This window comes from Argopecten irradians, unplaced genomic scaffold, assembly GCF_041381155.1.
Source record: "Argopecten irradians isolate NY unplaced genomic scaffold, Ai_NY scaffold_0136, whole genome shotgun sequence".
NCBI classification, from domain to species: domain Eukaryota; kingdom Metazoa; phylum Mollusca; class Bivalvia; order Pectinida; family Pectinidae; genus Argopecten; species Argopecten irradians.
The window spans coordinates 1-72,089 of record NW_027187603.1 but is presented as its reverse complement, the minus strand read 5'-3'; the positions used below and the strand labels follow the sequence as shown (position 1 = coordinate 72,089).

Genomic DNA, 72,089 nt, shown 5'->3' with positions numbered 1-72,089 from the left:
AAACTTCTTTTGATCTATATTGAAACGAGACTTCAACGGGACCCTGATACCTCAGAAGAATACATACTTAAGTCAAACTGACCCTTTAGTGCAAAGTAGACATAACAAAAATTTTGAAACATAATTACAAAAAAGTATTTAACTTACATAGCTTACCGATAACTTACAATATATATCATTGGCTTCTTAGGTAAAATATGTGTTTCGTTTTAATATCACATACAGTGTATATATTACAATAATCGACAATAAAAAAAGCTAACCGAATTTATGGCATATATGTTTAATTCATTTTTTGCACAAAAATGATACGGGCAGTCACTTGATACGTCATGATATACACGTGCTTATATCAAAAGGTTTCCAATACTTTTAAATGACATACGTATCAAAATACTAGTAAACGTTTCTGTAATAATTTGCGTGCCCCTGTGTTTTGGCTGAGGTGACCAAGATTGCATTTTACGGGTCTCGGAATAGCAGTTGATACTGCTTGTTTTACACATCAAGTTAATAGAAATTTAACTGTCGAAAAAACAGATTATCTAGATTTAATATCCAATGAAAAGTTACAATAATATAAGACCACGACCGAGAGTATCGTGGGTAGCGATAGGCCAAGGACGTTCTCCTTGCTGCACGCGTGTATGGAATTTGCAAATTATTAGTCTAGATGAAATAAATGATTATTCTAATTACTGATTTATGTAAATAATGAATGTACTTGCATATATTCCCAACGTTGGACACTAAACCGAATGAGTGGGGTACTCCATTTTACTACCGTGGGAATTAGTAAGCGAGACGTCATTCATGTGATTGAACGTCACAAATCAGCGTCGGGACTGTCTGCCGTTTTCATTCACTACTGGCGAAAAGTGAGCGTCAACTGGGAATTTTGTGCGTATCAAGTCATCAAATATAGAAACTTGAAATCAAACGACAGAAATCAAACATTTATTTTAACGACATCGTAATAAAATTTCCTAATGCAACTATTACAAGGAAAATCTAATTATCCCGGACTCGAGTGCCCTGACTCATTGTTTCATGACCTTGTACCTGCTTCTTTTAATTGACTTTAAATTCCGTTTAAATGAACTTAATCCGCTAAGGTCTTCAGAACGCACCTTCAAAAGAATGGCCAGCATTTAATTTGCATCAGAGAAATCAGGAACACAAAAATTCGATTTTCTTTAAAATGGAAGCAAGTTAACACTAACAGGGCAGGGCTCGCGCTTGATCAGGTCGCCCATAGGCCGCCAATGGCGAATTTGAAATGCATTAGGCGATTATATTAAAACAGCATTGGAGCGAAAAGAAGAAGATTATATTGGCTCAAGATGGCGCTCTGGTATGAAGTAGATCAATGTCATTACAAGTGCTTCCGTAGAACTTTTGGTGTTTCATCATGTTTCAGTGTATTTTATTATAATTCAAACCTACGACAGTTCCTTGACGACTCAGATTGTCTCTACGTTTTTCGGCGTTTGATTGCATTCTGTAAGATCTAGTACAAATGATCACAATTAATATCGATATTTGAAAACTGACATGAGCCCATCTCTTTGTTTACATAATGAAACTTTGAACTTTTAATATGCATGATTTGACATAATTTTCAATGTGAAGGACAGTGCATGCTCCAAACGTTTTCGTCACGGTCTCTACAGCGTCAGCAGCTCGCTTTACCCTGTACTGCTTACCTGTACTAATGGTAAACACGGTGATAGAACCTGGACAGCCGGTATTTAGTGTCGCACAGTTCTAACATATATACACGAGAAGACCTTTTCCCTTGTTATTTTGTCATGATCAGTAAACTTTCATACGATTGTGTTGATTTGAAGTTTATCCAGAAGTACGAACACATACCAATTTTGCGACAAGTACATATCACCTTCATAAATCCATAATGTCTTAAATGCTCATATAGGGATCCGGAAATGGCACACGGAGAAGAAACAGTACTGCTGTAAGAGAGATATCATCAATACTACCTACTCTTTTTGTGAATATTTCCATGATTGGGTATGAAATTCTAGAAAAGGAAGAAGGAGGCGGCCAATGATAGCACACACGATCAGCACTCAATCTACAGGTTTATTTAAAATGAGTTCCATCATAAGCGCAGCGAACGGAGTCTTATACAGTAGTCCCACCCAAAACGTCCATCGTGGAAACCCCATGCAACTTCAACACCAAAGACTAAAAAGAGCCCCAAGTGGAGATGATGACGTTTTGTTTAAATCAACAGGAAATTAGACTTCATACTCCGAAAAGTTGGAGAAATTAGAAAAAAAATTGACGATAAATTGAACAATTTAACATCCAATAGTATCAGGATATAGAAGCCAGAGTTGCCGCTGTAGAAAAGAAAAACAGGACCGATTTCGAACGGTCCGGTTAGCTCGTACAATAAGCCACGACGATGTGGGGGGAAAGAGGGGCACTACGGTAAGCAGACAGCCCAGTCTATAGAAAAGCATGAACAAATTGTTAGTGAAACTGCAACAGAAAGTAAAAAAAGCGGAAGAAGGATTAGGTCTAGCCTTACACGATTACTGTGGTGGATTTACAGTGTAGATCCATGAAAAACAATTTAGTCTTCATCAGGTCTTGGAGGGAAAACTGCGGAATGAAGATACGGAATCCCCTACTCCGTGATTTCATTATCCAAGAGCTAGGTAAAGACCAAAGGCTAGAGTTTGGAAATGTTCATAGATTCGGTCGACGTATTGTTCGTGGTAAAAACTCGCCCAATTGTTTGCAAGATTTCTTTACCAACAAGACCTGCAACTAGTTTAAGCGAAACTCCTTCAAGCTCATTAGGATCTAGTTTTTTTGGAATTCATGAGCAATTTCCCGCCAGTTGTCGAGGACAGAAGAAGAAGACTTTATATCCGGTTCTAAAACATCACAAGCAGTTAGGCGATGAAGTCCCAGGCTGATAAGAGACAAGTTGTACATCAACAACCAGCTATATGTAGAACGAGATGAACATACAAGGCAAGAACGGCCAACGCAGCAGTACAACCAGGCCGTCAATCCAGGCGATAGTCAACAGCGACACCACCAAGACGCGAATCGCGAGCACAGGGACACGAAGCGAGAACTCACGAACGCGATCCGCGGGCATTAGAACGCGAACGTCAAGCTACACATATGAACCCCCCATCCACAGAGAGGAGCCATACGTTCCAGCACATCAATGGTGGTTATACCGCGAACCACAACACTAGATAGGACAAAGGGGAGAGTGAAACTATCAGTACTTACATGGAATGTGTGTCGAGGACTAGTTGACAAACTTGCGTGTGAAGAGTTTTGTGAAATTATTTTCAAAGTACGATATAGTATGCCTCTCTGAGTGTTGGGTTAAAACAAATGATGATTTGAAACTGGATAATTATGGTTATTTTTCTTTTCCAAGATCAGTCTGTAGAGGAGGTGGAATAGTGATATATTACAAAACAGCATTATTTAACCATGTTAAGGTTGTCGAAAAAACATACCTGATAGCATCACCCATATGGATCAAACTTGATATATCTAGTACTCTAGAAAGCAAATGTATATTGTTAGCATATGGTTATATACCCCCCGAAAACGGCATTTTTTATGAACATTGCGAGTTTGATTTATTCCAGTGTTTAGAAGATTCTATAGGGCAATATAAAGATACCGGAAATGTATATTTTGTCGGTGATATGAATGCTCGAACTGGGGGGAGAGAAATGATTTTATAGAGAATGATACATTACATGATAGTATAAATTTAATTGACTACAGGGCAGAAACACAGATAGTGTGAGCCGCAATAATATGGATAAAGTGGACCCACACCCCCCCCCCTCAATACATTTGGTCGTAGAATGCTAGATATGTGTAAGTCATCGGGATTACGTATAGTCAATGGACGACACCCAGATGAACGCTATAAGTAACTTTACTTTCTATAAACGATAATGTGGAAAGAGTCTTATTGATTATTTGATTACTGATAATACGCAAAAAGGAAACATTACCAAATTATTTCCGGTAATTTCAATACTTTCTCTGATCACTGTCCCATTACTTTTTAGTATAAAAATTAATCAGACTATTTCTACAAAAGCTATAGACAATGTAAATTCAAATGTCGAATACAGTAGAGGACAATGCATGTCGGTTAGATGGAAAGAAGAAAATATACATTTAGTCATGGATAAATTAAATGAATGCAGTGAGATGATAGATGAAGAACTTAATGTTGACTTTAACAGCCAAAATGTGGTGAACGAATGTGTAAACAACATATGTCACATAATTAATGATTGTACTTTACCGTTCTGTGAGTGTAGAGAAAACCCTGTTCGTAATACGGTAGATAGAAAGTTTTCTATTTCAACAGAGGACAAACCATGGGTTACTCCTCAATGCAAATACCTTTATAAAGAATACCGGAAAGCTTTGTCAAACTTTAATAAAGACAAATCTGATGAATACGCACCTCAGACTATTATAACTGCTAAGCGTAATTATAAAAAATTAGAATATAAACTAAAACGGGAGTACAAACGGTATGAAGGAAATATGTTGGAGCATTTGAAAAAGAGCAATCCGAGACAGTTTTTTCAAATTATTTAAGAAAAATAAAACGAACAGAGTTAACTCTACACTCGACATAGACGACTTTTATCTACATTTTAAAAATCTAATGGATGCAAACAATGGCGAATGCTCAGCACCTTCCTGAAGATGATATGGAACCTGTGTACGAAAGTCTTGACTGCAATATCTCAGCCCAAGAAATAATCAGTGCTATTAATAATTTGAAGTTACATAAAAGTTGTAGCGAAGACTTAATAATGAATGAAATATTCATGCATGGAAAGATATATTATTACCATATTTGGAAAGATTGTTCAATTCTATTTTTAGATCTGGGTTTTTCCCCGAGTCCTGGTCACAATCTTGCATAGTTTCCGATTTTCAAGAAAGGATGTGTTAACGAGACAAAACAATTATCGAGGTATATCTATTGTAAGTTGTTTCGGTAAATTATTTACTACTATTTTGAATAATAGAATTATGAACATGGGAGAAAAGAAAATAGTATTTTAACAGATGCACAATTTGGATTCAGAAGGGGGTCTTCAGCTTTAGACCGCCATATTCGTATTACAAACTTTACTTAATAAGAAACTAAGAAATAAGGAAAGACTTTATTGTTGTTTTATAGATTTTCGAAAAAGCATTCGATTTTATTGATAGAGGAAAGTTATGGAGTAAACTGATTAATTATGGAATTAGGGAAAAGTTTTTAAAAAGCATATTTTCATTATACGAAAATGTTTAAAGCCTGTGTAAAACTCGATGGCCATTTGAGTCAATGCTTTCCGAACAGAACCGGACTCTTACAAGGGAAATATTGTCACCTGTACTTTACTCAATGTATGTTAATGATTTTGAAATGAGTTTTATTAATGATAATTGTCCTAATATTGAACTACAAATGCTTAATTTGTTCCTATTAATGTTTGCCAATAGTCCAGAAGGTTTGCAATGCATGTTAAATTCATTATTAGATTATTTTAGACGCTGGAACCTGGAGGTTTAATGTCGAAAAAACGAAAATTATTGTTTTTAGAGAAACGGTGGTCACTTACGAAGTAATGAATCATGGAAATATGACAACATGAATGTAGAATGTAATGAATCATGGAAATATGACAACATGAATGTAGAAACACGTTCAAATACTTAGGTATGCTTTTTAATTACAACGGCAAATTTACAAAAAAACAGAAACATCTTGCAGAACAAGGTAAAAAGGCATTATTTTGCATTAGCATCTTCTTTAAAAATCATTGTTTGAATGTTGAAACAGTTTTTTGATTCACATGTAAGTAGTATTCTATGTTATATGCAGCCGAAATTTGGGGACTACACAAAGCACCAGATATAGAAAGGGTACACTTGAATTTTTGTAAGAGAATTCTAAAAGTTAGAAAATCTACAAGTAATGATTTAGTATATTGTGAACTAGGTCGCTTACCTATGTATGTAGTTAGAAAACTAAGAGTGTTTAAATATTGGTTAAAGCTCAGGAATACGGATAACTTGATTGTGAAAACTTGTTTCGATGATCGCGTGAACGAAAATGACGAGTGGATAAGTAATATTAAGAATGAATTAGCATTATTAGGTCTCGGTTAATATGGTTGACACTTACATTCCTGACAACGTTGCTTTTCAAATAATAAACCAGAGACTAGTTGATAGCACTAAGCAAAACATCGTGGCAAAAATATCTGCCTCACCAAAAGGTTCATTATACCAACACTTGATAAACAATCATTGTGTCCAATTTTTATCTACGTAAAATCTATTGAGGTCAAATACAAACATGTAATAACCAAATTTAGATTATCATGTCACAACTTAAATATTGAGGTTGGTAGACACATAACATTTTACGTAGAAATAGAATATGTATTAAGTGTAACCTAAGAGATGTAGAAGATGAATTTCATTTTATTCTGATGTGTCCTTTTTATAATGATTTAAGGTTGAAATACATAAAAAAAAAACTATTACAAAAGACCATCTGTTTTCAAATTAATACAGCTCCTAAGTATTAATAATGTAAGAGAATTATCCAATCTAGTTAAATATCTATATTTAGCATGCAAAAGGAGGAATTGAAAGCCTTATTAATATATATTTAGTATATAACAAATGTAATATATATATATAAGTGTCCTTGTTAATTATCTTTCATTTATTAGATTTGAGTTTGAAATCTGTCAACTGTCTCGCATTGAATTCATAATATATTATTTTACTATATGAATATTATTATTACTATTATGAACCTATGTAATATTCCAATATTTTGTTGATCACTCTCCTTATATGGATTGGTACGTTGCAATTAATAAATACATGTTGTTATTTTCACCTATACATGTAGGTCGAAAGGCCTACGGAATAAAACGAATGAACTATCATGAACCCAAAGTTTTCCTCCCATTACAGACGTTTTCCATACGGTGAAATTCGCCAATTCTAGCCTTACACCAGACAATAGGGCACCGGCTTGATAATTAGGTAAACAAAAAGAGGGTGTGAACACTCCCTGACCACCACCCAGATCCTAATTAGCTGCCTGGGGCTGTTTCCACCTGGGCTTGGTAGTGTCACACGTGTGTATTACAGCTGAAGCTGATCGGCCGATTGGCCACCATTAGAAAACAATTACCTGGCCTTTCAATACATTTTGTGATTACAGCTAGTGAGCATTACATCAAAAACAAACACAGCTTACAACTGTAATTGATTTACTCACGTTTTTAATTTTAAATAGGCCTAACTGTCCCCCAAGTCACAAAGTTTGCAATCGTAATGGCCGCCATTTTTGGATAATTGTTATAGTCGGCCCAGATCGGTACAACTTCAGGAATTCATTAAAAATCATGTTTAAAAAAATAGGAAGGGATTGTAGTACATTAATTTTACTGGAAATATTTGAAAAATCGTTCTGATTTCAGAACATTTGGAATTATAAAGATACCTCTTTCAGTATTTTTATTATAATTATTATTTATAATGTAAGTTAATTATTATAGAAAAAGTTTAAGATATGATACCATTCGTTAAAAAAAACGACAGACGGACACTGGAGCGTACATGTATGAAATTATGACATAACCACAGGGGGCCAACTCAATGAAAATGGATGTTGTATAACAACATCAAATGGATGTTGTATTGACAACATCCTTTTTCATTGAGTTGGCCCCCTGTGCACATAACACCTTTATGCAAGTCAGTTTTAGCTTAATTTAAAATCACCATCGAAACCAAACCAAGTACATGTATATACAATTTTAAACTAAGTGCTTCTTTGACAAATTTTCCTAGCAAACTCAATTCTTATTATAATTCTATTACTTTGAAGACAGACGGTCTTAAACATGCTTGGATTTCTATTCATAGTTTTGTCTAATATTATTTGACACAAGTATAAAGTGAAATTCATCTTCGACTTCCAAAGCATTGCAGTTTATTCAATCTATGGCACTTGAAAAATTCATAGTGTCAGACATACATGTGTAGCGAAAAACTGCGAGCGTTACGTGTATACGTATTCCAAGCCCGCAGCCCTCGGTAGATGCCTTCTAGGGTAGCGTCAGGCACCCGCCACAATACCCGAGTTTTGATTTTAAGTAGAGTGGGTCGTCGAGTAAAACACAATTCAAAGCCAGTTCAATAGCATTTACAGGATACAGTTTCAGTTCACAGGATAACCACTCCGCTCTCCTAGCATAGAAACATGCACTTGAACAATAATCCAAACTAGCTAACACTTGAACTCCGTCATTCAAACCAGCCAGCAAACACATGAACTCCGTTATTCAAACCAGCTAACACCTGAACACCATCAAAGTACTGAAAGTACTAAATGGCTCGGTCTCGATGATTGGAGGAATATATTTCTAAGGTTAACACTATTTTTGGACAATAAGAAATTAATTTTACCAGTGTTCCCTTGGACACCAAGGTGTTAAATAAGAAATACATACTAAACTCTTGGAAGCCCATTCTAATATTTCATATGATGTTCTATGCCAAATGATTTTTATAGCATCTTTAACCTTTTCTTTGTTAATTTGATATCAATTAAAATATCCATTCTGAATTGCTATTCTCATCAAGTTCCTGGGACCACAGTATCGGTTAACAAGTATTGTTTTGCACCAGAGATAGACAAGAGGCATATTTTTTTATGTCAAAATGACTTAAATAAAGAATATGTGAGTCCTCTAGAAGACTTATCAATATAGTCATACCATTTCTGAATAAATTGGTCAGTTGGTCTACTTTTAAAAAGTTTTTTGTAATTATTCTTTTGTAAAACAGCATAATTTAAACTAGCTCTGGATAAAATATCTTAAACATCTTACAGCTATTTAAAAAATGCCTGGTCCATTTTCATGTTAAGTACACATTAATTTATAAATATTACTTGATAATTTATTTGATGTTATGAAGTTATGCGAAAAAGTAATCATTTATACATTTTATTTAATTATCAATTGGGTATCTTGTTAGCTCGCCATAGACCATGAATTGTTTTGCACACTTTCTTTGACTTAAGGAAATTACAAATGAATTTTTCTACAATATTTTTTATTTTCAAATCCCAATACTTCTGATGAGTATAATAAAACTGGCATTTCAAGTGACTAAAATATTTTCAGTTTAGAATCAACAGGAAGAAATACATTCCTCGGTTTCTTAAAACTAGCAAACACGTATTTATTTGTTTGTTCAAAAGTTTTTTTCCTTTTCTTTAAAAACGCTACCATTAATGTTAAAAATATACCTAGATATGTATACCCTTTTTATCAAAATAATTCTATATCCCATAACGTAAACTGGTGTTGCTGGACCAATGTACGTTTTGAGAATATTAAAAACTTTTATCTTTCTGATATTCGGTTATAATTTACATGTAATGCAATTTTGTTCAAATCCGTTTAACATTTGTTGTAGAACAGTGTCATCGGTATATAAAATGATAAAAAGTTTGGGATACATTTCAATATTATCTATAAATAATTTGTCAAAAATTGTCAGATAAGATTCCAAGTCATCAAGGTAGATTGAAAATAGAAAGGAGATATAAATAAGGTACCATACTGTGCATGTATATGTTCAAGGTAAATAAACAATGTAAGCTGATCTTGTAGAATTGCCTTACAGTGTTATAATAAATGCAGTATGTCGTATTGCATTGGATGTAATTGATTTAAGGGCAGTTCATGTGGTGACCGAAAAAAAGGTAAAATCACCACTTTCAGAGTGATCAGAGAAGATTGATAGTCAAGGAGGGAAAACATAAAGTGTTATGCAAATTAATATTTTATTTATTTTTTAATAAATTGTTCCGAAGATGATGATTAGTGTATTATTAACGATAATCTAAATATGTTTTCTAAAAATATTAACAACTAATGTCATATTGTGTTATAAATTGAATGTTTTATTTATTCTTTTTATTTCAAGCATGTACATGTCATAGAAAATAAACAAATACTAAGTATATGCTTAAATCATATTAAAGTAAAATTCACAAATCACAACACTAATGTGTATTGTATAATTATATGGAATGAAGATGATGATTGTAATTATTTGGATCAAAAATGTTTACAACATTAAATGTATTGTATATATGGAATTTGAATATGATGATTGTCATTATTTTCAGAAAAAACTATTAAAGTATTAAGCTACCACAGTTGAGAAATATTTCTTTCATCTTGTTCACACAAATTTTCTCCTGGACTGGTTCCAATTGAAATGATACTTGCATGTAGACATTCTGTAAAACATAAGGAAACAATAAATGTATTAACATGGTAATTACTGATAAAGGCTAATATCATATGATTAAACATTTCTTTTATAAATAGCAATACCAGTTTAGAGTAAATATTATTGAAATTTATTTCCTGTTGTTCTTCAATCCTCCTGTTCTTAAGAGTTTTGTCCTTCATAAATTGATTTAACGTAGCAGTTGTTATATAATGTATCTGATAATGTGCACAAAGAAGTTTAAGTATACGCATGTGTGCATGGGCACAGTGATAATTATACAAGTTATTCAAAAACTGGCGGATGCTGAATATGACAGGCGTAAAGTCTATTTTGCCGAGTAAAAAGTTCAAAGAACTAATATATATTGTTCATACCCAAAGATGTAATCGCACTAAATACAGTGATCGTGTAGGCTTTTGTGTGATTGCATTTGTAAGACTGTGCCAGGTGGTAGAGATTAGTTCCGCTCGAGTGATCACACAATGCAAGTGAGAGTCGGGAGTATGTTTATGTAAGTTTTTAATTGCTATCCCTGATGATTGTTGATGAAATATAACTCAGGATAATTGTTAAACATTTAACAGTTTTCTCCACGTTTTGTTGTAGATTGAAACAGCTTTTTAAGTGCCGTTCTACGGTAAATTATGAAAAAGAAATCGGCATTTTCATCGATCTACAAATGTAGTAGTCCAAAGAATCTCACTTCGAATTATACGAACATTCTATGTATGTTTTTTTGTCATTCGGACCAAAAATTTACTTCGTTAATTACGTAGTCACATGTGATGAAAGAGGCTATGTTTTTAAAGTATGGTTTAGCTTTACCAGTGGCGTAGCGCCCGTGCATGCTTGCATACTAGAGCATGCAAAAATAATCTGACTAACATTTTTGTACAGTCAGAAAATCAAAGTACTGAAAGTACTGAAACACAATGGCTATCTGATCAAGTTGGTTCTAATAGCAATACCATTACCATTGTTATGAAAGGAGTAAATATGGCCGATTACAATTTTTTTTCATGAATGTATGTACTTTTCCGAGACTGGCACGAAATTATTGCATTCTAGATAAAGACAATTTTTATACATATATGCTAATAGTTATTGAGAAAGAGAGAAAAAGCATTTAAGTAGGTATAACAAGTTGAAAATAAGAAATAAATGGATAGTTTCTATAAAAAGACAAAGTCCAATAACAATTATTATTGCAAAGGGCAATAACTCAGTAAGTTACAGTCGAATCAAGCTGTATTTCGAACTCGTCAGAGATCTTTCTAATGTTAGTCTCCTTTAAAGTTTCGTTAAGATCGGTGCATATTTACTCAATTCAAAGTGTTCACTATGTTCATTCATTTTTTATTGCAAAGGGTAATAACTCTGTAAGTTAATGTCAAATCACGCTGATTTTTCGAACTTGTCAAAGATCTCTCCCAATATTGGTCTTCATGTATTACTCAAGTTTATCATGTTCACAAGATTCAAAAATAATTATTAGTGCAAAGGGCAATAACTCTGTAACTTAGAGTAGAATCAAGCTGATTTTCACACTCCTATGAGATCTTTCCAATGTTAGTCTACACACAACGTTTAATTACACTAGGTGCATATTTACTCAAGTTATAGTGTTCACAATGTTCGCTGATTTTCATACTCGTCCAAGGATTTCTCCTGTTATTTTACACACAAAGTTTCATTAAGCTCCATGCATAGTTACTCAAGTTATCGTATAAACAAAGTCCAGTAATAATTATTATTGCAAAGGGCAATAACTCCGTAACTTACAGTCAAATCAAGCTGATTTTCAAACTCATTTATTCATTAAGTTGGTTCAAATTTACTCAAGTTACTGTGTTCACAAGAATGGACAAATGACTATCACAGGTCATCATGACCTAAAAATGTAAAATGTATGCTGCATACGTAATTACGGTAATTTAAGTGGATTTGAAGTGGGGATTTTAAGCATTTAAAATATTAAAATTATTTAACAGTGTTTCTGCTAATGGGATTTGCAGTGGTCCATTTAAGGGGTTATCCAGTGGTTTCGATAAGGGGATTTGAATTGGCCCCACTAAGGGGGTTTGCAGTGGTCCAGCTAAGGGGATTTGAAGCGGTCACACAAAGGGGATTTTTTAAAAACGTCTACAATATGTTAATGAGGACACCAGTGGATTTGAAGTGGTATCCTTAGGGGGATTTGATGGGGTATCACTAAAGGGACTTAAAGCGTGTAAAAATCAAGTGGTGCTTAACAAGAGTTATTTCATTAAAATCATCGTTGGTAACTTCTGACTTAAAAGAAATAAACTGCTGTAACAGCTGTTGTTTGAATATCTAAACAAATCAATATACATTCTAATTTCTTTCTTTTTTAAAAATACATTCATAAATAAAATATTGAATGGTAGTACACATAAAAATTAGAAATAAATACCATAATTACAGCACAACATGCATGTCAATCTACATATAATCCCCTAAATGCTCAATTTAAAATATATATTTTGTAATATAAACAGCACGGTCATTACTTTATAGTATAGATATTGACTAATGATATTCTGTATTTGCATATTATAAAGTTATCTGCCCTAGCGGGTAGGTATTGATTGTGATGTCATGTGTTTGCAGGCATAATATCATACTTTTAAGAGAAATCTACCAGAATTTCGCACACAAAATAATGACATCATAATGGTACCTACCCGCAAGGGAGGTAATTCTGTAATATCCAAAGATGGAATAGGTTTTATATGAGGAGACACAATAATATTTTATAATTGATGAGTTTGGTCAAAATCCATAAGTTTTTCATTTTCTTCATTTGGTTTCTTTCATCTTTGAACAGCATATGTCTTTCTGTCATCGCAGTCTACTTCAGTGTCTGAAATGCATATTATAAAAAACAAAACATTAATAGTTTCTTGCATGTGTGAAGAATGATGTATTTTTGTATACCGGTACAAGATGTATTCATCACTATTTGTTTTTTTTCAATTGAGATTTCTTATTAACAATCCTAATAATATTTTGATATTCAAAGGACTGTAAATTCATACAACTTTGATCTTAAAATGAATATCTCAAATATGGTCCTCGGCATTCCTCTGACAAAAGGGGTGTAGAGAGGCAGTATAGGAAAGGTATTTATTTTTTATTCATTTTCGGACCTTCCAGGTCAAGAAGGTGGAAGAGAGGTGAAGGAAAGTCAAGAGTATTCAGAAAAAAATATTGACCTACTATTAATACCTGCAGGCAACTGCCCAATGCAGGTTTTGAACTTGTAACACAGGTGGTGGTAATTTGACGACTCAATTTATATAGCCATATATAAGGCCACTATTTCCCAAGTAGGGGTTTTAAATCAATTACAAAATGGAAGGCCTTATAGCTATAATATACTGACCATTTTTTTTATTAATTAAAAACATCTTCATAACAGCTAAGTTTATACCCAGTATAAATTAAGGAGTTGATTAGACTACATATTTGTACCCGCAGTCTCCATTTTAGACCGGCGATACAGATTTCATTTCTTGTACATTTCTTCAAAAACAATAAAACATACATTTAGGAAGCTCTTCATTTCTTCTAGAATAAAACCTTTAGGAATATTATGTTCAATGACTAGAAGATTACATGGTACAAAAAAAAATATTTTGATTCTAAATACAAGGCAATGCAAATTAAATTTTGAAATGCAAATCTCTGAACTTCAAATTGCACAGAATAATTTCCAGACAAAAATATCAAATGTCACTTGATAAAAGTTAGCTTTTTAAACAATATTTAAATAACATTTTTTGTCATCATATACATATATCATGACTTTTTGTAATTTTCACATGGATCAATTGAGAATCACACTACAGTCATACCTGTTTGAATGACTTCATAATAGAGGACATGTAGCTCTGTGATATTCATGATTAATCAGACAAATTTGGAATGAATGTATTCTCATTCTGCATGATGACATACTTATGTAGTTTAATAATTAGGATATACACTACATAACCAAATTGGATATACATGTATCTCACTCAGATTGCGTGGTAAATAAATCTAATTAATACATGTATACAAATATTTCAAAATAAAAATATTTGGAAATATTTTGGAAACTTTTGGAAATTTACACAATCATAAACACAAATATTTAAGCTAAGGTCAATAATTACAAATTAATCAGCCGTGGTAAATAACTCCATCTCTCAAAAATATTACTGTGAAATTTGCCGTATATGCATGTCATACCTAGGCCTACCGGTCGTAATTTAAAAACAGCCATCGATGTATTGAAGAACTATTCTTCTGTCCTCATGAAGTCTATGTTCTCCAGTGTATCAAAATATAAGCATGGTCCACATCGGTTGTAAGCCAAGCAGTCTGTGTCCGTATTTGTTTACATTCAGCAATCAGACATTACGTAAACAAACACACATGCCTGTGTTTCCCGCACTGAATAATCACGTGACTAACATATATGTGTCACAAAAGAATGCCGTAGACACACTCTCTAAACAAAGAACTGTCGCTTCCGACAAGTTTTGTTGTTAATACTCTATTTAGTGAACAGTTAACAGGCATTATGTTGTTTTATTTGGATAATGCTTCACGTAATATAAATAATATCAGATCGACATCACAGACCTGTACGACAACTTTGTCTATTGTATAAAGAACATTTTCCGGCATGTCGTGAAAACTAACGATCGAGATTCTACAAGATAACAGAGAACTTCCACTTCATTTGGCATAAGTCTGATGAGGATTGTCATTTTATCATTGCTTAAATAATATCGGTACAACATAGGCCTACTGTACGGTATTTATCGTGGTAGGCCCTACGAGTATGTATTGAGTATGGAATAGTGCGTCAGATCCAAGCTATCAACCGATTTCACTTCATAAGTTTCCTAGTTTTACACACGTGTTACAAAGACCTCGCTCATGGCCGTTCATGATTGTTTTGTTAATATCAATTGCTTTATATATAATTGCTGAACATTATTTCATATTTACGTAATAATATCGGAAAAATCTTGTCTTTAGTGTGACCTTCTTTCAACCGGAAGTTGCGCAGATACGTACACATATGCAAATGACGGCCAGAAATAAGGCCACCGGTCATCATAATTTATGCAACTTGTCTTGACCATTTTACGTAAATAGCGACTTTATCGTACTTTTTTATGAGTCATTGGCATCTTATTCCCAAATTAAATCATCATATAGATATTTTTTAATTCAAAGATGTGTTATGGAAGTTAGATATGTATAAGAGGAAGATAAAGAAAAAATCGCATTTAAATGAGAGGTCAACCGCATTTAAATGAGTACAAATGTAGGTCAGCCATGCGTGCTTGTATAAACACAAGGCATATACATGCCATTGTGTTAAAAACCCACAACATTTGAATAAATGTAACGCTGCAGAATATAAATGAAGTATAAATACACGTGATGTGACCGACTGTATGTCTAACATAACTTTGTGCACATTTGAAAGACTTTTTGGCCATTACGGAAATTATTAGAATAGTCAATATATTTCCTGTTATTCTTATTCTTATGTTTAAGATACTCCGTGGATTTGCTCCACAGCATTTAATTGAAAATGTACAACCATTTTTATATCAGCCTGAAAATGAGAGATATCCACTAAGGATGACAAGATATTTTAATATTCCTATGTGCAGAACTGCAAGTTACTATACTAGTTTTTTTTCCAAGTACCTTTAGAGAATTTAATTCTTTCGCTTTAAACTTTGACTTATCGAATGTTAATACTGTTGCACAATTTAAAACACTCCTTTTTAACATTAATAAAATGGAACCTGATATAACAAATACCTTTATAAACAAAGGTTCTCGAATTATAAATATTACTCTGTGCCAGCTCAGAAATTCCTCTAGCAATCTAAATTCTGGCCTATTTCGCGATCATCTGAGAGATTCTCCAATTTGTTCTTGTGGCCTTGGTAATGAAACAGCCGAACATTATCTTTTCATATGTCCTTTATTTAATGTACAAAGATCATCACTCAGAACCAACATACATAATTCTAATATCCCCCACTCGCATTTTAACACAAAAAAATCTACTGCATGGTTGTGACAATTGTGATGAAGAAAAAAATACATATTTATTGCAATGCATATCAGAATATATATCTGAAACTAAAAGATTTTTTAGATTTTTCTACTATGATAGGTTGGGGAGATACACTAATAATAATATTCATTTATAATGTAATGTTAAATGTTAAAATATTTTGTTGATAATTGTACTATACCGGATTTGTTTGGAGATGGCTAATATAGGCTTTGCCTGTTGCCAAATCCATTTGCACATTTTTTGCAATAAAATTTGTTGAAATGAAATGAAATATTTCCTGTTACCAAGTTACCAACAAATGTGGATTTCGAATCGGCAAACACTTACCATCACCAAAATAAACAGCATCTTATGAAAGTTAGAAATATTCTAAAAAACAAATAATTATGTTAAAATGATATATCAAAACATCTCAAAAATAGCACTTACAACATGTTTTTCGCCATAGTATTGAAAAATGGGTTTTTTTTTCATTTTGGTTCACTTCCAGCCCGTTAAAACGCGTGTTTGCCCATGATGTCCGGGGTACGAAATAGTTGGCTTTGTTTTTTGTCGAATATGTAGTTCAGGTTGTGGATTTAGAAAATATATTTTGTTATTGATTTTTAGAAAAAAATATCTAAATAGACCAGAATAGGTATAAATCTTAAGTCATAAATATAATGTTTCATTTTTTTTATTGACGTGTTCGGGGACTGGCTTACGCAATTTCCACCATTTTGGCACTTGTCTTTTGATTTGCTGTCGTAAACAAACCAAACACGTGAACTTAATCTTAATTTTGTTAAAAAATATTCGTCAAAATTTTGTCCTAAGTTAAAATAATACAAAATTAAGACAATATAAAATCACCACTATTCTAATTTTGTGCATTATTTTCGCATGGTTATAAACCTTAATATCGTGACCTCCATTTAGCCATTCATATATATGTTTATAGTTACCAATGAGGTTAAATAGTTATTACATTGTAACAATTTCCCGACAGCGAAGCCCCACCCCCCCCCCCCCCCCCAATACCCCCTACCGAGGCTTCGCCCCTACACCCCCAAGCATGCAGGTCTTTCCAAACCTAGCTACGCCGTAATTGTTTACTATGTAGATATAATCTGATAATGTATACATGTGCTTATAAAATTATCGATAATTATTGATGTGGTAAATATCCATACCTTATTAACTGCCGTAAGTTGGAAGATTACGCCACCAAGCATGGACATTTAGAAAATGTTGATCGTCTGTCACGCGCTATTTCATCGGTAGACAAAGTTTATCCTAAATTTTGTTAGAGTTGTCTTTCTTCCATTGTGGATTTACACGTACATGTGGCATAACGCAGCCGTGATAAACAAATCTCCAATTCGTCCTGAGACTTATTTGCTCCCGAACTAATATGATTCAAATTACAAAAAATCATTAATGTAACAATTTTGATGTTTGAGGTGAAAAATTGATTTTTTTATCGTTGCGGGATAACTGTCACCAGTAGGGACTAAACGCGTGGGGCGAAGCGAAGCATTTTCGGGACGAAACGTCCTCATACATTGTAAACAACATTTTCGGGACGAAAAGTCTAGATATATTGTAAACAATTCAAGTGAAAATTTTCAAACCTAAGATCGTTTGGATAGTGTATATGGTAAGGTTGTGAAAGCAGTAACTTGATATTCCCATTTCAACATTACAGTTACGCTTATTTCAGTAATTTTCATATTCAAAATTTGGATTTTAAATTCCCGGTAAAATCAAAGTTGTTGAATACACTGCCGTTAGGAGCGTTAGTATCTGCGAGCAAGTTCTTAGTCAATCATAGTGAGGAAATTGACTGAAAGAGAATTTTGCAACCACGATCACAAAGGCGAGGTTTTCATTATCTTGCCAAAAATTGACAATAACACTAAAACATAACTCTTAGAAAAACGATAAGCCACAAGTTAAAGTGTACACGGAACGGAAAATTATATTTTGATATGTTATTCTGTTTGATCTCCTGATAAGAATGTTGAAAACCGCATCAAAATCGGCCCCTTCAGTACCGAGATACCGCCCTCCAAAGCACTCGATTTTTATGGAGGCGCAGCCTGCCATCATGTAATCACTCTGGTTTTCAATTATCACCGGAACACTATACCTTGGTAATCCTATCGACAGTTTCCGGAACTACGGAAGATAACTTTACACTGTGTATTGCAACGTACGTTGTGTATTATACAGCAGTCAGAGGTTCTCCGTTTATTACATGTTTCAGTCACATTATAATTTCCCACTTAATTACTTTAGACTTATTTTCAATGTTACAATTAGTTATTAATTATTTTTCTCACCGAAAGTGTGTCTCAATATCGGTACTTATACTAGTGAGTGCGCTGCATCTAGATCTGTTAGCCTTACTAACCTACGGCAGACTAACTTGCAAACCGCGAATCTAACAGTAATTGCATATAAACTTGTTTGTAAGTAAAAATAATTCATCTGACAATAAATGCCTTTTCAATTACGTGTATTTAATCGAATATTGATAGGCCTATCCACTAATATTTTATAAAAAAATGAACTAGAATTCCCCAAACTAACGAACATGTCAACTAGAACAGTCCGTCCAAAGGGAGACAACTGTTACAAACTCTGCCGACGCACTCCAATGCAGAGTGTTAAATCACACATGTGTTCACTGCTTCACTCATGTTACCGGGGACGCCATCATGGCTTCTGCTGTTGATATTACGGTATATATTTGTAATTATAAGTACGATGTCATGATATTTAAATATCACAGGCCTAAAAGGATATAATCTGACAATGATTTTGACGATTTTTTTATTCAATTTGACCGAACGAAAATCTGACGTACATGAAAAACGGCGAGGTCCCGTACTATCGCCATTACCTGACGCCGTGTTGGTCCTGGAATGGCTGGCGAGTTTACAGCCGTGAGTGTTGATAATTTTGTTAAAAACTTGCTGTCAAAACTTCAATAATCCTATTATATGTTTCATTTACAGTTGATCAGATCATTTTCGTGCATTTTCAACGGCAAATAATGTACTAACATCCTACAATAAACACATTACTCGGAACGATAGAAAGTGAAAGAAGCGGTGAACGGACGGTGAATCGGCACGGACAAAGCAGCAATAACAGTGTTTTACAGAGCAAATATATTGATGGAGCCACGATACAAATATTGATTAGTTTGTTTACGATATTTCAGGTAATTTGCGCATATATTGTGTTTAAGTTATAAAAAATCGGCAATATTTTGAGTATTTCCGACAAAGAAAATCGCCCATTTTCTGACATGTAAACGTTTTAATTAATTTTTGAAGTCCTCCTGTCGAATAATATTTGGAAATGATAGCATCACTGTATAATTTGATTCATTCTGAAGCAACATTATTAACAAAACATTTCTCAAAAATAAACATAAAAGTACGGCGGCACAGAAGTGACACGAAAAATATTTTTTTTAATGTAGGACCCCCCCAAAAAAAATTTATATAGGGTGAAAAATATTTTTTCTTTTACGTGCTCACGTAAAACTTATTACGTGAGCACGTAAAACGTTTACGTGCTCAAGTAAAACAGTTTGTGTAAGACAAGAAATATTTTTTATGTATGGTGAAAAATATTTTTTTTATTTGGGACGAAAAATGTTTTTTTTTTTTTTATGTAAGACAAAAATATTTTTTTATGTAAGGTGAAATATATTTTTTTCTTGTTTTAACAATATCTTGTTTATTTGCAGATGTTGTATATTCTATACAAAGGGATATTCCGTTAAGATATTAAAGGATTTGTGCAGCCAAAATATTGTTTTGATAATACGTCAGGATATTGCTTTGGATGAATGAAAAATTAAGTCCCACCCAACGAATCGCCTAGCTTTTAGCGCTATCGGTTGGTTTTGGTCGTGATTTACGGGTAGTGTCGACTACGGTTCAGAGATAATGAGATACTGATGTAGATATTTTCAGTTTCAAAACATTCCATTTACACCATTTCAAACATTCAAACAAGCATATATCTAACTTTAAATTAGATAATCTGTCCAATTTGATAGCGATATCAAAATGATGTTCGGATCAGTCTGGACTGAGATTTAGATAGCATATTACATAAATTTCTGTGTAATAAAAAAAACCAGTATAATGTAACACTATCTTATTACTTATTATTGTTTTTTATTTCAAATTTCTACCATAACGATGCAAATACGTCACAGTTTTTGAGTAAAAGTAAAATGTGGACGGTTATTAGTTATGTGATATTGGAGTGACAATACCGAACTTATACCGAAAATAATATGTATATCTATATTGATGCCTTTGAAACTTTATCCATAACGTTTACTAAAAAGCAGAAATACATCAATGATATTTCTGATATGTGTTTCTAAATTACAGTATAAGTGTAGATTTAAATTCATAATTTCAAAATTATACTAAATCCTTAAAATAGTATATCTATTGTCGATCCTTTTGTATATCATACCGAGATTTAATAGTATGATATATGAACATTTATTGTATAATCCAAAAAGTAACCACACATTGTGTTCAAATGAAAAAATAAAATTACTTGTATACAGGCATCATAAATAGATATGAAATGTTGTACCTTTTCAAAATTATACTTGGTGATATTTATATAAGTATATTTAGTGTGGTAATGATGTAACCCTTCTTGTATGACTATACATGTAGATTCGAAACAGTGAAAATACTAGAACGAATATACGTACCCGGCCTACTATACCTTTCTAAAGACGACACCATTTTCTGTCAAAAAGTCTTTTGAGCTACAATATTGCAGCTATGAAAATACATGCTTAGAATTTTTCCTAAAACCTTAGAAATTACGGGTGATTGCTATATTCCACGATTCCGTAATTACAGTACTAGACTGGAATAATTTTTAATGTTAAATCTTTAGTTGAAATAGTTCTTAGAACCATTTTTGTTTCTGAATAAGTCAACTTCCATTATTGTTTTACCTGTGTACGACATATATATATGTAATATATATTCCTAGGTACATGTATGATCAGGGATATTTTATTTCCATTTGCTTTTACATCTTCATTTTAAAAATGGAGGTGACAATAAAAAAACCTAGAGCATAGATGTACGGGATTTCCATAATTCAAGTCACAATCCAATTAACGGATGTCCTAACCTGATTGATAGGAATAGCAAATACCCGACATAGTCCACCGAATAGCAAATTGCCCGCGGCCAGGTATTTACAGGTGAGTTCGATGAATGGCGTTTGGTACAGGTAAACAACATCCTGGCCCAGGTATTACATAACCATCAAACCAAAGACATGGCTAATTATATATCTATATAGGGGTATCTACTCGTATATCGATTAAAAATTGAAAGCGACCGCACAGTCTGAAAAATAGTTTGTTTTGCTAATATCTCAATATTTAGATCTTTTATAATATCAAAAATAAATTCTTTCTACCACATGTTGAAACGTTTTACGGTATTGTAATAAATGTATCTCAATTTATTCGGTTAGCAACACACAACACAATGTTTGGTAATGATCAATCATCGGTGTGTATGTACAGAAACATATACACCGTATACATATATATATATATATATGTTTCTGGTATGTACGTCAATACTTTAATAAAGGATTTCTGAAATTGTTTCATAAAATTTCATTTTACAGACACAAACTTTGTAATTCACAATGTATCAAAGATACAGACTACAGGAAAATATTATGTAATTAAAGCTTATTCGTTGTTGAACTCCTCGACAAAAAAAAATCGAAACTTTTATTTCTGTGTGGATTTTCTTTCATAATTACACGAAGATACCTGTTATTAGAGCATAAATTAGAGTATTTGAAACATCGAATTTCACTCTTTTAGTTATTTACATTCGAGCCAAAGTTATTGTATGATTAACTTCACTCAAAAGTAATCATAAACAAGAGGCCCAGAGGGCCTGTATCGCTCACCTGGTTTTTTGTTAGTAATTATCACAAGACTCGACAATTAGAAAAATAAGCAAAATTGACTCCCAAAGTTTAATTTTGAATCACAACCATACAATGATGCTATTGATACCATATTAATATGCTATCCAATACATAGGTTCAGAGACAAAATAATTTATATGAAAGTAGTAGCCTAATTGACCTTTTTGACCTCGCATCTATTGCCGTCTAAGGTCCCGTGGGTCAGCCCTATCATTTGTACAATTTCAAATCCCAAACCTATTAGGATGCTACCATTGCATTATAAGTGCTCTTCCGTTCTTAGTTGCAGAGAAGAAGTCGTTTATATGGAAATAGCTTAATAACGTTAACCCCTTCTGACCCCACCCTTCAGACCCCCGCATTATGAGCGTAATCCCATGTTAAGTTGCAGAGAAAAGGTCATTTATATGGAAATTGACCACTTTTGACCCCGCCCCTCAGGCCCCGTGGGTCAGCCCTATCATTTGCACAATTTGGAATCCCCACCCTATAAGGATGCTACCATTGCATTATGGGTGCTATACCATGCTTAGTTGCAGAGAAGAAATGGTTTTATGAAAATAGCCAAATTGACCCCCTTTGACCCCACCCCTCAGGCTCCCGGGGGGTCAGCCCTATCATTTGCACAATTTTGAATCCCCACACTATAAGGATGCTACCATTGTATTATGGGTGCTATACCATGCTTAGTTTCAGAGAAGAAGTCGTTGATATGGAAATAGCCAAATTGGCCACTTTTGACCCCGCCCCTCAGGCCCCCGGGGGGTCAGCCCCATCATTTGCACAATTTGGAATCCCCACCCTATAGGGATGCTACCATTGCATTATCATTGCTATACCATGCTTAGTTTCAGAGAAGTCGTTTATATGGAATTAGCCAAATTGGCCCCTTTTGACCCCGCCCCTCAGGCCCCCGGGAGGTCAGCCCCATCATTTGTACAATTTTGAATCCCCACCCTATAAGGATGCTACCATTGCATTATGGGTGCTATCCTATGCTTGGTTTCAGAGAAAAAGTCGTTTATATGGAAATAGCCAAATTGACCCCTTTTGACCCTGCCCCTCAGGCTCCCCGGGGGTCAGCCCCATCATTTGTACAATTTTGAATCCCTACCCTATAACGATACAACCATGGCATTATGAGTGCTATCTCTTGCTTAGTTTCAGAGAAGAAGTCGTTTTATGGAAATAGCCAAATTGACCCCATTTGACCCCGCCCCTCAGGCCCCCGGGGGTCAGCCCCATCATTTGTACAATTTTGAATCCCCACCCTATAAGGATGCTACCATTGCATTATGGGTGCTATCCCATGCTTGGTTTCAGAGAAGAAGTCGTTTATACGGAAATAGCCAAATTGACCCCTTTTGGCCCCGCCACTCAGGCCCCAGGGGATCAGCCCAATCATTTGTACAATTTTCAGTTAGTAGCCCATAAGGATGCTACCAGTCAAATTTTGTTGAAATCCAACCAGCGGTTATGGAGAAGAAGTCGATTGTTGACGGACGACGGACGCCGGACGCTGCGGTATCCCATAAGCTCACCTCGGTCCTTCGGACCAGGTGAGCTAAAAATCGTTGATCGGCTTTTCCTGTGACCGTCGATGTAAGTGATAGCACATCAGTTATAGTACAGCTATAAGCCACGGACTATTATGATGTCACACGGTTTAGAGCTAGAACATATGCATAATCGGGCGGTCAGAAGTTTGGACCTCGATATCGACGGTTTACAGGTTATTCCGGTCGCGCGCGGCACGGAGAGGTTTCTACACGTGCTAATAAAGCCATTTCCAGCATGAACTGAAATTATAATTTTTGACTGCACAATTCCTTTAACTAGTACTTTCATTGCAACAAAATGTAATATTCCAATCCAGTATTAACTTCTGAAATTGAAATCAGGGGTATCAATGTTTATAATATCCTGAGTTGGGTTAGATGTTTTAATGGAATATCCCTTGAGAGGAAATTGGACATTGATTTCAACTTCACCTTACACTGTTGTTAACATTGACAGATTGACACTGGATTTGGCAATATTTGATTGTTGGGTTCATTAATGGCATGGGCGGCCTCCAATGTATGTTGTGTGTAGCATGCACAGACTGCGCTGTATTTGTTGGGTCTTCTTGTATAGTGGAACTCTTGTCCTTTCATTGTGCTACATGTATTATGATATCACTGGAACATGCCGCTGAAGACACCCAAGCATCCCAACACACCTGGTCACATTAAACTGACAATGGGTCAGCCAGTCGTTCTACTGCCAGTATATGCTGAGCTCAGCAGGAGCATAACTACCACTTTCATACACTTTGCCCAGATGGTAGAAAGTTCAAACCATGATTGAAATTTCAAAACATGTAAAAACCAACACAAACTTTCAAAAGGAATATATATTAGTCTTGCATCATTTTTATTTCTATATATCATTATTCATTGTTCATATTTATTTCGGATACAATATTTTCAAGATCTTTGGAGCATTTGTTTTTAACAACTTTATAAGATTTAACATTTCCATGATTTAACCAATTTGCAAATATTTGATCCACATTATTCTATAATAAACAACAGTCATTCTGCGAAAGCACAGAATTTTCAATCTGTTATTTCAATCCATATTGATTGAAAATAACCTGAACATGTATTATTACCTCTTTTATGATATATCTTTAATATTTCAATATATCATTACCCTGTCTAGAATCTGAGCTACGCCTCCTTCAGTACTTTCAGTACTTTGATTAACTGTATATCGATTGCTATCAGAGAATCGGCCGCTCACGCTGATCTGAGGAATAACCAGATGTGACGTCACGAGGACAACGACAATGAGGTGTTTAGTAGTGGGATTATAGCACAAAAGTGGACATACATATATGTATTTCTGAAATGGGGTTACGAGAATTTAACAAATATTTATACAGTATACAGTTATGATGACGATTTAATTATATATTAGGAAATATTGCAACTAAAATCAGGCTAAATACATATGAATAAGCAGAAACATCTATTAGATATATATGTTTCTGCAAGGATTTATAAGTCTCATATACGTCCTTGGTTTCTGGTAGGCATCATCTTGTGTAGCTTGTGTAAAAACTTTTAACTAGCGATCTTATCTTTGTTTTGACAGCTTACTAAATAATTAAACCTCGGAAATATTCAATTTTCATTATGTTAGGATCTAAAATGATGGTCATGTAATTATCAATTTGAAAATATTTCTGTTTAAATAAAAATTCACTAGCCCTATGGATTTCAAGAACCAGTATAACGAAAAGAAGATGTGTTAAATTTATTTTATAGCTCAATGCACGTAGATATCATAGACATAAATTGGGAGGGGTGATGAATAGGAAATGGGGGTTCTACGCCACTCCGTCCCTCCCTCTATATTTATAGTAAATCCCTCCCTGGCGGGATGGATTGGTGAGGGACCAGTGAGGGATGAGGGACTGACCTCTTGACCTTTCATAGGAATTTCCTGAGGGAGGATGACCTTTATTGAGATCATCTTATTTACATATGTGGAGGGACCGGTGCTATTTTTATGTGCATTGCGTCAGCCGTACTGTAATCTTCCTAACAAGTCGAGACCTGTCCGCTTTCATCATGGTTATTTTTAGTCACTCTTGGTTTTTCCGTTGCCTTTATGTAAGTAATAAGAAGTAACATTTACCTATCAGTAGAAAAGTATCGCTCCAGGTGTACGGACGTGTGTATATACACGGCGGATTAAATACAGGTGAAACATACAGATTGGGACAAACAGTGAAAAAGTGAAAACCTATCGAGCGGAACTTTACCTGTCGAGTGTTATTATCTCGCTAGCTGTCAAGGTGTATACATCTTTATCTACACAGGTGAACTGTAAGATGGACAGGGGTCGTATGTACACAATACAGAATGTAGCCGAGTTGGATGAGTGGGCTACTTGCAATGAATTATCTACGGATACAGAATTAAGTCTCCGACGTCTCGCCCTCCTTACTGACAATAGGACTGCTCCTTCCAGTATCAATAAATCCGATGAAAACAAATGCAATATCTGTGATAAATGTTTTAAACAAAAATCCCATTTGCTCAGACATAAAAGGACATTTCATGGCGATTCTATTAAATATACATGTTCGCATTGCCGTGTGAGTTTTAACAGGAAAGATAACTTTGAAAGACATGTAAAACACCACAAAGAAAATATACCTGTGATTCAGGATCAAACGTCTGAAGCTAGTGCTGCACGAAATGAGGATGGCGATATTCCAGTTTTGAAAGAAAGGAAAATAGTCAATGAAGTAATTGTATCGGAGACTAACACAAAGAATAAATGTAACTGGTGTATGAAGCATAAAGATCTGCTTCCAGGGAAAAAATTCTGTCAACAGTGTGGTGAACAAGGGAGAGAATGTAAATGGTGTCATCGACCTCTCCCAGAACAGAATGGTGACAGAACTGATGTATGTGAAAGGTGTGTGAAGCGACGTGATTCATGGAAAACTCGCAATCAGCAGGATGCTGGTATCTCTGCACTGGATGGTACGGCACAAACAGAGACATTAGAACCAAACCCGGGAAACCTTTGGGATGTGTTGCAGTTTTTTAGTGACAATCAAATACTGATCAAAGACATATTAGAAGAAAGGCTGCAAAATGTCAAAGGTATGAAATGGTTTATCACGCTTTTTATAAAATTTGTAAAGTATGACCAAAACAATGAAGCCATTCATGCTGAACCCACCTTCAGGTCCGTTAATCTAACATGTACAAATGTATCCCAATTAAAAGCACAACTCGCTGAGGCTTTCCATAACCTACATAATGCATATCAAAATTTCGAGCGGGATGGGAGTGGGTGGACAATAGACAAAATTTTGAAATTGGAAGTTAACACCGTAGAGTACACGCCACTTGAGGGTAGTAGTTATATCCCCCTGCCATCAAATATTCAAAAGAAAAAGGCCGTTCTTAACATACAAAACACAGACCAAAAGTGTTTCCTCTGGTCAGTCTTAGCTTCCATTCATCATTTTCCCTTTGAAAACCACCCAGACCGCGTGTCAAATTATATCCAATACGAATCGGAGTTAAATATAGATGGTATTGAATTTCCACTTCCTTTGTCTCAAGTCTCGAAGTTTGAAAAACAAAATGACATCTCCATCAATGTTTTTGGTTTAGAAGGGGGTGAAATATATCCATTACACGTGACTGATCTTCGAAGCACTAAACATGTGAATCTCCTATTGTTTTCAAAAGGGGAAAGCAGACATTACTGTCTCATTAGAAATCTCAGCCGTTTGCTCGGGGACCGAACCGCACATAAATGTAAAACTTTTTATTGTAACTATTGTCTCCATGGCTACACGACACAGCAGCTTTTAGTTGATCATGTTCCGTACTGCTCCCCACACGGCCCACAAAAGCTGAGTTTTCCTAAAAAGGAAGAACAACAGTGGGTCAAATTTAATCAAATTCATAAACAGCTTAAGGTCCCTTTCGTGATTTATGCCGACTTTGAAAGTTTTGTTCGCCCCATTAGCACATGTGAGCCTGACCCGAAGACATCGTCTACGACACGATACCAAAAACACGAACCTTCAGGCTTTTCTTACATGGTGAAATGTTCCTCAGACGAACTATCTAAACCCGCACAGGTCTATCGAGGTCCTGATGTAGTCGATAACTTTTTCAAACAATTAATCCAGGAAGAAGAAACTATTTGTGACATTTTACAAAATGTAAAACCAATGAGGTTGACACAGTACGAAGAGTCATCCTTTCAACATGCAACTACATGTCACATTTGTCAAAAGGAATTAGGAGATGACAGAGTTCGAGATCACGATCATCTAAACGGGTCATTTAGAGGCGCAAGCCACAGTAACTGTAACTTCCAGTTTCAGTTTCGACAAGGCAAAAGATCACAAGGATCAAAGTTTTACATTCCTGTGATATTTCATAACTTACGAGGTTATGACATGCATCTGTTGATGGAATCGGCGGGAAAATTTAAATCGAAACCCCTGTCTTGTATTCCCAACAATATGGAGAAGTACATGTCATTCTCTCTGGGGAATCTCAGATTCATAGATTCTTTACAATTTCTGAATGCTTCTCTTGATACACTGGTATCAAATCTTACAGTAGACGGAATGGGTAAATTTTCAAACTTGTCAAAACACTTTCCTGATGAACAGCATCTTGAACTTCTTCTCAGGAAAGGGGTGTATCCGTACGATTACGCGACATCACCCGAAAAGTTTGATGAAAAGACCTTGCCCGGGAAAGACAAGTTTTACAATAAACTAGCAGAAAGTGATTTGTCAGATACAGACTACAAACACGCACAATCAGTATGGCAAACATTTGACATGACATGTTTTGGTGAGTATCATGACCTATACCTAAAGACGGACGTATTGCTGCTGGCAGATGTGTTTGAAAACTTCCGCTCCATTAGTCTCGACTATTATCACCTGGACCCAGCACACTACTACACGGCTCCTGGATTTTCCTGGGAAGCCATGTTAAAAATGACCGGGGTAGAACTTCAACTTTTGGATGATATTGACATGGTCTTAATGGTTGAAAAGGGTGTTCGTGGTGGTGTATCAATGATTTCAAAGAAATTTGCTCAGGCAAATAACCCCAAAGCACCGGGCTATGACCCTTCAAAACCAAACACTTGGCTTACGTACCTAGACATGAACAATTTGTATGGTACAAGCATGTCTGAAGTATTACCAGAGAAAGACTTTGCGTGGTTAACACCTGAACAAATTGACCAATTGGACATTTGTAACATTGATGACAACTCAGAAATGGGATATATTTTGGAAATTGACCTTGAATATCCGACATCCTTACACGATGAACATAATTGTTACCCATTAGCCCCCGAGAACACATGTGTAACAAAAGACATGCTCTCTCCAGATTCTCAAAACCTTAGGAAGAAATTAAACATTAAGGGAAAACCGTCCAGAAAATTAGTTCCAAATCTCTGTTCCAAGCAGCAGTATGTCCTCCATTACAGGAACTTGAAATATTACCTTTCAAAAGGTATGGTTCTCACGAAAATTCACCGAGTCATTGAATTCACTCAATCGGCATGGCTGAAGCCTTACATTGATTTTAATACTGCTAAAAGAATGGTTGCTAGAAACGATTTCGAAAAAGACTTTTTCAAACTCATGAATAACTCCGTTTTCGGCAAAACAATGGAAAACATGAGAAAGAGAGTCAGTGTAGAGTTGGTCAATACACCAAAACGTCTGCGAAAGGTCTGTGCCAAGCCAAATTTTCAGTCATTTAAAATCTTTAATCAAGATCTCGTAGCCGTCAACATGAAGAAAACAAATATCGTTTTCAATCGACCTATTTATGCTGGATTCTGTATTTTAGAAGTCTCAAAGATTTTTATGTATCAATTCCATTATGACTTCATCAAACAAAAGTATGGGTCTAAAGCCGAGTTGCTCTTTACTGATACTGACTCACTGGCATACTGTATAGAGACACATGACTGGTACAAAGACATGCATGACAACGCCGACTTGTTTGACACCAGTAATTTTCCGAAAGATAGTCCTTTATACAGCATGAACAATTGCAAAGTCCTCGGCAAAATGAAAGACGAATGTAAAGGTCAGATCATGGATCAATTTGTTGGATTAAAACCAAAAATGTACAGCCTGACATGTGGGGGTATAGAGAAACGTACGGCCAAGGGGGTAAAGAAGAGCGTCATTGAAAAACATTTGAGACATCAAGCTTACTTACTTTGTCTCTCTAACCAAAGTAGTTGTAAACATAAGATGAACCTTATACGTAGTTTTGACCATCAACTTTACAGTATTACTGTTAACAAGACCAGTTTGTCTCCTTACGATGACAAACGTTATTTCACAGGCATTGACAGCTTGGCTTATGGTCATTTTAAAATTCCGCAATGATGAACCGTTTCATGCTTTCAGTTTTATTAAACATGTATCTAATAGTCATCAATTTGTGAGTCAAAGTTCCACCATATGTGTATCTACTAATGCAGAGGAATTTTGTATAGCCTAAGTCTTAAGTTTTATCACTGCTTGTAAGTATAATAAACTATTGTATATCTAAGCTTAAAACAGCTACTCTTTATTTTGCTTGTAAATATAATAAACTTTTCTATATGTTACGCCTAAAGTATCTTAGCTTGTATGTACAATGAAATGTTGGCTCTTATTGTTTATTAATTTTGTACTATTTGTGTTTTGCTTGTCTATTGTAATAAAATCTTTAAAATTGTCGATGGTATCCTCCTCTATTGATAAAATAACAAAAAAACATTAGACATATTTACAAATTTTATTTACAGAAACAATAGAAAATTTACACACATCCCTAATGTTTTGTACAAAAATACACCGAGAACGTCTACGAGGAATATCTAATCATCAGTTTCGCTATCATCGTCTTCAGTTTCATCCTCATCCTCCTCATCTGATCCCTCGTCATCAGTGTTGTTTGTAAAGTAGTCTTCAAATCGATGATGGAACCGTCTGAGAGTCACTCGAATGGCCTTTTCTCTGTCCATACCATCGTCTATGTAGTTTTCGATGGATTCCATCACCTCTGTATGTAATCTCCCATGCTTTAACTGCAACAGGTTGGATAGAAGTGTCTTATAGGAATCAAAGAACTCCTTAAGGTCATCGTCCTTAAATTTCATGTCAGCCTTAGCTTTAGCGTCAGAGCTCAACATTCCTTCATTTTCATATTTCTCCACTTTCTTTTGCCAACGCTCTTCGTTGTTCTCTCTAGCTAATTCTACAAAATTTGCAAATACATTATCTTCTTCATCGTGTGCCTCTGTCGTGGATTCATTATCTTCGGAGATAAGTCTGTCTATTTTAACTTTTTTGTGAGGTAACTCTTCTTCCTCAGTCATTCCTCTTTTTAATGAGTATCTATCGGGACACCAACTTTTTATGTGTTTCTGAAGGTCATGTAAGTTTTCAAACACAATACCACAATCTCCACAGCTGATTGTACTGCTATGTGGTTCCTCAAGTGAATGTTTCATCGTGTCTTCTTCAGATTCTTCCGAATACGTCTGTACGGTTGGAGTGTTCTTCTCAAAATGATTCGTTGAAACAGAAAACCGGTCCTTTTATAGGCTCTTCCGTGAAAACATTACGACGTAAACGTAGAGATTCGGGAGTTGTGGGTTTCAGGTCCACCAATAAATACCCATAAGGTATACTTGTAGATTCTTTGAAGTGTCTGATTAAATGCTGTGGATTCTCCGGATACATTTGCCGTGCCAACGTCATAATTTGTTGTCTGTCAACGGGGTTATTAAATATCACTAAGTAGTGACAATTCCTCCTTTGTGTAGGGTCTTTATTGTAATACAAGTTCTGATTAATGGCGATGACGGAAAGGTTTCTATGATGGCTCCCCTCCGTAAACAACTCATTGACTCTTGGGTCCTTGGAGGCTGTTGACATTAAATCGTCAAGAATGATTATATTTCTCATGTTCGGATCGATGAACGAATCTTGATCTAAATCAAGAGGTATACCCCGAACAAATTCTACTGAAGGGTAGACAGTTGTTTTGATGACGTCATACAGAGGCTGCCATCTTTTGTAGAGCCATAAAATTCTCTGCGGAGTTGGTGTTATGTTGGTCAAACACTTTTGAAGTAAAGTCTTGACGAAATAGGTTTTACCACATGAAGTAGGGCCAGACACGTTAGCTGTGAAGGGATGTTTAAAAACAAAATCCCGTTGTTGTTGTTGTTGTTGTTGTTGTTGTGGTGGTGGTGGTGGTGGTGGTGGTGGTGGTGGTGGTGGTGGTGGTGGTGGTGGAGTGATAGTGATATGTGGTGGTGGTGGTGGAGGTGGTATAGGAGTGATATGTGGTGGTGGTGGTGGTGGTGGTGGTGGTAGTGGAGGTGGTATAGGAGTGATATGTGGTGGTGGTGGTGGTGGTGGTGGTGGTGGTGGTGGTGGTGGTGGTGGTGGATACGCATGAGTGATTTGTGGATATGGTTGACTGCCTCCGTGGATGGTTTTCATGTGTCTGGAGAGAGCATCTCTGCGTGAGAAACTTCTGTTACACTCTGGGCACGATATGGACTGCATGGCTGACGAATAAAAACTGAAAACAGAGTCGTAATGATCTCTCTTTTATAGGCTTTGCACGTCGCTTTCTTTAATCCAACTATTAAATTTCTTAGGATAGCCGAGCCATTGCACGTAAACTTCCTTTATTCCATTTCTCTTACGTCGTTTCAAAATTTTCTCCACCTTAAACAGATCGTCTCTCCCTTTACTAACCTTTTGTAGCTCGCTATTGTAGAATGTTCCTGTTATTGGATCTCCATCATAGTCTATAATTTTGTAGATAGGTATACCTTGACGTAAGTATCGTGTTTTAATAGTGAACACTTCCTCTGTCCATTTTTGTTCGTAATCTCTTTGAAAAGTTCGTCTTGTGCTCGAAATACGCACCACATCACCTACTTTGAACTTGAAAGGCTTTGTAGTTGTCTTTCTGCTCACCCTTCTTGGCTTCTTAGAATCGACGTATAAGTGTTTCCACAGGAGTGCTTCGTTCGACTTTACGATATCATCAGGGGATTTCCCATCTAAAGCACTGTGAGGTCGGTCATTGTAATTCCTGACAATATCCTGTAAAACGTCCAAGTGGTGGTGAGTCCGATTGTGAGTGAAATAGCGGTACATCAGCGTTTTCAATGTTCTGATTACTCTTTCGGCATAGTTTGCGTGTGTAGGGTTATGGGTGACGTAATGTTGTACTCCTTGTTTGTCTAGAAACTGTTTGACCCATCTATTTTTCCATTCGCTACCTGGGTCTGATCTCACCTCTTCTGGTTTTCTTCCTTGACTGAATATTGTTTTGAATCCGTCTATGATGGACTCGTGGTGTTTATTTTTCAACGGAACTACCCATAAATGACGTGAAAACACGTCAATGGCAACAAATAAATATCGTATTCCATCGTTTTCTTTTGCAAGGTTGGACACGTCGGCAAGGTCTACGTCCCATAAGACATCAATACCTTGAGATATTACTTTCCTAGTCTTAAACTTGTATCGTAGCGGACGTTGTAAGCTATAGGCGTCGATGTCCTGAAGGAAGCGACGAATGGCATGAAGACCAACCTTGTACTTTCCTTCTTTTCTTAAATATCTGTAGATTTTTTCTGGCCCTGCATAGCTAATTGGGTTATTTAAGTCAAAGTAGATGCCTTTCACGTGATCCTTCCAACTCATGATTGAGAAATGAAAATAGAGTAACTGAAAGTATTTATATAGCATGACATAGTGCTTCTTATACCATGAAAGACCAAACAAAAAAAAAATAACATGATGAAAGCGGACAGGTCTCGACTTGTTAGGAAGATTACAGTACGGCTGACGCAATGCACATAAAAATAGCACCGGTCCCTCCACATATGTAAATAAGATGATCTCAATAAAGGTCATCCTCCCTCAGGAAATTCCTATGAAAGGTCAAGAGGTCAGTCCCTCATCCCTCACTGGTCCCTCACCAATCCATCCCGCCAGGGAGGGATTTACTATAAATATAGAGGGAGGGACGGAGTGGCGTAGAACCCCCATTTCCTATTCATCAGAGGGGGAGTTAAAAAAATAATAACTTGAGAGTTTGATTTCATGGTATATAATTCATTTATAGCTGTAATGAGTCTCTCTTCCTTTTAATGATACATGTACATGTATGTAGACATGTGTTCTTAAATAATCATCAACAGCACATTTATTGGTCATATAGAATACCATTATTGGTATTACATATCGATCGATATTTACCAAATTTCACGATGAATTGGATATCCGAAATCTAGCAACTATCAGAAATATCAAAATTCTGACATTGTGCATTATGTTTGCATTGTTCTTTCTATATAATATGTCATATGAAAATAATTTTGCAGTTTTTGTTATAAGAATACATTTACATGTAACGAGAAACATATGTACAAATATATATATGAGTGTTTCTGACGTATATGTATATACATCTAGTGCTTGATACACTTGTTATATGTATGTTCCAAGGACACTTATAAATCCTTGGTATGTTCGAACGGTATATTTTACTGTAAACCACGAATTGAAAAATGAAACAAATATCACCACATTATACAACATACCAGCTGTGAACTGATATTTTGACACCTGACGTGAGCTAATCAACAAAGCATGACAGGTCACAGCTCATTAGTCTCGGTTGACCACGCGTTTTAGTTACTGCAGTATACAGGTATAGAAATTAACGCAGCACGACATTGGCTATTCGGAAGATACCTCATATCTGCTGTTTGGATTAGAAATAGACATATTCAGTCTCAATATTTCCCGTTTGACCCGTGCATGATTTATTTTTCAATTTAAGACACCAATGAATGAACTTGAGCGAAATATTAACAAGTCGTTGGATTTACTGTATTATTTGAAAGCTGAATGTAGAAATGGATCAAAAATATCACTCCTGCTAAATTATAAATATTTGTGATATTCCGGTTCTCAAAACTTGGAATATAGAATCAGAAATATATGTTTCTGATAGAATTAAATCCGCCAAATCACAGTAGAATTAAATGATAATCATGTACTTATATACTGATAATTAAGTATTACATGTGTATTAATAAAGTCAACTGATCGATTTCAGACAACGCAATTTTGAATTACATAATCAAGAACATATCTACGTCCTTGATATAATATTAATGTATATAAGGTTCAAAACATCGCGGATATACAACGTAAGTGTATCGTTAGGTATATTTTATTGTGTGTAACCATTTACATCTACGCAAGGACCGTGTGTAATATAAATTTTCAAGATTTTTTCAAGATTTTATTTACTCACTCAGACACACAAAATAGTGTATAACAAGAGGTCAGACATTTTTAACAGAATGGATGCATGACAGACAAAATGTAACATTATTTGCAGAGAAAATATGGAAAAATACATACATTTTAACATTTCATAATTGTAACTATAAATATAATAAACTTATCTACTACATAATCACAATACTGGGTGATACAAGTGTGTTATAATAACTTGACTATTTTTTGGATGAACAAACTGACATTAATATATAGTTTCTTATAAAATATTGAGAACATTCCTTTCATTTTGTAGAAATTAGGATTTCTGTGATAGTAATTTTTGGATATATTTACTACGCAATTGGGCTACATTATGGTTGTTACACACACATAAAAAATGGAACTCGTCTCCAGTACCTGCGCTACAAAGTGGACATACTCTATCTTGACGTTGTATCCCAGTCCATCTTCTAGTTTCAACCGGAAATTTTATATTTGAGGTTCTAAATTTACATATTGTTTTCCTGTCTTTTACATTTAACCGCATAAGATAATCTTCGAATCCAAAATGGTATTTAAATATAGAGTGTGTCCGTCCTCTCGGCGTGTTTTCTAATTGGTTAAACCATGTTTGTATAAATTGGTCTTGCAATTTTTGAGTAATAATTGAATGTAGATATTTAATATTAGGTAAACAATTTCTCTGATGTATCCAAACAAAACTTAATCCAACACTGTCTAAAATATTTTTAACATATTTCATCCATTTAAACTCAATCTGACCAGTTACATGGAGAGTATACATCAATTTGTACATAAAATTAAACAGTTTGCTTTCATTGGATAGAAGAGTATACCAAAATTTTATCATGTTTAGTTTTATATTAACAGTAAGAGGATACCTGCCGGCTTCTCCGTAAATCATAAAATTAGATGTATTTTTTGGTAGACCAAGAATTCTTTTACAGAACTGTAGATGTATTTTTTCTAACATACTTGTATTTTCGTACCCCCATATTTCACATGAATATGGTAATATTGGAGTAACTAATGAATCGAATAACTTAAGTTGTATATCAACCGGTAAATTAATATTTCTTATCTTACGGTAAAGAGCAAAAAGTGCTTTATTGGCTTGAATACTCAATTGCTTTTTGGCAGCTGTGAAGCTTCCATTGTAGTTAAATAGTACACCTAAGTATGAGAAAGAATCTTGAATATCTAGTTGCTTTTTGAACACCAAAAATCGGTTTCTTCCTGTAGGTTTTCGTTTTGCAAAAATTACAACTTTTGTTTTCTTTGTGTTAACCTCAAGTTTCCATTTTTGACAATATTCTTCAAACATATTTAACATATTTGGTAAACCAGTCGCTGTTTCGGACATTAAAACAGTGTCGTCAGCGTATAGAATAATAAACAGATGAATACACCAGAGGAGGAAAACAAAAGGAACTTTGCTGCTGACTTTTGTAATTTGGTGAATAGAAAACTCCAAACCCAGCTGATTTCTCCTGGAGATATTCAAGCTATTCACAGAATACCGTGGACAGACCCTCACAAACCTAAGCCAATAGTCGCCAAATTCTGGAAGAAGGATGTGAGGAACTCTGTAATTAGGAAGAAGAAGGTCCTTACTGACACCGTCAGGTTAGTGGACGATGTGACCAAAGACAATGTGTTGCTTGTTAAAAGTTTAAAGGACAATCCCGATGTGGATAATGCCTGGTATTTTAACGGGAAAGTATTCGCTGAAAGTGGTGGACGCAAAAAGCAGATAGACTTGTTTGACAAAGTTTCGGATATTTTCCATAAATGAAAAGTGTGATCAGGTGACTTGGCTTATATATTTTGTGATCTGTGTTTGATTCTAAATGTGTATGAGTGAAATTTCCAATAATTAAGAATTTATCAGTGCTTACCGGTATATACTGATTCATTATTCTGTGTCTATGGAATTACCAAGATAGATTATGTAGTTTTTCTCATTTTGATTACTAAAATTGTACATAATTTTTTTTCACACTAGCTCATATCTATAATAATCAAAGTCCATGGTACTCCCTGGTGGGTTTTTTTCTTAATGCAAATTAATATACATGTGTACATAAATAAATATATACATAGTATATACATAAATAGTATATATATTTTTTTTTTCTTCTCTTTGTCATGTACTATATATGACATATCTGCTACGAGATATTGAAAGACAGACACATGTACAATATAAATTTGGAAATATGCTTATAACTGCAATACTGGTTCAAATTATTATAATACATAAACAATTGCATATGATATAGTCTCAATAGATCTTTATTTCGCACGTAGTAGTTTGAGCAGCTGGTAAAGTACATGTATACATTATATGGTGTAAATAGTCCATAGCTAAATTATCTTACCTAAATTTAGTGATTGGTTGTTCAGTCAAATGCCAGTATTCGATTTAATTGATTAATTAATATTAGAGACTAATTCATTCACTCGTTATGTTTTTTAATAGCTCAAATGAGTTCCTTTCTTATATATGTGTTTGTAAGTGTATTTTCTGGGTTTTTTTGGGTTTTTTTTTGTTTTTGTTTTTGTTTTTTTTTTATCCCCCAATTCCCTCCCAAATAAATGATGACTTATAAATGTTGTTCTTTATCCGGATATGATACCAGCTTTATTTAAATTTTTACAATATACCAATAGCAATCGAAACTCCTCGGATGTAAACTTAACGAAAGTTATTATGGAATGAGACCACAATTACATACTTCCGGTTTCAGTACCCACAAATGAAGTCCCTTCAGAAATGTATGTATTTTATGAAAACATGCAGCATGCCCCTGTGAACTTGGTATTTGCCAACAAATTTAATGTAGATGTGTAGTGTATATGTCAAATTAACTGTTATAGTGTAAAATACTGAATTTTCTTATGTTTTTATTGCTCCAGGATCCTGTGTAAAAAGTCCTGTTTTGACCCCAACCCATGACCCGGATGTATATAATTGGCACATGGTGACACTTGATGACAGATATCTTGAGAAAATGCCGGTCATGTTAGGTTGAAACTTTCAGAATTTGTTCCTCGGATATTGACCTTGACCAGGTTAGATGGAAACTTGTCAACGAAATTTTGGGAATTTATTATGAATTTTAACGTTACAATGAAACATATAGCAGAGTTAATTGTGGTCTCGGTCCTTAATGAAAAGCTTCAGAATTCACATTTTTCTGTCTCAGATCCACATTTTTTAACCAAATGTCTTGACAATTGGCAGACTTGTACAAATAGATATGACCTACTAGCTGTTAAAGTTCTGTTAAGAAATGATTACAAATTTAACTTAAAATTAAAATTAAAATTAAAATTTAAATGTTTTTATTTTATTTGATTCATGTCAAATGACAGCTATATTTAGGATCTAATTAGCATATATTGTAATTTCATGTATTCCTACACCATAATTTAAAAGTTAAAATGGAGGATTTTTTCAAATTGTATCAGGACAAAGTGTTTGAAAATTCAACTATAAGCCAGGAAAATGGACTCTGCAGGATTTGGACAGGATCATTAACAAAAAACACGAAATATGGCTTAATTTCATTTAAGGACCCAGTAGATTTGAAATGGAAGAAGAAGCATGCACATAGGCTTGCAGTTATTGTGTTTCTTAAAGATTTGAATTTGAAAAGTGATGCTGATTGCTCACACCTGTGTCATAATAGTTTATGTGTGAACACTGACCATTTTAGTGTTAAACCACATTATATTAACAATAATAGACTGCATTGTTTAAATTCAGGTGTATGTTCTGGTCATTTGGGGTTTAGGGAATGTATGCTTGATTTGAAAATTTGATTGTTAATTTATTTATTTGTCATATTAGGGTATTAGCTATTGTGTCAAGGACACAACATTGTTGAATGTGAATGGTGGGATCCAGCTGGCCTTTCCTGTAGTCGGACTTCCGAGCAGACTTGGACTTTTTTGCACGTTCCTTATACTGTTCAGCTACTGATGCCAGACTTCTCTTTCGGACCGTTGGTTTGTATTGGTATTCCCGTCGGACCGTTGGTTTGTATTGGTATTCCCGTTGATAGATTTCCTCTGTGCTGAGTTGATTGAGCTTGTGCTTGACCTCCCCATACAGAGTACCACCAAAATATTGAACTTTCTGCTGTATGGCTATGCTTGCGGTGTTGTTAAGTGTTAATATTGTGTTATCCAATCTTCCCTCTGCATTTCTCCCGAAGTTCTGGTGCTTTGGTAGAGCCACATTTATGCTCCGGTGACAGCCTTCATTCTTCTGGGTAGATGTGTTTAGCCTCATTGATGTGACAGCTTCTGTGCTGAGTCTCATTTTGAGGAGCTCTAATAGTAAACTCTGGTCTTCTGGTGTCATCTGAAGGTGATGTATCTGGTTCGAACTCAGGAACATTGAACGTAGCCACCAGTTGTCGCCGTCATCTCTAGAGCACACTACAGAATGTTGTTTGCATTTAGCACAGTCACCAGCATAGCACGAAACAGTGGCATCTAGCACGGAGGGTAACAGGCTTGTGATAGTGTATATGTCTCCCTTGTGTGTTTTCATCAATGATTTGAAAACCAAACTACTTCTGGCTTTCAAGTCTTGTGAAAATATCTTCTGCACATGTGCTCTCATCTGTCTGGTACGGCCTTGAAACATGGACTCGCTGAACTTAGCACTGTTGCATTTCCGGAACTGTGCTCTGCCAACGTGTGTTGGGTCAGCCAGTCTCTTCACTTTCCACATTGGATGCAAGGCTTTCATGGCTTCCTCCAGGCCTTTGGCTCCCGTTCCGTCCCCATCCGTCGTAGCATATCTTATCAGCACACCCTGACTGGTAAGCTGGTCTCCGATGTCCTTTCCCATGGCATACTCGGAAAGGCCGTCATGTCGTTCGATGTTGGCTGTACAGTCAGGGTGACCACCAGGACACTTGACGTCATAGCCTTTCCCTCTCAGCCAAGCACCTGTCCAGCACAGTTTGTTGTGCAGAGCACGGCCCAGTATGTACTTTTTTGGTGTACATGTCTCGATACCGAGGCTGATTCCCTGAGAGGCATTCAGTCCGGGCTTCTTAGCACTGCCAAATGTTGTGCTGTTGTATCGGCCATCTACTGCTAGTCCAATGGTGCTCGGTGACTCGTCTCCTCTCAGGGTGTTGGCTTCTACCACCAGTTTGGTCTTCTCTGACATGTCTTTTTTATTCAAGGCTGTAATATCTCTGGACACTTGGTTTGCTTGGCGCTGCATTCCACTCTTGGCCCCTGCTGGTATATTCAGGTGCCCTAAAATCAGTCGGGCTCCTTTGGTGCTGACAGCCTGGCCACACAAAGCTGAGGGCAGGTACTTGTTGATTAAGGCTGGCTTTGGTCCGCGCTTGTTCGAGTCCGCTTCCCTGTACAGCTTGTACAGTGGTGACCTGCATTGACACGTCTCACATTTTACAGCACAGCTCCATCCCAGGGCCCTCCTACGCTCAGTGTCCAGTTTAAAGTCTGGTACTTGGCAATTCTGGTCTGTCTGTGAGGCATGGAGGCTTATCACATTGTTCCACATCTCCACCATTAGCACAACATCTACAATTCGGTTTCCTTCTATTTCAGGAATTTCTGAGTCTGGCTCTTTTGGTGGACTGCATGCAGGACGCAGGATCCTTGTTGGACAGGGTCGGTCTTCAGAGTCAGCAGATACCAGGGATAGGCCGTCTGAACTAGGCTTGGTTACCAGCTCCATTTCCTTGGTAGTCAGTCTTCTGGTAAGCACTGGTGTCGTTTCCCTTGGTACAGGTGTGTTGGATTCTTTCCCTGATGTCTGTCCCTTATTTGTTGGTACATTACCAGGCTTGAAATAAGTTTGTCTTCTCAATCTTTCTCCTTTCATGTTGGCTTTTACTGTTGCAAGTAGCAATGGTCAGTCTGTACTGGTCAGAAGTTCTCAGGACAATGAATTTAGGTGATGTGTAAATATTGTGATATACACAATCATTGTCTGTATCAGAACAATCATCAGTTGTGTTTCAGAAGCTGTGAGAGCCTTGTCATTTAAGATAAAAGCCCTACAGGGCACCCCCCTGCCTTTGGCACATAGGGTTAAGTGCTGTCTGTATACAAGTGTCTGTTAGTGAGGCCATGGGTGGTCATTTGCTGTGATTGGTCAATGGAAGTCTTTACTGTTGTCTATAGATAATTTCTTGTCTCATCTGAGAATTATTAGTGCTTAAAAACATTGTAAATATTCATTTAAATTCAAAACTTTGGGAAATTTTTCAAAAAATTGATTTAAATTTGCTTTAAATTAAAGTTAAAACTTAATATGAAAAACCAGTTTGTAAACATTATATGCAGAAATTATTGCAGATTCGATTTCAGTTTACAGAACTGAAATATGTCAATTATTGAAAAATCTGTTTCATTTTTCCTAACACATGTTAAGTGAAATATGTAATGTAAATGTGTGTAAAATTGGGCAAGGATTCTCAGTGTAAGGGGGGGGGGGGTAATTAAAGTCTCTCTAACTCATGTTCTATTTGTCTTAGAGTAATTCTGTTTTCACAGAGTTGTTGCAAATAGCTTCTAGTTTATGAAAATACCTATTTTATATTTTTCAAAAATTTAGTGTCCTATAATAGGACTGAGACCACAATTACATACTTCCGGTTTCAGTACCCACGAATGAAGTCCCTTCAGAAATGTATGTATTTTATGAAAACATGCAGCATGCCCCTGTGAACTTGGTATTTGCCAACAAATTTAATGTAGATGTGTAGTGTATATGTCAAATTAACTGTTATAGTGTAAAATACTGAATTTTCTTATGTTTTTATTGCTCCAGGATCCTGTGTAAAAAGTCCTGTTTTGACCCCAACCCATGACCCGGATGTATATAATTGGCACATGGTGACACTTGATGACAGATATCTTGAGAAAATGCCGGTCATGTTAGGTTGAAACTTTCAGAATTTGTTCCTCGGATATTGACCTTGACCAGGTTAGATGGAAACTTGTCAACGAAATTTTGGGAATTTATTATGAATTTTAACGTTACAATGAAACATATAGCAGAGTTAATTGTGGTCTCGGTCCTTAATGAAAAGCTTCAGAATTCACATTTTTCTGTCTCAGATCCACATTTTTTAACCAAATGTCTTGACAATTGGCAGACTTGTACAAATAGATATGACCTACTAGCTGTTAAAGTTCTGTTAAGAAATGATTACAAATTTAACTTAAAATTAAAATTAAAATTAAAATTTTAAAATGTTTTTATTTTATTTGATTCATGTCAAATGACAGCTATATTTAGGATCTAATTAGCATATATTGTAATTTCATGTATTCCTACACCATAATTTAAAAGTTAAAATGGAGGATTTTTTCAAATTGTATCAGGACAAAGTGTTTGAAAATTCAACTATAAGCCAGGAAAATGGACTCTGCAGGATTTGGACAGGATCATTAACAAAAAACACGAAATATGGCTTAATTTCATTTAAGGACCCAGTAGATTTGAAATGGAAGAAGAAGCATGCACATAGGCTTGCAGTTATTGTGTTTCTTAAAGATTTTGAATTTGAAAAGTGATGCTGATTGCTCACACCTGTGTCATAATAGTTTATGTGTGAACACTGACCATTTTAGTGTTAAACCACATTATATTAACAATAATAGACTGCATTGTTTAAATTCAGGTGTATGTTCTGGTCATTTGGGGTTTAGGGAATGTATGCTTGATTTGAAAATTTGATTGTTTATTTATTTTATTTGTCATATTAGGGTATTAGCTATTGTGTCAAGGACACAACATTGTCCGACTACCACCACGTGGAGGTTCCCTCTTTAGGTAGTCATATATATGTAACATTTTTTGTTACATATTTTGGTTAATTCAGAATTCAGATGTTATTGTAACCAAAATGTCTCTAATAAATTCTCTTTGTCACTCCTTCTCAGTATTGGTGATCCTGAGGTTGATTGTCTCCCCTGCATTGGTGAATGGTGGGATCCAGCTGGCCTTTCCTGTAGTCGGACTTCCGAGCAGACTTGGACTTTTTTGCACGTTCCTTATACTGTTCAGCTACTGATGCCAGACTTCTCTTTCGGACCGTTGGTTTGTATTGGTATTCCCGTTGATAGATTTCCTCTGTGCTGAGTTGATTGAGCTTGTGCTTGACCTCCCCATACAGAGTACCACCAAAATATTGAACTTTCTGCTGTATGGCTATGCTTGCGGTGTTGTTAAGTGTTAATATTGTGTTATCCAATCTTCCCTCTGCATTTCTCCCGAAGTTCTGGTGCTTTGGTAGAGCCACATTTATGCTCCGGTGACAGCCTTCATTCTTCTGGGTAGATGTGTTTAGCCTCATTGATGTGACAGCTTCTGTGCTGAGTCTCATTTTGAGGAGCTCTAATAGTAAACTCTGGTCTTCTGGTGTCATCTGAAGGTGATGTATCTGGTTCGAACTCAGGAACATTGAACGTAGCCACCAGTTGTCGCCGTCATCTCTAGAGCACACTACAGAATGTTGTTTGCATTTAGCACAGTCACCAGCATAGCACGAAACAGTGGCATCTAGCACGGAGGGTAACAGGCTTGTGATAGTGTATATGTCTCCCTTGTGTGTTTTTCATCAATGATTTGAAAACCAAACTACTTCTGGCTTTCAAGTCTTGTGAAAATATCTTCTGCACATGTGCTCTCATCTGTCTGGTACGGCCTTGAAACATGGACTCGCTGAACTTAGCACTGTTGCATTTCCGGAACTGTGCTCTGCCAACGTGTGTTGGGTCAGCCAGTCTCTTCACTTTCCACATTGGATGCAAGGCTTTCATGGCTTCCTCCAGGCCTTTGGCTCCCGTTCCGTCCCCATCCGTCGTAGCATATCTTATCAGCACACCCTGACTGGTAAGCTGGTCTCCGATGTCCTTTCCCATGGCATACTCGGAAAGGCCGTCATGTCGTTCGATGTTGGCTGTACAGTCAGGGTGACCACCAGGACACTTGACGTCATAGCCTTTCCCTCTCAGCCAAGCACCTGTCCAGCACAGTTTGTTGTGCAGAGCACGGCCCAGTATGTACTTTTTTGGTGTACATGTCTCGATACCGAGGCTGATTCCCTGAGAGGCATTCAGTCCGGGCTTCTTAGCACTGCCAAATGTTGTGCTGTTGTATCGGCCATCTACTGCTAGTCCAATGGTGCTCGGTGACTCTATCTCCTCTCAGGGTGTTGGCTTCTACCACCAGTTTGGTCTTCTCTGACATGTCTTTTTTATTCAAGGCTGTAATATCTCTGGACACTTGGTTTGCTTGGCGCTGCATTCCACTCTTGGCCCCTGCTGGTATATTCAGGTGCCCTAAAATCAGTCGGGCTCCTTTGGTGCTGACAGCCTGGCCACACAAAGCTGAGGGCAGGTACTTGTTGATTAAGGCTGGCTTTGGTCCGCGCTTGTTCGAGTCCGCTTCCCTGTACAGCTTGTACAGTGGTGACCTGCATTGACACGTCTCACATTTTACAGCACAGCTCCATCCCAGGGCCCTCCTACGCTCAGTGTCCAGTTTAAAGTCTGGTACTTGGCAATTCTGGTCTGTCTGTGAGGCATGGAGGCTTATCACATTGTTCCACATCTCCACCATTAGCACAACATCTACAATTCGGTTTCCTTCTATTTCAGGAATTTCTGAGTCTGGCTCTTTTGGCGGACTGCATGCAGGACGCAGGATCCTTGTTGGACAGGGTCGGTCTTCAGAGTCAGCAGATACCAGGGATAGGCCGTCTGAACTAGGCTTGGTTACCAGCTCCATTTCCTTGGTAGTCAGTCTTCTGGTAAGCACTGGTGTCTTTCCCTTGGTACAGGTGTGTTGAATTCTTTCCCTGATGTCTGTCCCTTATTTGTTGGTACATTACCAGGCTTGAAATAAGTTTGTCTTCTCAATCTTTCTCCTTTTATGTTGGCTTTTACTGTTGCAAGTAGCAATGGTCAGTCTGTACTGGTCAGAAGTTCTCAGGACAATGAATTTAGGTGATGTGTAAATATTGTGATATACACAATCATTGTCTGTATCAGAACAATCATCAGTTGTGTTTCAGAAGCTGTGAGAGCCTTGTCATTTAAGATAAAAGCCCTACAGGGCACCCCCCCGCCTTTGGCACATAGGGTTAAGTGCTGTCTGTATACAAGTGTCTGTTAGTGAGGCCATGGGTGGTCATTTGCTGTGATTGGTCAATGGAAGTCTTTACTGTTGTCTATAGATAATTTCTTGTCTCATCTGAGAATTATTAGTGCTTCATTTAAATTAAAAACTTTGGGAAATTTTTCAAAAAATTGATTTAAATTTGCTTTAAATTAAAGTTAAAACTTAATATGAAAAACCAGTCTGTAAACATTATATGCAGAAATTATTGCAGATTTGATTTCAGTTTACAGAACTGAAATATGTCAATTATTGAAAAATCTGTTTCATTTTTCCTAACACATGTTAAGTGAAATATGTAATGTAAATGTGTGTAAAATTGGGCAAGGATTCTCAGTGTAAGGGGGGGGGTAATTAAAGTCTCTCTAACTCATGTTCTATTTGTCTTCGAGTAATTCTGTTTTCACAGAGTTGTTGCAAATAGCTTCTAGTTTATGAAAATACCTATTTTATATATTTTCAAAAAATACATACTTCCGGTTTCAGTACCCACAAATGAAGTCCCTTCAGAAATGTATGTATTTTATGAAAACATGCAGCATGCCCCTGTGAACTTGGTATTTGCCAACAAATTTAATGTAGATGTGTAGTGTATATGTCAAATTAACTGTTATAGTGTAAAATACTGAATTTTCTTATGTTTTTATTGCTCCAGGATCCTGTGTAAAAAGTCCTGTTTTGACCCCAACCCATGACCCGGATGTATATAATTGGCACATGGTGACACTTGATGACAGATATCTTGAGAAAATGCCGGTCATGTTAGGTTGAAACTTTCAGAATTTGTTCCTCGGATATTGACCTTGACCAGGTTAGATGGAAACTTGTCAACGAAATTTTGGGAATTTATTATGAATTTTAACGTTACAATGAAACATATAGCAGAGTTAATTGTGGTCTCGGTCCTTAATGAAAAGCTTCAGAATTCACATTTTTCTGTCTCAGATCCACATTTTTTAACCAAATGTCTTGACAATTGGCAGACTTGTACAAATAGATATGACCTACTAGCTGTTAAAGTTCTGTTAAGAAATGATTACAAATTTAACTTAAAATTAAAATTAAAATTAAAATTTTAAAATGTTTTTATTTTATTTGATTCATGTCAAATGACAGCTATATTTAGGATCTAATTAGCATATATTGTAATTTTATGTATTCCTACACCAAATTTAAAAGTTAAAATGGAGGATTTTTTCAAATTGTATCAGGACAAAGTGTTTGAAAATTCAACTATAAGCCAGGAAAATGGACTCTGCAGGATTTGGACAGGATCATTAACAAAAAACAGGAAATATGGCTTAATTTCATTTAAGGACCCAGTAGATTTGAAATGGAAGAAGAAGCATGCACATAGGCTTGCAGTTATTGTGTTTCTTAAAGATTTGAATTTGAAAAGTGATGCTGATTGCTCACACCTGTGTCATAATAGTTTATGTGTGAACACTGACCATTTTAGTGTTGAACCACATTATATTAACAATAATAGACTGCATTGTTTAAATTCAGGTGTATGTTCTGGTCATTTGGGGTTTAGGGAATGTATGCTTGATTTGAAAATTTGATTGTTTATTTATTTATTTGTCATTTGAGGGTATTAGCTATTGTGTCAAGGACACAACATTGTCCGACTACCACCACGTGGAGGTTCCCTCTTTAGGTAGTCATATATATGTAACATTTTTTGTTACATATTTTGGTTAATTCAGAATTCAGATGTTATTGTAACCAAAATGTCTCTAATAAATTCTCTTTGTCACTCCTTCTCAGTATTGGTGATCCTGAGGTTGATTGTCTCCCCTGCATTGGTGAATGGTGGGATCCAGCTGGCCTTTCCTGTAGTCGGACTTCCGAGCAGACTTGGACTTTTTTGCATGTTCCTTATACTGTTCAGCTACTGATGCCAGACTTCTCTTTCGGACCGTTGGTTTGTATTGGTATTCCCGTTGATAGATTTCCTCTGTGCTGAGTTGATTGAGCTTGTGCTTGACCTCCCCACACAGAGTACCACCAAAATATTGAACTTTCTGCTGTATGGCTATGCCTGCGGTGTTGTTAAGTGTTAATATTGTGTTATCCAATCTTCCCTCTGCATTTCTCCCGAAGTTCTGGTGCTTTGGTAGAGCCACATTTATGCTCCGGTGACAGCCTTCATTCTTCTGGGTCGATGTGTTTAGCCTCATTGATGTGACAGCTTCTGTGCTGAGTCTCATTTTGAGGAGCTCTAATAGTAAACTCTGGTCTTCTGGTGTCATCTGAAGGTGATGTATCTGGTTCGAACTCAGGAACATTGAACGTAGCCACCAGTTGTCGCCGTCATCTCCAGAGCACACTACAGAATGTTGTTTGCATTTGGCACAGTCACCAGCATAGCACGAAACAGTGGCATCTAGCACGGAGGGTAACAGGCTTGTGATAGTGTCTATGTCTCCCTTGTGTGTTTTCATCAATGACTTGAAAACCAAACTACTTCTGGCTTTCAAGTCTTGTGAAAATATCTTCTGCACATGTGCTCTCATCTGTCTGGTACGGCCTGGAAACATGGACTCGCTGAACTTAGCACTGTTGCATTTCCGGAACAGTGCTCTGCCAACGTGTGTTGGGTCAGCCAGTCTCTCCACTTTCCACATTGGATGCAAGGCTTTCATGGCTTCCTCCAGGCCTTTGGCTCCCGTTCCGTCCCCATCTGTCGTAGCATATCTTATCAGCACACCCTGACTGGTAAGCTGGTCTCCGATGTCCTTTCCCATGGCATACTCGGAAAGGCCGTCATGTCGTTCGATGTTGGCTGTACAGTCAGGGTGACCACCAGGACACTTGACGTCATAGCCTTTCCCTCTCAGCCAAGCACCTGTCCAGCACAGTTTGTTGTGCAGAGCACGGCCCAGTATGTACTTTTTTGGTGTACATGTCTCGATACCGAGGCTGATTCCCTGAGAGGCATTCAGTCCGGGCTTCTTAGCACTGCCAAATGTTGTGCTGTTGTATCGGCCATCTACTGCTAGTCCAATGGTGCTCGGTGACTCGTCTCCTCTCAGGGTGTTGGCTTCTACCACCAGTTTGGTCTTCTCTGACATGTCTATTTTATTCAAGGCTGTAATATCTCTGGACACTTGGTTTGCTTGGCGCTGCATTCCACTCTTGGCTCCTGCTGGTATATTCAGGTGCCCTAAAATCAGTCGGGCTCCTTTGGTGCTGACAGCCTGGCCACACAAAGCTGAGGGCAGGTACTTGTTGATTAAGGCTGGCTTTGGTCCGCGCTTGTTCGAGTCCGCTTCCCTGTACAGCTTGTACAGTGGTGACCTGTATTGACACTTCTCACATTTTACAGCACAGCTCCATCCCAGGGCCCTCCTACGCTCAGTGTCCAGTTTAAAGTCTGGTACTTGGCAATTCTGGTCTGTCTGTGAGGCATGGAGGCTTATCACATTGTTCCACATCTCCACCATTAGCACAACATCTACAATTCGGTTTCCTTCTATTTCAGGAATTTCAGAGTCTGGCTTCTTTTGGTGGACTGCATGCAGGACGCAGGATCCTTGTTGGACAGGGTCGGTCTTCAGAGTCAGCAGATACCAGGGATAGGCTGTCTGATCTAGGCTTGGTTACCAGCTCCATTTCCTTGGTAGTCAGTCTTCTGGTAAGCACTGGTGTTGTTTCCCTTGGTACAGGTGTGTTGGATTCTTTCCCTGATGTCTGTCCCTTATTTGTTGGTACATTACCAGGCTTGAAATAAGTTTGTCTTCTCAATCTTTCTCCTTTCATGTTGGCTTTTACTGTTGCAAGTAGCAGTGGTCAGTCTGTACTGGTCAGAAGTTCTCAGGACAATGAATTTAGGTGATGTGTAAATATTGTGATATACACAATCATTGTCTGTATCAGAACAATCATCAGTTGTGTTTCAGAAGCTGTGAGAGCCTTGTCATTTAAGATAAAAGCCCTACAGGGCACCCCCCCCCTGCCTTTGGCACATAGGGTTAAGTGCTGTCTGTATACAAGTGTCTGTTAGTGAGGCCATGGGTGGTCATTTGCTGTGATTGGTCAATGGAAGTCTTTACTGTTGTCTATAGATAATTTCTTGTTTCATCTGAGGATTATTAGTGCTTAAAAACATTGTAAATATTCATTTAAATTCAAAACTTTGGGAATTTTTTCAAAAAATTGATTTAAGTTTGTTTTAAATTAAAGTTAAAACTTAATATGAAAAACCAGTCTGTAAACATTATATGCAGAAATTATTGCAGATTTGATTTCAGTTTACAGAACTGAAATATGTCAATTATTGAAAAAATCTGTTTCATTTTTCCTAACACATGTTAAGTGAAATATGTAATGTAAATGTGTGTAAAATTGGGCAAGGATTCTCAGTGTAAGGGGGGGGTAATTAAAGTCTCTCTAACTCATGTTCTATTTGTCTTAGAGTAATTCTGTTTCACAGAGTTTTGCACAGAGTTGTTGCAAAATAGCTTCTAGTTTATGAAAATACCTATTTTTCATATTTTTCAAAAATTTTTTAGTCTCCATGCCCCTGTGAACTTGGTATTTGCCAACAAATTTAATGTAGATGTGTAGTGTATATGTCAAATTAACTGTTATAGTGTAAAATACTGAATTTTCTTATGTTTTTATTGCTCCAGGATCCTGTGTAAAAAGTCCTGTTTTGACCCCAACCCATGACCCGGATGTATATAATTGGCACATGGTGACACTTGATGACAGATATCTTGAGAAAATGCCGGTCATGTTAGGTTGAAACTTTCAGAATTTGTTCCTCGATAACCTGACAGTTAGATGCTTCAGAATTCACATTTTTCTGTCTCAGATCCACATTTTTTAACCAAATGTCTTGAAAATTGGCAGACTTGTACAAATAGATATGACCTACTAGCTGTTAAAGTTCTGTTAAGAAATGATTACAAATTTAACTTAAAATTAAAATTAAAATTAAAATTTTAAAATGTTTTTATTTTATTTGATTCATGTCAAATGACAGCTATATTTAGGATCTAATTAGCATATATTGTAATTTTATGTATTCCTACACCATAATTTAAAAGTTAAAATGGAGGATTTTTTCAAATTGTATCAGGACAAAGTGTTTGAAAATTCAACTATAAGCCAGGAAAATGGACTCTGCAGGATTTGGACAGGATCATTAACAAAAAACAGGAAATATGGCTTAATTTCATTTAAGGACCCAGTAGATTTGAAATGGAAGAAGAAGCATGCACATAGGCTTGCAGTTATTGTGTTTCTTAAAGATTTGAATTTGAAAAGTGATGCTGATTGCTCACACCTGTGTCATAATAGTTTATGTGTGAACACTGACCATATTAGTGTTGAACCACATTATATTAACAATAATAGACAGCATTGTTTAAATTCAGGTGTATGTTCTGGTCATTTGGGGTTTAGGGAATGTATGCTTGATTTGAAAATTTGATTGTTTATTTATTTATTTGTCATTTGAGGGTATTAGCTATTGTGTCAAGGACACAACATTGTCCGACTACCACCACGTGGAGGTTCCCTCTTTAGGTAGTCATATATATGTAACATTTTTTGTTACATATTTTGGTTAATTCAGAATTCAGATGTTATTGTAACCAAAATGTCTCTAATAAATTCTCTTTGTCACTCCTTCTCAGTATTGGTGATCCTGAGGTTGATTATCTCCCCTGCATTGGTGAATGGTGGGATCCAGCTGGCCTTTCCTGTAGTCGGACTTCCGAGCAGACTTGGACTTTTTTGCATGTTCCTTATACTGTTCAGCTACTGATGCCAGACTTCTCTTTCGGACCGTTGGTTTGTATTGGTATTCCCGTTGATAGATTTCCTCTGTGCTGAGTTGATTGAGCTTGTGCTTGACCTCCCCACACAGAGTACCACCAAAATATTGAACTTTCTGCTGTATGGCTATGCCTGCGGTGTTGTTAAGTGTTAATATTGTGTTATCCAATCTTCCCTCTGCATTTCTCCCGAAGTTCTGGTGCTTTGGTAGAGCCACATTTATGCTCCGGTGACAGCCTTCATTCTTCTGGGTCGATGTGTTTAGCCTCATTGATGTGACAGCTTCTGTGCTGAGTCTCATTTTGAGGAGCTCTAATAGTAAACTCTGGTCTTCTGGTGTCATCTGAAGGTGATGTATCTGGTTCGAACTCAGGAACATTGAACGTAGCCACCATTGTCGCCGTCATCTCCAGAGCACACTACAGAATGTTGTTTGCATTTGGCACAGTCACCAGCATAGCACGAAACAGTGGCATCTAGCACGGAGGGTAACAGGCTTGTGATAGTGTCTATGTCTCCCTTGTGTGTTTTCATCAATGACTTGAAAACCAAACTACTTCTGGCTTTCAAGTCTTGTGAAAATATCTTCTGCACATGTGCTCTCATCTGTCTGGTACGGCCTGGAAACATGGACTCGCTGAACTTAGCACTGTTGCATTTCCGGAACAGTGCTCTGCCAACGTGTGTTGGGTCAGCCAGTCTCTCCACTTTCCACATTGGATGCAAGGCTTTCATGGCTTCCTCCAGGCCTTTGGCTCCCGTTCCGTCCCCATCTGTCGTAGCATATCTTATCAGCACACCCTGACTGGTAAGCTGGTCTCCGATGTCCTTTCCCATGGCATACTCGGAAAGGCCGTCATGTCGTTCGATGTTGGCTGTACAGTCAGGGTGACCACCAGGACACTTGACGTCATAGCCTTTCCCTCTCAGCCAAGCACCTGTCCAGCACAGTTTGTTGTGCAGAGCACGGCCCAGTATGTACTTTTTTGGTGTACATGTCTCGATACCGAGGCTGATTCCCTGAGAGGCATTCAGTCCGGGCTTCTTAGCACTGCCAAATGTTGTGCTGTTGTATCGGCCATCTACTGCTAGTCCAATGGTGCTCGGTGACTCGTCTCCTCTCAGGGTGTTGGCTTCTACCACCAGTTTGGTCTTCTCTGACATGTCTATTTTATTCAAGGCTGTAATATCTCTGGACACTTGGTTTGCTTGGCGCTGCATTCCACTCTTGGCTCCTGCTGGTATATTCAGGTGCCCTAAAATCAGTCGGGCTCCTTTGGTGCTGACAGCCTGGCCACACAAAGCTGAGGGCAGGTACTTGTTGATTAAGGCTGGCTTTGGTCCGCGCTTGTTCGAGTCCGCTTCCCTGTACAGCTTGTACAGTGGTGACCTGTATTGACACTTCTCACATTTTACAGCACAGCTCCATCCCAGGGCCCTCCTACGCTCAGTGTCCAGTTTAAAGTCTGGTACTTGGCAATTCTGGTCTGTCTGTGAGGCATGGAGGCTTATCACATTGTTCCACATCTCCACCATTAGCACAACATCTACAATTCGGTTTCCTTCTATTTCAGGAATTTCAGAGTCTGGCTCTTTTGGTGGACTGCATGCAGGACGCAGGATCCTTGTTGGACAGGGTCGGTCTTCAGAGTCAGCAGATACCAGGGATAGGCCGTCTGAACTAGGCTTGGTTACCAGCTCCATTTCCTTGGTAGTCAGTCTTCTGGTAATTATAAGCACTGGTGTTGTTGCCCTTGGTACAGGTGTGTTGGATTCTTTCCCTGATGTCTGTCCCTTATTTGTTGGTACATTACCAGGCTTGAAATAAGTTTGTCTTCTCAATCTTTCTCCTTTCATGTTGGCTTTTACTGTTGCAAGTAGCAGTGGTCAGTCTGTACTGGTCAGAAGTTCTCAGGACAATGAATTTAGGTGATGTGTAAATATTGTGATATACACAATCATTGTCTGTATCAGAACAATCATCAGTTGTGTTTCAGAAGCTGTGAGAGCCTTGTCATTTAAGATAAAAGCCCTACAGGGCACCCCCCCCCTGCCTTTGGCACATAGGGTTAAGTGCTGTCTGTATACAAGTGTCTGTTAGTGAGGCCATGGGTGGTCATTTGCTGTGATTGGTCAATGGAAGTCTTTACTGTTGTCTATAGATAATTTCTTGTTTCATCTGAGGATTATTAGTGCTTAAAAACATTGTAAATATTCATTTAAATTCAAAACTTTGGGAATTTTTTCAAAAAATTGATTTAAGTTTGTTTTAAATTAAAGTTAAAACTTAATATGAAAAACCAGTCTGTAAACATTATATGCAGAAATTATTGCAGATTTGATTTCAGTTTACAGAACTGAAATATGTCAATTATTGAAAAATCTGTTTCATTTTTCCTAACACATGTTAAGTGAAATATGTAATGTAAATGTGTGTAAAATTGGGCAAGGATTCTCAGTGTAAGGGGGGGTAATTAAAGTCTCTCTAACTCATGTTCTATTTGTCTTAGAGTAATTCTGTTTTCACAGAGTTGTTGCAAATAGCTTCTAGTTTATGAAAATACCTATTTTATATTTTTCAAAAATTTAGTCTCCTATAATAGGACTGAATTTTCTTATGTTTTTATTGCTCCAGGATCCTGTGTAAAAAGTCCTGTTTTGACCCCAACCCATGACCCGGATGTATATAATTGGCACATGGTGACACTTGATGACAGATATCTTGAGAAAATGCCGGTCATGCTAGGTTGAAACTTTCAGAATTTGTTCCTCGGATATTGACCTTGACCAGGTTAGATGGAAACTTGTCAACGAAATTTTGGGAATTTATTATGAATTTTAACGTTACAATGAAACATATAGCAGAGTTAATTGTGGTCTCGGTCCTTAATGAAAAGCTTCAGAATTCACATTTTTCTGTCTCAGATCCACATTTTTTAACCAAATGTCTTGAAAATTGGCAGACTTGTACAAATAGATATGACCTACTAGCTGTTAAAGTTCTGTTAAGAAATGATTACAAATTTAACTTAAAATTAAAATTAAAATTAAAATTTTAAAATGTTTTTATTTTATTTGATTCATGTCAAATGACAGCTATATTTAGGATCTAATTAGCATATATTGTAATTTTATGTATTCCTACACCATAATTTAAAAGTTAAAATGGAGGATTTTTTCAAATTGTATCAGGACAAAGTGTTTGAAAATTCAACTATAAGCCAGGAAAATGGACTCTGCAGGATTTGGACAGGATCATTAACAAAAAACAGGAAATATGGCTTAATTTCATTTAAGGACCCAGTAGATTTGAAATGGAAGAAGAAGCATGCACATAGGCTTGCAGTTATTGTGTTTCTTAAAGATTTGAATTTGAAAAGTGATGCTGATTGCTCACACCTGTGTCATAATAGTTTATGTGTGAACACTGACCATATTAGTGTTGAACCACATTATATTAACAATAATAGACAGCATTGTTTAAATTCAGGTGTATGTTCTGGTCATTTGGGGTTTAGGGAATGTATGCTTGATTTGAAAATTTGATTGTTTATTTATTTATTTGTCATTTGAGGGTATTAGCTATTGTGTCAAGGACACAACATTGTCCGACTACCACCACGTGGAGGTTCCCTCTTTAGGTAGTCATATATATGTAACATTTTTTGTTACATATTTTGGTTAATTCAGAATTCAGATGTTATTGTAACCAAAATGTCTCTAATAAATTCTCTTTGTCACTCCTTCTCAGTATTGGTGATCCTGAGGTTGATTATCTCCCCTGCATTGGTGAATGGTGGGATCCAGCTGGCCTTTCCTGTAGTCGGACTTCCGAGCAGACTTGGACTTTTTTGCATGTTCCTTATACTGTTCAGCTACTGATGCCAGACTTCTCTTTCGGACCGTTGGTTTGTATTGGTATTCCCGTTGATAGATTTCCTCTGTGCTGAGTTGATTGAGCTTGTGCTTGACCTCCCCACACAGAGTACCACCAAAATATTGAACTTTCTGCTGTATGGCTATGCCTGCGGTGTTGTTAAGTGTTAATATTGTGTTATCCAATCTTCCCTCTGCATTTCTCCCGAAGTTCTGGTGCTTTGGTAGAGCCACATTTATGCTCCGGTGACAGCCTTCATTCTTCTGGGTCGATGTGTTTAGCCTCATTGATGTGACAGCTTCTGTGCTGAGTCTCATTTTGAGGAGCTCTAATAGTAAACTCTGGTCTTCTGGTGTCATCTGAAGGTGATGTATCTGGTTCGAACTCAGGAACATTGAACGTAGCCACCAGTTGTCGCCGTCATCTCCAGAGCACACTACAGAATGTTGTTTGCATTTGGCACAGTCACCAGCATAGCACGAAACAGTGGCATCTAGCACGGAGGGTAACAGGCTTGTGATAGTGTCTATGTCTCCCTTGTGTGTTTTCATCAATGACTTGAAAACCAAACTACTTCTGGCTTTCAAGTCTTGTGAAAATATCTTCTGCACATGTGCTCTCATCTGTCTGGTACGGCCTGGAAACATGGACTCGCTGAACTTAGCACTGTTGCATTTCCGGAACAGTGCTCTGCCAACGTGTGTTGGGTCAGCCAGTCTCTCCACTTTCCACATTGGATGCAAGGCTTTCATGGCTTCCTCCAGGCCTTTGGCTCCCGTTCCGTCCCCATCTGTCGTAGCATATCTTATCAGCACACCCTGACTGGTAAGCTGGTCTCCGATGTCCTTTCCCATGGCATACTCGGAAAGGCCGTCATGTCGTTCGATGTTGGCTGTACAGTCAGGGTGACCACCAGGACACTTGACGTCATAGCCTTTCCCTCTCAGCCAAGCACCTGTCCAGCACAGTTTGTTGTGCAGAGCACGGCCCAGTATGTACTTTTTTGGTGTACATGTCTCGATACCGAGGCTGATTCCCTGAGAGGCATTCAGTCCGGGCTTCTTAGCACTGCCAAATGTTGTGCTGTTGTATCGGCCATCTACTGCTAGTCCAATGGTGCTCGGTGACTCGTCTCCTCTCAGGGTGTTGGCTTCTACCACCAGTTTGGTCTTCTCTGACATGTCTATTTTATTCAAGGCTGTAATATCTCTGGACACTTGGTTTGCTTGGCGCTGCATTCCACTCTTGGCTCCTGCTGGTATATTCAGGTGCCCTAAAATCAGTCGGGCTCCTTTGGTGCTGACAGCCTGGCCACACAAAGCTGAGGGCAGGTACTTGTTGATTAAGGCTGGCTTTGGTCCGCGCTTGTTCGAGTCCGCTTCCCTGTACAGCTTGTACAGTGGTGACCTGTATTGACACTTCTCACATTTTACAGCACAGCTCCATCCCAGGGCCCTCCTACGCTCAGTGTCCAGTTTAAAGTCTGGTACTTGGCAATTCTGGTCTGTCTGTGAGGCATGGAGGCTTATCACATTGTTCCACATCTCCACCATTAGCACAACATCTACAATTCGGTTTCCTTCTATTTCAGGAATTTCAGAGTCTGGCTCTTTTGGTGGACTGCATGCAGGACGCAGGATCCTTGTTGGACAGGGTCGGTCTTCAGAGTCAGCAGATACCAGGGATAGGCCGTCTGAACTAGGCTTGGTTACCAGCTCCATTTCCTTGGTAGTCAGTCTTCTGGTAATTATAAGCACTGGTGTTGTTGCCCTTGGTACAGGTGTGTTGGATTCTTTCCCTGATGTCTGTCCCTTATTTGTTGGTACATTACCAGGCTTGAAATAAGTTTGTCTTCGCAATCTTTCTCCTTTCATGTTGGCTTTTACTGTTGCAAGTAGCAGTGGTCAGTCTGTACTGGTCAGAAGTTCTCAGGACAATGAATTTAGGTGATGTGTAAATATTGTGATATACACAATCATTGTCTGTATCAGAACAATCATCAGTTGTGTTTCAGAAGCTGTGAGAGCCTTGTCATTTAAGATAAAAGCCCTACAGGGCACCCCCCCCCTGCCTTTGGCACATAGGGTTAAGTGCTGTCTGTATACAAGTGTCTGTTAGTGAGGCCATGGGTGGTCATTTGCTGTGATTGGTCAATGGAAGTCTTTACTGTTGTCTATAGATAATTTATTGTCTCATCTGAGGATTATTAGTGCTTAAAAACATTGTAAATATTCATTTAAATTCAAAACTTTGGGAAATTTTTCAAAAAATTGATTTAAGTTTGTTTTAAATTAAAGTTAAAACTTAATATGAAAAACTAGTCTGTAAACATTATATGCAGAAATTATTGCAGATTTGATTTCAGTTTACAGAACTGAAATATTTCAATTATTGAAAAATCTGTTTCATTTTTCCTAACACATGTTAAGTGAAATATGTAATGTAAATGTGTGTAAAATTGGGCAAGGATTCTCAGTGTAAGGGGGGGGTAATTAAAGTCTCTCTAACTCATGTTCTATTTGTCTTAGAGTAATTCTGTTTTCACAGAGTTGTTGCAAATAGCTTCTAGTTTATGAAAATACCTATTTTATATTTTTCAAAAATTTAGTCTCCTATAATAGGATGGAGACCACAATTACATACTTCCGGTTTCAGTACCCACGAATGAAGTCCCTTCAGAAATGTATGTATTTTATGAAAACATGCAGCATGCCCCTGTGAACTTGGTATTTGCCAACAAATTTAATGTAGATGTGTAGTGTATATGTCAAATTAACTGTTATAGTGTAAAATACTGAATTTTCTTATGTTTTTATTGCTCCAGGATCCTGTGTAAAAAGTCCTGTTTTGACCCCAACCCATGACCCGGATGTATATAATTGGCACATGGTGACACTTGATGACAGATATCTTGAGAAAATGCCGGTCATGCTAGGTTGAAACTTTCAGAATTTGTTCCTCGGATATTGACCTTGACCAGGTTAGATGGAAACTTGTCAACGAAATTTTGGGAATTTATTATGAATTTTAACGTTACAATGAAACATATAGCAGAGTTAATTGTGGTGGTCTCGGTCCTAGAATTCACATTTTTCTGTCTCAGATCCACATTTTTTAACCAAATGTCTTGAAAATTGGCAGACTTGTACAAATAGATATGACCTACTAGCTGTTAAAGTTCTGTTAAGAAATGATTACAAATTTAACTTAAAATTAAAATTAAAATTAAAATTTTAAAATGTTTTTATTTTATTTGATTCATGTCAAATGACAGCTATATTTAGGATCTAATTAGCATATATTGTAATTTTATGTATTCCTACACCATAATTTAAAAGTTAAAATGGAGGATTTTTTCAAATTGTATCAGGACAAAGTGTTTGAAAATTCAACTATAAGCCAGGAAAATGGACTCTGCAGGATTTGGACAGGATCATTAACAAAAAACAGGAAATATGGCTTAATTTCATTTAAGGACCCAGTAGATTTGAAATGGAAGAAGAAGCATGCACATAGGCTTGCAGTTATTGTGTTTCTTAAAGATTTGAATTTGAAAAGTGATGCTGATTGCTCACACCTGTGTCATAATAGTTTATGTGTGAACACTGACCATATTAGTGTTGAACCACATTATATTAACAATAATAGACAGCATTGTTTAAATTCAGGTGTATGTTCTGGTCATTTGGGGTTTAGGGAATGTATGCTTGATTTGAAAATTTGATTGTTTATTTATTTATTTGTCATTTTTATTTGTCATTTGAGGGTATTAGCTATTGTGTCAAGGACACAACATTGTCCGACTACCACCACGTGGAGGTTCCCTCTTTAGGTAGTCATATATATGTAACATTTTTTGTTACATATTTTGGTTAATTCAGAATTCAGATGTTATTGTAACCAAAATGTCTCTAATAAATTCTCTTTGTCACTCCTTCTCAGTATTGGTGATCCTGAGGTTGATTGTCTCCCCTGCATTGGTGAATGGTGGGATCCAGCTGGCCTTTCCTGTAGTCGGACTTCCGAGCAGACTTGGACTTTTTTGCATGTTCCTTATACTGTTCAGCTACTGATGCCAGACTTCTCTTTCGGACCGTTGGTTTGTATTGGTATTCCCGTTGATAGATTTCCTCTGTGCTGAGTTGATTGAGCTTGTGCTTGACCTCCCCACACAGAGTACCACCAAAATATTGAACTTTCTGCTGTATGGCTATGCCTGCGGTGTTGTTAAGTGTTAATATTGTGTTATCCAATCTTCCCTCTGCATTTCTCCCGAAGTTCTGGTGCTTTGGTAGAGCCACATTTATGCTCCGGTGACAGCCTTCATTCTTCTGGGTCGATGTGTTTAGCCTCATTGATGTGACAGCTTCTGTGCTGAGTCTCATTTTGAGGAGCTCTAATAGTAAACTCTGGTCTTCTGGTGTCATCTGAAGGTGATGTATCTGGTTCGAACTCAGGAACATTGAACGTAGCCACCAGTTGTCGCCGTCATCTCCAGAGCACACTACAGAATGTTGTTTGCATTTGGCACAGTCACCAGCATAGCACGAAACAGTGGCATCTAGCACGGAGGGTAACAGGCTTGTGATAGTGTCTATGTCTCCCTTGTGTGTTTTCATCAATGACTTGAAAACCAAACTACTTCTGGCTTTCAAGTCTTGTGAAAATATCTTCTGCACATGTGCTCTCATCTGTCTGGTAGCGGCCTGGAAACATGGACTCGCTGAACTTAGCACTGTTGCATTTCCGGAACAGTGCTCTGCCAACGTGTGTTGGGTCAGCCAGTCTCTCCACTTTCCACATTGGATGCAAGGCTTTCATGGCTTCCTCCAGGCCTTTGGCTCCCGTTCCGTCCCCATCTGTCGTAGCATATCTTATCAGCACACCCTGACTGGTAAGCTGGTCTCCGATGTCCTTTCCCATGGCATACTCGGAAAGGCCGTCATGTCGTTCGATGTTGGCTGTACAGTCAGGGTGACCACCAGGACACTTGACGTCATAAGCCTTTCCCTCTCAGCCAAGCACCTGTCCAGCACAGTTTGTTGTGCAGAGCACGGCCCAGTATGTACTTTTTTGGTGTACATGTCTCGATACCGAGGCTGATTCCCTGAGAGGCATTCAGTCCGGGCTTCTTAGCACTGCCAAATGTTGTGCTGTTGTATCGGCCATCTACTGCTAGTCCAATGGTGCTCGGTGACTCGTCTCCTCTCAGGTTGTTGGCTTCTACCACCAGTTTGGTCTTCTCTGACATGTCTATTTTATTCAAGGCTGTAATATCTCTGGACACTTGGTTTGCTTGGCGCTGCATTCCACTCTTGGCTCCTGCTGGTATATTCAGGTGCCCTAAAATCAGTCGGGCTCCTTTGGTGCTGACAGCCTGGCCACACAAAGCTGAGGGCAGGTACTTGTTGATTAAGGCTGGCTTTGGTCCGCGCTTGTTCGAGTCCGCTTCCCTGTACAGCTTGTACAGTGGTGACCTGTATTGACACTTCTCACATTTTACAGCACAGCTCCATCCCAGGGCCCTCCTACGCTCAGTGTCCAGTTTAAAGTCTGGTACTTGGCAATTCTGGTCTGTCTGTGAGGCATGGAGGCTTATCACATTGTTCCACATCTCCACCATTAGCACAACATCTACAATTCGGTTTCCTTCTATTTCAGGAATTTCAGAGTCTGGCTCTTTTGGTGGACTGCATGCAGGACGCAGGATCCTTGTTGGACAGGGTCGGTCTTCAGAGTCAGCAGATACCAGGGATAGGCCGTCTGAACTAGGCTTGGTTACCAGCTCCATTTCCTTGGTAGTCAGTCTTCTGGTAAGCACTGGTGTCGTTTCCCTTGGTACAGGTGTGTTGGATTCTTTCCCTGATGTCTGTCCCTTATTTGTTGGGTACATTACCAGGCTTGAAATAAGTTTGTCTTCGCAATCTTTCTCCTTTCATGTTGGCTTTTACTGTTGCAAGTAGCAGTGGTCAGTCTGTACTGGTCAGAAGTTCTCAGGACAATGAATTTAGGTGATGTGTAAATATTGTGATATACACAATCATTGTCTGTATCAGAACAATCATCAGTTGTGTTTCAGAAGCTGTGAGAGCCTTGTCATTTAAGATAAAAGCCCTACAGGGCACCCCCCCTGCCTTTGGCACATAGGGTTAAGTGCTGTCTGTATACAAGTGTCTGTTAGTGAGGCCATGGGTGGTCATTTGCTGTGATTGGTCAATGGAAGTCTTTACTGTTGTCTATAGATAATTTTCTTGTCTCATCTGAGGATTAATAGTGCTTAAAAAACATTGTAAATATTCATTTAAATTCAAAACTTTGGGAAATTTTTCAAAAAATTGATTTAATGTTTGTTTTAAATTAAAGTTAAAACTTAATATGAAAAAAAAAAAAAAAAAACCAGTCTGAGAACATTAATATGCAGAAATTATTGCAGATTTGATTTCAGTTTACAGAACTGAAAGTATGTCAATTTATTGAAAAATCTGTTTCATTTTTCCTAACACATGTTAAGTGAAATATGTAATGTAAATGTGTGTAAAATTGGGCAAGGATTCTCTAGTAAGGGGGGGGGGGTAATTTCAGTAGAGTAACGTTTTTCACAGAGTTGTTGCAAATAGTCCTATTTTATATTTTTCAAAAAATTTAGAAATAGGACTGAGACCGACAATTACATACTTTCCGGTTGACCCACTTGAATGAAGTCCCTTCAGAAATGTATGTATTTTATGAAAACATGCAGCATGCCCCTGCCTGAACTTGGTATTTGCCAACAAATTTAATGTAGATGTGTAGTGTATATGTCATTTTAACTGTTATAGTGTGAAATACTGAATTTTCTTATGTTTTTATTGCTCCAGGATCCTGTGTAAAAAGTCCTGTTTTTGACCCCAACCCATGACCCGGATGTATATAATTGGCACATGGTGACACTTGATGACAGATATCTTGAGAAAATGCCGGTCATGAGAAATTCAGAATTTGTTCCTCGGATATTGACCTTGACCAGTTAGATGGAAACTTGTGAACGAAATTTTGGGAATTTATTATGAATTTTAACGTTACAATGAAACATATAGCAGAGTTAATTGTGGTCTCGGTCGGTCTCAGATCCACATTTTTAAATAACCAAATGTCTTGAAAATTGGCAGACTTGTAACAAATATGATATGACCTACTAGCTGTTAAAGTTCTGTTAAGAAATGATTACAAATTTAACTTAAAATTAAAATTAAAATTAAAATTTTTAAAATGTTTTTTATTTTATTTGATTCATGTCCAAATGACAGCTATTATTTAGGATCTATATTAGCAGATATTGTTAATTTTTATGTATTCCCTACACCATAGATTTAAAAGTTAAAATTGGAGGATTTTTTTTCAAATGTATCAGGACAAAGTGTTTTGAAAATTCAACCGCGTAGTCAAGCCAGGAAAATGGACTCTTGCAGGATTTGGACAGGATCATTAACAAAAAAACAGGAAATCTGTCTTAAATTTCATTTAAGGAACCAGTAGATTTGAAATGTAAGATGAAGCATGCACATATGATTGCAGTTATTGTGTTTCTTAACAGATTTGAATTTTGAAAAGTGATGCTGATTGCTCACACCTGTGCTCATAATAGTTTATGTGTGAACACTGACCATATTATGTGTTGAACCACATTATATTTAACAATAATTAGACAGCATTGTTTTAAATTCAGGTGTATGTTACTGGTCATTTGGGGTTTAGGGAATGTATGCTTGATTTGAAAATTGATTGTTTATTTATTTTATTTGTCATTTGAGGGGTATTAGCTATTGTGTCAAGGACACAACATTGTCCGACTACCACCACGTGGAGGTTCCCTCTTTAGGTAGTCATATATATGTAAACATTTTTTGTTACATATTTTGGTTAATTCAGAATTCAGATGTTATTGTAACCAAAATGTCTCTAATAAATTCTCTTTGTCACTCCTTCTCAGTATTGGTGATCCTGAGGTTGATTGTCTCCCCTGCATTGGTGAATGGTGGGATCCAGCTGGCCTTTCCTGTAGTCCGGACTTCCGAGCAGACTTGGACTTTTTTGCATGTTCCTTATACTGTTCAGCTACTGATGCCAGACTTCTCTTTGGGGACCGTTGGTTTGTATTGGTATTCCCGTTGATAGATTTTCCCTCTGTGCTGAGTTGATTGAGCTTGTGCTTGACCTCCCCACACAGAGTACCACCAAAATATTGAACTTTCTGCTGTATGGCTATGCCTGCGGTGTTGTTAAGTGTTAATATTGTGTTTATTCCAATCTTCCCTCTGCATTTCTCCCGAAGTTCTGGTGCTTTGGTAGAGCCACATTTATGCTCCGGTGACAGCCTTCATTCTTCTGGGTCGATGTGTTTAGCCTCATTGATGTGACAGCTTCTGTGCTGAGTCTCATTTTGAGGAGCTCTAATAGTAAACTCTCTGGTCTTCTGGTGTCATCTGAAGGTGATGTATCTGGTTCGAACTCAGGAACATTGAACGTAGCCCACCAGTTGTCGCCGTCATCTCCAGAGCACACTACAGAATGTTGTTTGCATTTGGCACAGTCACCCAGCATAGCACGAAACAGTGGCATCTTAGCACGGAGGGGTAACAGGCTTGTGATAGTGTCTATGTCTCCCTTGTGCTGTTTTTCATTCAATGACTTGAAAACCAAACTACTTCTGGCTTACAAGTCTTGTGAAAATATCTTCTGCACATGTGCTCTCATCTGTCTGGTACGGCCTGGAAACCATGGACTCGCTGAACTTAGCACTGTTGCATTTCCGGAACAGTGCTCTGCCAACGTGTGGTTGAGGTCAGCCAGGTCTCTCCACTTACCACATTGGATGCAAGGCTTTCATGGCTTCCTCCAGGCCTTTGGCTCCCGTTCCGTCCCCATCTGTCTGTAGCATATCTTATCAGCACACCCTGACTGGTAAGCTGGTCTCCGATGTCCTTTCCCATGGCATACTCGTAAAGGCCGTCATGTCGTTCGTATGTTGGCTGTACAGTCAGGGTGACCACCAGGACACTTGACGTCATAGCCCTTTCCCTCTCAGCCAAGCACCTGTCCAGCACAGTTTTTTTGTTGTGCAGAGCACGGCCCAGTATGTACTTTTTTGGTGTACATGTCTCGATACCGAGGCTGATTCCCTGAGAGCGCATTCAGTCCGGGCTTCTTAGCACTGCCAAATGTTGTGCTGTTGTATCGGCCATCTACTGCTAGTCCAATGGTGCTCGGTGACTCGTTCTCCTCTCAGGGTGTTGGCTTCTACCACCAGTTTGGTCTTCTCTGACATGTGTCTGTTTTTATTCAAGGCTGTAATATCTCTGGACACTTGGTTTGCTTGGCGCTGCATTCCTACTCTTGGCTCTTCTGCTGGTATTATTCAGGTGCCCTAAAATCAGTCGGGACTCCTTTGGTGCTGACAGCCTGGCCACACAAAGCTGAGGGCAGGTACTTGTTGATTAAGGCTGGCTTTGGTCCGCGCTTGTTCGAGTCCCTGCTTCCCTGTACAGCTTGTACAGTGGTGACCTGTATTCACGACACTTCTCACATTGTTACAGCACAGCTCCATCCCAGGGCCTCCTGTTCACGCTCAGTGTCCAGTTTAAAAATCTGGTACTTGGCAATTCTGGTCTGTCTGTGAGGCATGGAAGGCTTATCACATTGTTCCACATCTCCACCATTAGCAACAACATCTACAATTCGAGTTTCCTTCTATTTCAGGAATTTTCAGAGTCCTGGCTCTCTTTTGGTGGACTAGCATGCACGGTACGCAGGATCCTTGTTGGACAGGGTCCGTCTTTCAGAGTCAGACAGATACCAGGGATAGGCCGTACATGAACTAGGACTTGGTTACCAGCTCCATTTCCTTGGTAGTCAGTCTTCTGGTAAGCACTGGTGTTGTTTCCCTTGGTACAGGTGTGTTGGATTCTTTCCCTGATGTCTGTCCCTTATTTGTTGGTACAATTACCAGGCTTGAAAATAAGTTTGTCTTCTCAATCTTTCTCCTTTCATGTTGGCTTTTACTGTTGCAAGTAGCAGTGGTTCAGTCTGTACTGGTCAGAAGTTCTCAGGACAATGAATTTTAGGTGATGTGTAAATATTGTGATATACACAATCATTGTCTGTATCAGAACAATCATCAGTTGTGTTTCAGAAGCTGTGAGAGCCTTGTCATTTAAGATAAAAGCCCTACAGGGCACCCCCCCCCCCCTGCCTTTGGCACATAGGGTTTAAGTGTGCTGTCTGTTATACAAGTGTCTGTTTTCCGCTCCGAGTGAGGCCGGACGGGATCCCCATGGGTGGTCATTTGCTGTGATTGGTCAATGGAAATGTCTTTACTGTTTGTCTATAGATAATTTCTTGTCTCATCCTGAGGAATTATTAGTGCTTAAAAACATTGTAAATATTCATTTAAATTCAAAACTTTGGGAAAATTTTTCAAAAAATTGATTTTAAATTTTGTTTAAAATTAAAGTTAAAACTTAACATGAAAAACCAGTCCTGTAAAACATTATATGCAGAAATTATTGCCAGATTTTTGATTTCAGTTTACAGAACTGAAATATGTCAATTATTGAAAAAATCTGTTGTTTCATTTTTCCTAAACACATTTAAGTATGAAATACATTGTGAATGTTAATGTAAATGTATGTAAAATTGGGCAAGGATTCTGAGTGTAAGGGGGGGGGGTAATTAAAGTCTCTTTATGCACTCATGTTATCAATTTGTTCTTAGAGTAATTCTGTTTTCACAGAGTTGTTGCAAATAGCTTCTAGTTTATGAAAATACCTATTTTATATTTTTCAAAAATTTAGTCTCCTATAATAGAAAAGCTTCAGAATTCACATACTTCCGGTTTCAGTAACCACGAATGAAGTCCCTTCAGAAATGTATGTATTTTATGAAAACATGCAGCATGCCCCTGTGAACTTGGTATTTGCCAACAAATTTAAATGTAGATGTGTAGTGTATATGTCATTTTAACTGTTATAGTGTGAAATAATACTGAATTTTCTTATGTTTTTATTGCTCCAGGATCCTGTGTAAAAAGTCCTGTTTTGACCCAAACCCATGACCCGGATGTATATAATTGGCACATGGTGACACTTGATGACAGATATCTTGAGAAAATGCCGGTCATGCTAGGTTGAAACTTTCAGAATTTTGTTCCTCGGATATTGACCTTGACCAGGTTAGGATGGAAACTTGTCAACGAAATTTTGGGAATTTATTATGAATTTTAACGTTACAATGAAACATATAGCAGAGTTAATTGTGGTCACGTGGCCCTTAATGAAAAGCTTCAGAATTCACAGGTTATTTATTCTCTGTCCAGATCCACATTTTTTAACCAAAATGTCTTGAAAATTGGCAGACTTGTACAAATAGATATGACCTACTAGCTGTTAAAGTTCTGTTACGAAATGATTACAAATTTAACTTAAAATTAAAATTAAAATTAAAATTTTAAAATGTTTTTATTTTATTTGATTCATGTCAAATGACAGCTATATTTAGGATCTAATTAGCATATATTGTAATTTTATGTATTCCTACACCATAATTTAAAAGTTAAAATGGAGGATTTTTTCAAATTGTATCAGGACAAAGTGTTTGAAAATTCAACTATAAGCCAGGAAAATGGACTCTGCAGGATTTGGACAGGATCATTAACAAAAAACAGGAAATATGGCTTAATTTCATTTAAGGACCCAGTAGATTTGAAATGGAAGAAGAAGCATGCACATAGGCTTGCAGTTATTGTGTTTCTTAAAGATTTGAATTTGAAAAGTGATGCTGATTGCTCACACCTGCCACTGTGTCATAATAGTTTATGTGTGAACACTGACCATATTAGTGTTTGAACCACATTATATTAACAATAATAGACAGCATTGTTTTAAATTCAGGTGTATGTTCTGGTCAATTTGGGGTTTAGGGAATGTATGCTTGATTTGAAAATTTGATTGTTTTATTTATTTATTTGTCATTTGAGGGTATTAGCTATTGTGTCAAGGACACAACATTTGTCCGACTACCACCACGTGGAGGTTCCCTCTTTAGGTAGTCATATATATGTAACATTTTTTGTTACATATTTTGGTTAATTATCAGAATTCAGATGTTATTGTAACCAAAATGTCTCTAATAAATTTCTCTTTGTCACTCCTTCTCAGTATTGGTGATCCTGAGGTTTGATTGTCTCCCCCTGCATTGGAGTGAATGATGGGAACCAAGCTGGCCTTCTCCGTGTAGTCAGGACTTCCCCGAGCAGTACTTGTATCTTTTATTGCATGTTACCTTATACTGTTCAGCTACTGATGCCAGACTTCTCTTTTCGGACCGTTGGTATATGTGTATTGTTATATATTTCCCCGTTGATAGATTTAAATCCTCTGTGCTGAGTTGATTTGAGCTTGTGCTTGACCTCCCCCACACAGAGTATCCACCAAAATATTGAACTTACTGCTGTATGGCTATGCCTGCGGTGTTGTTAAGTGTTAATATTGTGTTATCCAATCTTCCCTCTGCATTTCTCCCGAAGTTCAGGTGCTTAAGGTAGAGCCACATTTATGCTCCCTGTGACAGCCTACATTCTTCTGGGTCCGATGTGTTTTTAGCCTCATATGCTGTGACAGCTTCTGTTCTAGAGTTCGATCATTTTGAGGAGCTTCTAGATAGTAAACTCTGGTCTTCTGGTGTCATCTGAAGGTGATGTAACCTGGTTACGAACTACAGGAACATTGAACGTAGCCACCAGTTGTCGCCGTCATCTCCAGAGCACACTACAGAATGTTGTTTTGCATTTGTGCACAGTCACCAGCAAAGCACGAAACAGTGGCATCTAGCACGGAGGGTAACAGGCTTGTGATAGTGTCTATGTCTCCCTTGTGTGTTTTTCATCAATGACTTGAAAACCAAACTACTTCTGGCTTTCAAGTCTTGTGAAAATATCTTCTGCACATGTGCTCTCATCTGTCTGGTACGGCCTGGAAACATGGACTCGCTGAACTTAGCACTGTTGCATTTCCGGAACAGTGCTCTGCCAACGTGTGTGTTGGGTCAGCCAGTCTCTCCTCCACTTTCCACATTGGATGCAAGGCTTTCATGGCTTCCTCCAGGGCCTTTGGCTCCCGTTCCGTCCCCATCTGTCGTAGCATATCTTATCAGCACACCCTGACTGGTAAGCTGGTCTCCGATGTCCTTTCCCATGGCATACTCGGAAAGGCCGTCATGTCGTTCGATGTTGGCTGTACAGTCAGGGTGACCACCAGGACACTTGACGTCATAGCCTTTCCCTCTCAGCCAAGCACCTGTCCAGCACAGTTTGTTGTGCAGAGCACGGCCCAGTATGTACTTTTTTGTGTACATGTCTCCAGATACCGAGGCTGATTTCCCTGAGAGGCATTCAAGAGTCCGGGCTTCTTAGCACTGCCAAATGTTGTGCTGTTGTATCGGCCATACTACTGCTAGTCCAATGGTGCTCGGTGACTCGTCTCCTCTCAGGGTGTTTGGCTTCTACCACCAGTTTTGGTCTTCTCTGACATGTCTATTTTATTCAAGGCTGTAATATCTCTGGACACTTGGTTTGCTTGGCGCTGCATTCCACTCTTGTCTCCTGCTGGTATATATTCAGGTGCCCTAAAATCAGTCGGGCTCCTTTGGTGCTGACAGCCTGGCCACACAAAGCTGAGGGCAGGTACTTGTTGATTAAGGCTGGCTTTGGTCCGCGCTTGTTTCGAGTCCGCTTCCCTGTACAGCTTGTACAGTGGTGACCTGTATTGACACTTCTCACATTTTACAGCACAGCTCCATCCCCAGGGCCCTCCTACGCTCAGTGTCCAGTTTAAAGTCTGGTACTTGGTGACAATTCTGGTCTGTCTGTGAGGCATGGAGGCTTATCACATTGTTCCACATCTCCACCATTAGCACAACATCTACAATTCGGTTTTTCCTTCTATTTCAGGAATTTCAGAGTCTGGCTCTTTTGGATGGACTGCATGCAGGACGCAGGATCCTTGTTGGACAGGGTCGGTCTTCAGAGTCAGCAGATACCAGGGATAGGCCGTCCTGAACTAGGCTTGGTTACCAGCTCCATTTCCTTGGTAGTCAGTCTTCTGTAAAGGCACTGGGTGTTGTTTCCCTTGGTACAGGTGTGTTGGATTCTTTCCCTGATGTCTGTCCCTTATTTTGTTGGTACATTACCAGGCTTGAAATAAGTTTTGTCTTCCCAATCTTTTCTCCTTTCATGTTGGCTTTTACTGTTGCAAGTAGCAGTGGTCAGTCTGTACTGGTCAGAAGTTCTCAGGACAATGAATTTAGGTGATGTGTAAATATTGTGATATACACAATCATTGTCTGTATCAGAACAATCATCAGTTGTGTTTCAGAAGCTGTGAGAGCCTTGTCATTTAAGATAAAAGCCCTACAGGGCTCCCCCCCCTGCCTTTGGCACATAGGGGTTTTAAGTGCTGTCTGTATACAAGTGTCTGTTAGTGATAGGCCATTGGTGGCTTCTTTGCTGTGATTAGGTCATTGGAAGTCTTTTACTGTTGTTCTATAGATAAATTTGACTTGTCTCTATCTGAGAATTATTCATAGCTTAAAAACATTGTAAATATTCATTTATAATTCAAAACTTTGGGAAATTTTTCAAAAGAAAATAGATATACTAAAGAAGTGCTTTTAAATTAAAGTTAAAACTTAATATGAAAAACCTAGTTTTGTAAACAATTATATGCAGAAAAAAAATTATTGCAGATTCCGATTTCAGTTTACAGAAACTGAGAATATGTCAATTAAAAGAAAAAATCTTTCTTTTTCATTTTTTCCCCTAAAAACATGTTAAGTGAAATATTGTAATGTAAATGTGTTGTAAAATTGGGCAAGGATTCTCAGTCGTAAGTGGGTGTGGTAATTTAAATTCTCTCTAACTTCATGTTCCTAATTTGTCTTCGAGTAATTCAGTGTATTTTCACAAGAGTTTGTTTGCAAATAGCTTCTAGTGTTATGAAGAATAACATATTTTATATTATTTCAAAAAATTTACATACTTCCGGTTTTTGCATTACCGCACAAATGAATCCCTATCAGAATGGTAATGTATTTTAAGAAAAACATTGCGAGCATGCCCCTGTGACAACTTGGTATTTTCCAACAAATTTAATGTAGATGTGTAGTGTATAATTACAACATTAACTGTTATACTTGAGTAAGAATACTGAATTTTCTTATGTTTTTATGCTCCGGATCCTTGTAAAAAAGTCCTGTTTTGACACCCAACCGCATGACCCGGATGTATATAATTGGCACATGGTGACACTTGATGACAGATATCTTGAGAAAATGCCGGTCATGCTAGGTTGAAACTTTCAGAATTTGTTCCTCGGATATTGACCTTGACCAGGTTAGATGGAAACTTGTCAACGAAATTTTGGGAATTTATTATGAATTTTAACGTTACAATGAAACATATAGCAGAGTTAATTGTGGTCTCGGTCCTTAATGGAAAGAGCTCTCATGAATTTCACATTTTTCTGTCTCAGATCCACATTTTTTAACCAAATGTCTTGAAAATTGGCAGACTTGTACAAATAGATATGACCTACTAGCTGTTAAAGTTCTGTTAAGAAATGATTACAAATTTAACTTAAAATTAAAATTAAAATTAAATTTTTTTTAAAATGTTTTTATTTTATTTGATTCATGTCAAATGACAGCTATATTTAGGATCTAATTAGCATATATTGTAATTTTATGTATTCCTACACCATAATTTAAAAGTTAAAATGGAGGATTTTTTCAAATTGTATCAGGACAAAGTGTTTGAAAATTCAACTATAAGCCAGGAAAATGGACTCTGCAGGATTTGGACAGGATCATTAACAAAAAAAAAAACAGGAAATATGGCTTAATTTCATTTAAGGACCCAGTAGATTTGAAATGGAAGAAGAAGCATGCACATAGGCTTGCAGTTATTGTGTTTCTTAAAGATTTGAATTTGAAAAGTGATGCTGATTGCTCACACCTGTGTCATAATAGTTTATGTGTGAACACTGACCATATTAGTGTTGAACCACATTATATTAACAATAATAGACAGCATTGTTTAAATTCAGCGTGTATGTTCTGGTCATTTGGGGTTTAGGGAATGTCATGCTTGATTTGAAAATTTGATTGTTTATTTTTTTATTTGTCATTTGAGGGTATTAGCTATTGTGTCAAGGACACAACATTGTCCGACTACCACCACGTGGAGGTTCCCTCTTTAGGTAGTCATATATATGTAACATTTTTTGTTACATATTTTGGTTAATTCAGAATTCAGATGTTATTGTAACCAAAATGTCTCTAATAAATTCTCTTTGTCACTCCTTCTCAGTATTGGTGATCCTGAGGTTGATTGTCTCCCCTGCATTGGTGAATGGTGGGATCCAGCTGGCCTTTCCTGTAGTCGGACTTCCGAGCAGACTTGGACTTTTTTGCATGTTCCTTATACTGTTCAGCTACTGATGCCAGACTTCTCTTTCGGACCGTTGGTTTGTATTGGTATTCCCGTTGATAGATTTCCTCTGTGCTGAGTTGATTGAGCTTGTGCTTGACCTTCCCACACAGAGTACCACCAAAATATTGAACTTTCTGCTGTATGGCTATGCCTGCGGTGTTGTTAAGTGTTAATATTGTGTTATCCAATCTTCCCTCTGCATTTCTCCCGAAGTTCTGGTGCTTTGGTAGAGCCACATTTATGCTCCGGTGACAGCCTTCATTCTTCTGGGTCGATGTGTTTAGCCTCATTGATGTGACAGCTTCTGTGCTG

The 72,089-nt window shown here is 37.3% G+C and overlaps 1 protein-coding gene, 1 long non-coding RNA gene and 5 pseudogenes across 2 annotated transcripts; all 7 read left to right on the top strand.

Moving 5' to 3' along the window:
* The first annotated feature begins 26,360 nt into the window (after positions 1 to 26,360).
* On the top strand, positions 26,361 to 30,790 carry LOC138311856 (uncharacterized). The gene has a single exon (XM_069253016.1). It carries the CDS (start codon positions 26,376 to 26,378, stop codon positions 30,453 to 30,455), a length of 4,080 nt encoding a protein of 1,359 aa, XP_069109117.1. The 5' UTR covers positions 26,361 to 26,375; the 3' UTR covers positions 30,456 to 30,790.
* Positions 30,791 to 40,111: 9,321 nt separating this feature from the next.
* Positions 40,112 to 40,831, top strand: LOC138311855 (uncharacterized; annotated as a pseudogene).
* Positions 40,832 to 44,175: 3,344 nt separating this feature from the next.
* Positions 44,176 to 44,896, top strand: LOC138311854 (uncharacterized; annotated as a pseudogene).
* Positions 44,897 to 46,093: 1,197 nt separating this feature from the next.
* LOC138311853 (uncharacterized) lies at positions 46,094 to 49,197 on the top strand. The gene is made up of 3 exons (XR_011206767.1): positions 46,094 to 46,402; positions 47,362 to 47,518; positions 49,079 to 49,197. It is a non-coding gene; the product is annotated as an uncharacterized lncRNA (long non-coding RNA).
* On the top strand, positions 47,526 to 49,060 carry LOC138311852 (uncharacterized; annotated as a pseudogene).
* A 2,621-nt stretch (positions 49,198 to 51,818) lies between the features above and the next one.
* LOC138311849 (uncharacterized) lies at positions 51,819 to 61,059 on the top strand (annotated as a pseudogene).
* On the top strand, positions 55,297 to 56,828 carry LOC138311851 (uncharacterized; annotated as a pseudogene).
* Positions 61,060 to 72,089: the final 11,030 nt, after the last annotated feature.

Bases quoted from the DNA above. Each gene is read 5' to 3' on its own strand.
- LOC138311856 (XM_069253016.1), top strand. From the start codon at position 26,376: ATGGACAGGGGTCGTATGTACACAATACAGAATGTAGCCGAGTTGGAT.